The 63,817-nt window shown below is 42.3% G+C and overlaps 1 protein-coding gene and 2 long non-coding RNA genes across 9 annotated transcripts; 1 reads left to right on the forward strand and 2 right to left on the reverse strand.

The window, feature by feature from the left end:
• Nucleotides 1-15,970: 15,970 nt before the first annotated feature.
• On the reverse strand, nucleotides 15,971-18,550 carry LOC310685467. Its single transcript, XR_014515300.1, has 3 exons — nucleotides 18,375-18,550; nucleotides 18,039-18,141; nucleotides 15,971-16,875 (listed from the first exon to the last, which is right to left on the reverse strand). It is a non-coding gene; the product is annotated as an uncharacterized lncRNA (long non-coding RNA).
• Nucleotides 18,551-25,176: 6,626 nt separating this feature from the next.
• On the forward strand, nucleotides 25,177-60,119 carry UGT8 (UDP glycosyltransferase 8). Of its 7 annotated transcripts, none has more exons than XM_083457369.1 (6): nucleotides 25,177-26,020; nucleotides 43,859-44,682; nucleotides 54,283-54,425; nucleotides 56,467-56,543; nucleotides 57,330-57,549; nucleotides 57,878-60,119. In XM_083457369.1, exons 2-6 carry the CDS (start codon nucleotides 43,861-43,863, stop codon nucleotides 58,239-58,241), a joined length of 1,626 nt encoding a protein of 541 aa, XP_083313495.1. In that variant the 5' UTR covers nucleotides 25,177-26,020; nucleotides 43,859-43,860; the 3' UTR covers nucleotides 58,242-60,119. The 7 variants fall into 7 exon arrangements, with proteins under 7 accessions (XP_083313495.1, XP_083313492.1, XP_083313498.1 ...); XM_083457366.1 differs by having other exon boundaries at nucleotides 25,372-26,060; XM_083457372.1 differs by lacking the exon at nucleotides 25,177-26,020 and adding an exon at nucleotides 26,704-26,877.
• Nucleotides 32,975-37,289, reverse strand: LOC310685443. The gene is made up of 2 exons (XR_014515265.1): nucleotides 37,168-37,289; nucleotides 32,975-33,206 (listed from the first exon to the last, which is right to left on the reverse strand). It is a non-coding gene; the product is annotated as an uncharacterized lncRNA (long non-coding RNA).
• Nucleotides 60,120-63,817: the final 3,698 nt, after the last annotated feature.

Here is a 63,817-nt window from a genome sequence, read left to right on the forward strand (position 1 = left end):
GTAAATATATTCTTGCTCAATAGCCTTCAGTGCAGCACATCTTATAACATAGATTTAATTTTGCATCTTCAAAGTCCCTGTGACATGGCCTTTCCTGCTTCAGTCTGTGTTCTTAGATCCTAGGGACTTGTTTCAGTTCTGGAGTTTGGGGTTTCTAGCTTGTTACAGGTCTCAATCAGAATTGACAGAACATTCTGAAATGCTTTTCCTTCACACACAAAATTGATGGTGTTGAGCATGCTGTTCAGAGGGACTATATAAATGCTCAGTTAGCACAAAGCACATATTGGAACAAGCTGTTTATCCTTGGACCTGTCCAATGTACTGAAGGCCCCATCTTTGACTACTCTTGCTTCTTGGCTCTAGTTTTTGACCTTTTCAGTAGATACAATGTAGGTGGTTCATTTGGCCTATCTCATGCACTGAAAGCATGTGTAAAGGGCCATTGGGTTGTGATAGGTAGCCCTTCCCACCCACCAATCACATTTGTGCTGGCAATTCCCTCCACTGGACATGCATTTGACAGTTGTGTGAAAAGGTATTGCAAATGCATCAATATATGTGTGTAGAGCGTAAGACAGGATTGTGTTTTGCTTGTGTCTGCTGCTATGCACATAGGACCATTTCACATGGCCTCCAAATAAACTGCCAGAGGGGAACTGGATGGGGCATTCATCATGCCAGACAGCATGACTCCCTCAGATGTGCTGTCAACACATGAAGAGGTGCAACAGGGCTTCAGTCACATCCTACCAGTTGCCTCTACTTGCTATCTGCTTTGGACCAATATGCAATCCCTGAGCCAAAGAGGTAAGTGACTGTACAACCTTTAGAAGACATCTGAAGGAAGCCTTGCATAGGGACATTTCTTAATATTTAATGTTTAACTATGTTTTTATATATGTTGGAATCCACCCAGAGTGGCTGGCACAATCCAGTCTAATGGGTGGGTTATAATTAAAATTATTGGAATCCACCCAGAGTCGCTGGCGCAATCCAGTCTAATGGGTGGGTTATAATTAAAATTATTATTTATTATTATTATTTATTATTATTATTAAATAGGACATCCCTATTTTCATTGGAGAAATGTTGGAGGATATACAATGGCAGGCCTGCTTCTTCTGGACAATGGCGCCAGATGAATTACTGGGAGGGGGGTAATAAGCTTATATATGAATGTACAGAAATGGCTCAAGGCATTCTTAATATAATGTTTTAGTAGACACATAAACTAAGTTATTGACAATTTGCTGCCTTTTAATGGTATCTAAAAGTCCACTACTCAAAGCAGCTACCTCGTTTTGCCTAAGGCCAGACCTGACCTGTTGTGCATTGGCAAAATCAAGGCTTATTTACCACTTTAACATATATACTTCTGTTATATACTTTAACAGATTCTGTTTCCATTCCTGACCAGAGAAATCAAAGTCCAAAAGTAGCTGGAGAGATAACACAGTTAACTTGCTAAACATACAAGGAAAATAGGTACAGACACTGTTTTATAGTTTTGCATGGCAAAGGCGTACGTATGAAACATTATAGAAGTGTATGTTAGCCTTTAAGCGCTATTGTTCTGACTTGAGCTGCAGCCAGGTAATGAATAAGTACATGGTACAGAAACACACACACATTTTAATCTTAACCTTTGTATGGTCCCATTGTGTATTTCAGCCTGCCCACTAAGACACTTGCGTTGAACGCCTCTGGAAACATTCCACTCAGGACAAAGGCATATTTTAGAGATGTCCCTCTCACAAAGAAGTATTGATGGGCCAGGAAAAAAAAGTTTGGTCAAATGACCATTTCATTATAATACAGCCTTTTGTTTATGCTCTTGACATTGCAGAGAATTTTTTTTTAAAAGTTTGTCAGTTCTGTAGATACCAGAAAATAGCTCCTCCCCATGTTTTGTTATATATATCTACTATATATTTTGGGAAATGGTTTGTATGTTTGTTTGCTCTCTATACATTCAGACACTTCTCTGTATGATGGTTCCTGATGTGGGAGTGACAGTCAATGTTCGGCTGCCGGCCACCATTTTGAACTTGGCCCAGTAGGAAATTGGCAACCGGTACAGATTTCTGTGTTAATACCAGATAACGTAGGTATTATATACTGACAAGACCTCACTCCTGTCAGCAATCATGCTGCAACATTCTGAACTGACTGCAGCTTCCACATCAAGAGCAAAGGAACCCCGACATACAGCACATTTCAGTAATCCAGTCTAAAGTAGCCAATGCTACTTCAATGTGGCAATGCTTTACCAGTCCAGGAAAGGCTGTAGCTGTTAAATTAATCACAGTTGTCAAAAGTCACTTCTAGCCACTGAGCTTACCTGAGCCTCCAGTGACAGAGATGGATACATAAGCATCCCTCCAACTGTGGGCCTGCTTCTTCAGGGAGAGTGCAATCCAATCCAGCGTAGGCAACTGACCAATTTCTCGGACACAGAAGCTACTCACCCACTGTGCCTCCATCTTGCTGGATTCAAGCTCAGCTTGTTTTTCCTCATGCATTTCACCACTGCATCCAAGCAACGGCTCGGAGACTTTGTTAAATCAGATGTTACGGAGAAATAGAGCTGAGTTTTCTCAGTATATTGATAGCATCTCATCCCAAAATTCCTAATGATCACTCCCAATGAATTCATGTAGATATTAATCAGCACTGGATAGAAGATAGTCCCCTAAGGCACCACATAACATAGCCACCAGGGGGCCAAAGTGCACTCTCCCAATGCTGCTCTCTGGACTTAGTCCTGAAGGTACTATTGGAACCAATGTAATACAGTGTGCCCCCAATTCCCATTCCCCAGAGCTGGTCCAGGAGGATGCCATGGTCAAACTGTCACTTTGATATGACCTTGCCTATTTTATGGCATAGGCTTGGCCTTCTCTTGAGATATTATAGCCAAACTCAGCATAAGGGTTTCTGAGTTGGGGACAGTGGTCTTTGCTGACGTTCAGATGCTAAGCACCAATTTGAATCACTATAGCAAGACCAAAATGTGACTTTGCTGTAACTTCACCTAATTTTAATATTACGGGTCCAAAACTCACAAATCACACTATTTAAAAATCACAATATATTTTTGGTTTCTAAAAATTTCTGGGCAGATCAATCAATTAGATAGATAAATAGATAGATGATAGATAGATAGATAGATAGATAGATAGATAGATAGATAGATGATAGATAATGCTCTCCACACAGTAGAGAGTCTGAATCCACACAGTCCGAATCCAACTAGCTTGCCACTGAAGTCACTGAAGCAAGAACTTCAATTAAAGAGAAGATGCTGAAAGATTCATCACCTCAGTTCATTCTCTCAGAAAGCTAAAGACAACTGTTCCCAGTGATGGGGGGAATCAGATCAAAACAGAGGTGGAAGCTTGCGAGGGCGAAGGGGTGTGGAGGCAATGTCATGTGAGTGACATCACACACATGCAACCTCCTGATGTCTGGCGAGTGATGTTGAGATGTTGGGAGGAGCTGAGGGCAGAGTCAAATGTGGCAGCTGCACAGCTTCAACGGCCAGGAGCTCTTCCTCCACCTCCTCCTGGCGCCGCCAGAGGCAGGAGACTGCTTCGAGCTTCCTTCCCCTCTGCAGCAGCAGCAGGAGGAGCCACCCACTGGAGTCATGCTGTGCTGGGTTCCATGCTTCGCTTCTGCACTAATGGGACATTGCAGGGGCCCAGTCCCTACCTCCCAAATATTGAGAGGGCCAAAAAGGGCTTGGCCCCTGCAGCTGGTGCCCCTGGATCAAACCATATCTCCATACTATTCTCTCAATCCATATCTATTTTCTTCTCTTGGGGTTATGCATTAAGTAGCCACCTGGATCCCTTTCTCTTTTTCACACATTTGTGTGCACGCACCCACACTCACCTGAGCTGTTATTTGCTCATTGGGGATAAACTTTCAGGTTCCTGCATAGTATCTGCATGTTTCCTCCCAAAATAAATAAACCTACCATCCCCCCATCTGTGAAAGTAGCCATCTACCCTTTTTATGTGATGATATAACTACAGATTCCTTTTCATCTCATATAGTGGTGCCTTTAGTGTCACACTCCACTTAGGCCAGAATAGTCTTCTTCATTTAAACTTTCTTTATGTTAGAAAGCTCTCTCCATTTTTGTATGCAACCGATCCAATGAAAATTTGGATCAATAAGTTGCTTTCTGTACTTGCTTTGAGACAAGCCACTATCCTTAGTACTGCCTTCCAAAGGGTAAGGATCTAGTTGAAGGGCTATAGCTATGGGGAGAGCTGTAGTACAACTGCAGAGCATCCATGTTCAATCTCTGGCATCTCCAGGTAGGATTGAGAAAGGACCCTATCTGAAAGCCTGGAGAGCAGCTGCCAATCACTGTACAGTGGTACCTCGGGTTACATACGCTTCAGGTTACATACGCTTCAGGTTACAGACTCCACTAACACAGAAATACTACCTCGGGTTAAGAACTTTGCTTCAGGATGAGAACAGAAATCGTGCTGCGGTGGCAGCTGGAGGCCCCATTAGATAAAGTGGTGCTTCAGGTTAAGAACAGTTTCAGGTTAAGAACGGACCTCCGGAATGAATTAAGTACAGTGGTGCCTCGCAAGACGAAAAGAATCCGTTCCGTGAGTCTCTTCGTCTAGCGATTTTTTCGTCTTGCGAAGCAAGCCCATTAGCGGATTAGCGGATTAGCGCTATTAGCGGTTTAGCGGCTATTAGCGGCTATTAAAGGCTTAAGGGATTAGCGGATTAGCTGCTAAAAGGCTATTAGCAGCTTAGTGCCTTAGAAAAAGGGGGTGGGGAGCGGAAAAAAAACCCCCAGGAATCGCAAGACATTTTCGTCTTGCAAAGCAAGCCCATAGAGAAATTCGTCCTGCGAAGCACCTCCAAAACGGAAAACCCTTTCGTCTAGCGGGTTTTCCGTCTTGTGAGGCATTCGTCTTGCGGGGCACCACTGTACTTATCCCGAGGTACCACTGTATACAATGGGCAAATGATTTGACTTGGTAGAAGTCAACTTCCTATGCTCCTAAGGTAAAGGATTAATTTGAGCAAAGCATAGTACTTGGTTTCAATGGTGTGACCTAGTCCTGAAAATATGAATTGATAACCTCCAGTCATTGAGGCCTGTGTCTATTCTTGCAGTACTGCAGCTTAGGTGTTGGGAACTTAGGATGCAGAGCTGGAACCGCTAGGGTCATCTAGTCCAACTCCCTGCAATGCAGTAATCTTTTGCACAACATGGGACTCGAACCTACGACCCTAAGATTAAGTGTCCCATCACCCTTGACTATTGGCTATGCTGACTGAGATTGATGGGAGTCCGAAAACATCAGCAGGACCATGGATTCCCCATCACCGCTATGAGGAACAGACTTGTCTGGCTACGTTCCAAAGATGGATGAGGCACCCAGCCAATGGTCAGGGATGGTAGGAGTTGCAGTCCAACAACATCTGGAGGGCCACGGGTTTCCCACCCCTGCTCCAAAAATGTTTCCTGCCTGCTATTGACAATGCTAATGTTACAAGTCACACATACATGTGTTTCTCACAGCACATTCACAGAATGTGTACCCACATCATCTCATGTTAATTACACACAAATGTAAGAAAAGCCTGTCAGTGTACTCAAAAGGCAGTCAGACATACCCGACTCCCAAAGATACTACCCCCTTGGTATGCAAAGGTAGATTAGTTGTGCAGTTGTTTGGATGATAGAACCTCTCAAGACACGCCAAACGTGTGGGACTGTAAAATCAAGAACTTAGCCACTACGGTCAAAGCTACACTGTAGAAGAAAAAAAGCACCAGCCACTACACCTGCTTAGTAATGCAGGTCAATGTGGACATAACCTAGGATTCTGTTGTTCGCAATGCATCTTCATTTAACAGAGAGTCCTGTGTAAGGTCTCTTTGCTGACATTCAAAGCCTTCCGTGTGATCAATGCAAGCTTGTTAAGAGAGCATCTCTCCTTTTGCTAACATGACCTCCTGCAGGAAACATGAAACTGCAAGGGGAATTTAATGAGGGCCGAAGTGAAAGCCAGCTAATCAGCGCAATGAACTTTTCAAGAAGGAAACAGAGATACCTGTTAGAGTATAATTATTCTGTTTAGAGTCAATACTAGTGCATGTGTGCTTAATTATATGAATGTCATATGAATGTGAAAGAGGAAAATGGTTTTTTTAAAAAAACAAACCCACACATTTACTTTTTTAATTAATATTGTTAATGGTTTGCAGGCGTCAAAGGTCCCCTAAAATTCCTGGATGCCAGATTCTCCCCATAATTTCTAAAATTAGTATATGTGGAGTTTTTTTAATGGATTTAGCAAGGCCTAAAAAGAAGTCAAGCCAATTTCCTCAGGAGCTTGGCTTAGAGGTGTGCCATCCACGAACAAAGGTGGGTGGTGACAGAGATGACAAAAGACAAGACATTTAATGCCAGAAAAGAAAGGGGGAGGCTACCAGGATTGCAGGTGGTGATTTTGCAACAGGCATCTGAAACAGAGATTGCCAGGGTGATGGGGAGGATGCTGGAAGCGGGAGGGGAGGATTTGTTTTCTGCAAAGGCTGCTGCGGCAAAGGAGGAGGAAGCAGGCAGAACTTGGGAGAGGCTGCACAGAGAGAGGGGGGTGTGATACTCTTGGGGTGTAATGTTCTGCACCCCCTCCAATGAAGGTTTCAGGTGTAATATGTGTAAAATAAACTATTTCTTAAAAACACTAGTCTCTGCTGTGCCTCATTGCAAAGGAACACAAACTCAGATTAAGTGCCAAGATTCCAGAGGTTTTTGGCACTTAATCTGAGTTTGTGTCCTATAAAAATACAGTAAAGGTAAAGATAAAGGTACCCCTGACCATTAGTGTACTTAGGAAACTGGAGCACGTTTCTTCAGTGCCTGGGCTCAGCACTTAAGTAGATATAACAATCTTAATACAAAAGAGAGTATATCTGAGCATGGGTTTCTACTCTGTACTCAAACACAACTGGAAAGGGTCTGGCTTCCACCATAGCAGATTATAAACACCTTTAACAGAACGTAGCTGTATGTTGCCCTTTAAGAAACCACAGTAAGTCCAGTGAAATTATTTGGCATAACAACAGAAATAGGGGGAGAAAAATAGCTAATGAAATTCATGATTTTGAATTTTGCTCTTCTTCATACATATTTTATCCATGGGAATTTTCTTCAGCTTTGTTAAAATTACTATGTGGGCTGACATCCCCCCCACATTTACCTGGTCTAGGGATGACTCCTATTGAATTCACTGAGACTTACTTATGAGCAGACACTGGGCAGGAGGAAACAACGGAGCATGCCCTTCTTTATTGCGAGTATTACACAAACGTTCGAGCTAGGTTTATCCACCCCATCCTATATAAGTTCCCTGGGTGTTCAGAACAACGCTACATCTCCCTATTATTACAGGACAAAAGCCCAGAAGTCACATATTTAGTTGCCTGATTTTGCAGTGCCATGATAGATTTTCGTCGAAGGATGGTCTATGCTACAAATCAGTCCTAAATGTTGTTGTTGTTTAGTTGTTTAGTCGTGTCCGACTCTTCGTGACCCCATGGACCAGAGCACGCCAGGCACTTCTGTCTTCCACTGCCTCCCACAGTTTGGTCAAACTCATGCTGGTAGCTTCGAGAACACTATCCAACCATCTCGTCCTCTGTCATCCCCTTCTCCTTGTGCCCTCCATCTTTCCCAACCTCAGGGTCTTTTCCAGGGAGTCTTCTCTTCTCATGAGGTGGCCAAAGTATTGGAGCCTCAGCTTCACAATCTGTGCTTCCAGTGAGAACTCAGGGCTGATTTCCTTAAGAATGGAGAGGTTTGATCTTCTTGCAGTCCATGGGACTCTCAAGAGTCTCCTCCAGCACCATAATTCAAAAGCATCAATTATTCGGCGATCAGCCTTCTTTATGGTCCAGCTTTCACTTCCATACATCACTACTGGGAAAACCATAGCTTTTACTATATGGACCTTTGTTGGCAAGGTGATGTCTCTACTTTTTAAGATGCTGTCTAGGTTTGTCATTGCTTTCCTCCCAAGAAGCAGGAGTCTTTTAATTTCGTGGCTGCTGTCACCATCTGCAGTGATCATGGAGCCCAAGAAAGTAAAATCTCTCACTGCCTCCATTTCTTCCCCTTCTGTTTGCCAGGAGGTGATGGGACCAGTGGCCATGATCTTCGTTTTTTTGATTTTGAGCTTCAGACCATATTTTGCGCTCTCCTCTTTCACCCTCAATAAAAGGTTCTTTAATTCCTCCTCACTTTCTGCCATCAAGGTTGTGTCATCTGCATATCTGAGGTTGTTGATATTTCTTCCAGCAATCTTAATTCCGGCTAGGGATTCATCCAGCCCAGCCTTTCGCATGATGAATTCTGCATATAAGTTAAATAAGCAGGGAGACAATATACAGCCTTGTCGTACTCCTTTCCCAATTTTGAACCAATCAGTTGTTTCTTGTCCCACATAGAGATTTCTCAGGAGACAGATGAGGTGATCAGGCACTCCCATTTCTTTAAGAACTTGCCATAGTTTGCTGTGGTCGACACAGTCAAAGGCTTTTGCATAGTCAATGAAGCAAAAGTAGATGTCTTTCTGGAACTCTTTAGCTTTCTCCATAATCCAGCACATGTTTGCAATTTGGTCTCTGGTTCCTCTGCCTCTTCTAAATCCAGCTGGCACTTCTGGGAGTTCTCATACTGCTTGAGCCTTCCTTGTAGAATTTTAAGCATAACCTTGCTAGCATGTGAAATGAGTGCAATTGAAATGAGAATGCAGTTGGAGCATTCTTTGGCACTGCCCTTCTTTGGGATTGGGATGTAGACTGATCTTCTCCAATCCTCTGGCCACTGCTGAGTTTTCCAAACTTGCTGGCATATTGAGTGTAGCACCTTAACAGCATTATCTTTTAAAATTTTAAATAGCTCAGCTGGAATACCATCACTTCCACTGGCCTTGTTATTTGCAGTGCTTTCTAAGGCTCATTTGACTTCACTCTCCAGGATGTCTGGCTCAAGGTCAGCAACCACACTACCTGGGGTGTACAAGCCATCTGTATCTTTCTGGTATAATTTCTCTGTGTATTCTTGTCACCTCTTCTTTATGTCTTCTGCTTCTGTTAGGTCCTTACCACTTTTGTCCTTTATTATGGTAATCTTTGTACAAAATGTTCCTTTCATATCTCCAATTTTCTTGAACAGATCTCTGGTTCTTCCCATTCTGTTGTTTTCCTCTATTTCTTTGCATTGCTCGTTTAAGAAGGCCTTCTTGTCTCTCCTTGCTATTTTTTGGAAATCTGCATTCAATTTCCTGCATCTTTCACTATCTCCCTCGCATTTTGCTTGCCTTCTCTTCCCCGCTATTTGTAAGGCCTCGTTGGACAGGCACTTTGCTTTCTTGCATTTCCTTTTCATTGGGATGGTTTTCGTTGCTGCCTCCTGTATAATGTTGCAAGCCTCCACCCATAGTTCTTCAGGCGCACTGTCCAGCAAATCTAAATCCTTAAACCTGTCCCTCACTTCCACTGTGTATTCATAAGGGATTTGGTTTAGATTGTATTTTACCAGCCCAGTGGTTTTTCCTACTTTCTTCAGTTTAAGCTTGAATTTTGCTATAAGAAGCTGATGATCTGAGCCACAGTCAGCTCCAGGTCTTGTTTTTGCTGACTGTATAGAGCTTCTCCATCTTTTGCTGCAGAAAATATAATCAATCTGATTTCGATACTGCCCATCTGGTAATGTCCATGTGTAGAGTCGTCTCTTGTGTTGTTGGAAAAGAATGTTTGTGATGACCAGCTTGTTCTCTTGACAGAACTCTATTAGCCTTTGCCATGCTTCGTTTGATCTCCAAGGCCAAACTTGCCAGTTGTTCCTTTTATCTCTTGATTCCCTACTTTAGCATTCCAATCCCCTATAATGAGAAGAACATCCTTCTTTGGTGTCACTTCTATAAGGTCTTGTAAGTCTTCATAGAATTGGTCAATTTCAGTTTCTTCAGCACCAGTAGTTGGTGCATAAACTTGGATTACTGTGATGTTAAAAGGTCTGCCTTGGATTCGTATCGAGATCATTCTATCATTTTTGAGATTGCATCCCAGTACAGCTTTCGCCACTCTTTTGTTGACTATGAACGCCACTCCATTTCTTTTATGGGTTTCTTGCCCACAGTAGTAGATATGATGGTCATCCGAACTGAATTCGCCCATTCCCATCCATTCTAGTTCACTGATGCCCAGGATGTCAATATTTATTCTTGCCATCTCATTTTTGACCACATCCAACTTACCCAGGTTCATGGTTCTTATATTCCAGGTTCCTATGCAATATTTTTCTTTACAGCATTGGACTTTCCTTTCGCTTCCAGGCATATCCGCAACTGAGCGTCCTTTTGGCTTTGGCCCAGCCGCTTCATCAGCTCTGGATCTACTTGTACTTGTCCTCCGCTCTTCCCCAGTAGCATGTTGAACGCCTTCCGACCTGAGGGGCTCATCTTCCAGCATCATAACTTTTTTATCAGTCCTAAATAGAAGGCCCATATTGTTAGATCTGCACTTCAGAAGACCCAGCCCATACAGCTGTTCTTTTTGAACTGATCTCTTTTAAATTTTCCTTATCGGTTTTATTCATCTATTACCTATACTTAATCAAGTATTCTGTGTATATGTTTTAATCTACGTTTGGTTCTTGTTCCCAATTAATTTAATAATTATCCGCTTAGAGATATTGTGATGCTATTTATTTAGATGTTTTGTTTATGTTGGTCTGTGACCATAATAATGTAAATTCATTCATTCATATGAGCAGACATGTTTAGGATTGCAGAGTCGTTCACGATTGGACCTAACCGTCAGGGGTACCTTTACCTTTATTGATTCCCTAGGGGCTTGTCCACGCTTCCAGTTGTCCTGCTGCTTTTCCTTGGGATAAGTGGAAGTGTGGACAAGCCCTAAATAAAGGTCAAAGCTGACCTGTTGTGTTAATGAAACATACATGTGTTGGTTGGGTTATAAAATGGGGGAAATGTCATTTTTTGAGGTTAAATGGAGCATGCAGTCTATTTAGCATAACCCCAACTCTTATTTTATAGCCAAACCAGTGCATGTGTGCAAGAAAGTTGTGTATATATGCTTTGATTCTAATATTGCAGTACATAGTCTAGAATTCAACATGATAATCATTTGTAAGGAAGAGGCTGAAGTTCCATGGTACAGCAACAGGTTCCATCCCCAGCATCTCCTGCTAAGGCTGGGAATGTTCCCTGCTCCCAGTCAGCGTAGACTAGTTAGAGTATTTGTCCTTTCAGATGTTGCTGAACTACAACTCCCATCATCCTTGACCATTAGCCATGCTTGCTAGGGTTGATGGGAACTGTAGTTCAGTAACATCCAGAGGGTCAAAGGTTCCCCATACCTGGTGGAGACATTGAGCTAGATGGACTAATGCTCTGACTCAATAAAGGCAGCTGCCTATGCTCCTGTTTAATCACTTGAATACTAGCAGTAGACATCCTGTTCCAGGTAGAGTCTCTTTTACACAATACAAGGATGTGTAAATTATATAATCATAATCTTAATAGTTATATAATCTTAACAGTATAATCTTATGCAAATGTGTTTATCCTAATAAACACATAAGTACAGTTATTACTAGAAAAAGAAATATTCAGATACCTCAGCCCAGACATCTTGACGACAAACTTCATTAGGCATGACAGCAGCTGAAACTAAACACTTAATTTGGGTAGGAAGATTTATAATCCACCACCTAGGCCAGCAATGGCCAAACTTGGTCCTCCAGCGGTTATGGGGCTACAACTCCCATCATCCCTAGCTAACAGGACCAGTGGTCAGGGATGAGGGGAACTGTAGTCCCAAAACAGCTGGAGGGCCAAGTTTGGTCATGCCTGACCTAGCCAAAGCATAAAATCCAGACCATTCTGGGGTGTGACTTTGTAAACATATTTTACCTGGTAGATGTGGAAGGTTAAGTATTCCAGCTAAGTGTTTTTCAGGACACTATGTTGTCCTGATGAAGGAGTCATTCCAAGGCCCTATTATACAGTGGTGCCTCGCAAGACGAAAAGAATCCGTTCCGTGAGTCTCTTCGTCTAGCGGTTTTTTCGTCTTGCGAAGCAAGCCCATTAGCGGATTAGCGGATTAGCGCTATTAGCGATTTAGCGGCTATTAGCGGCTATTAAAGGCTTAAGGGATTAGCGGATTAGCTGCTAAAAGGCTATTAGCAGCTTAGTGCCTTAGAAAAAGGGGGTGGGGAGCGGAAAAAAACCCCCAGGAATCGCAAGACATTTTCGTCTTGCGAAGCAAGCCCATAGAGATATTCGTCCTGCGAAGCACCTCCAAAATGGAAAACCCTTTCGTCTAGCGGGTTTTCCGTCTTGCGAGGCATTTGTCTTGCGGGGCACCACTGTAGTTGAAGGGAAACTTTCAAGGGAATTATTCGATCTCAACTTGGGGGAAAATTCCATTTCTTTCAGCTGCTTGCAATAAGTTCCTCAGAAAGACATAGTACAGAGTTCAGTGAAGCAGGCACATAGTCCTTGAAAACTAGGAGCTTGATGGAACTATATTGATTCCCCAATATGCACCAGAGCAGGGCCTATGTCTAATTCAGGGGTAGCAAATGTGGTGCCCTCCAGACTACAACACCCATCAGCCCCAGCCAACACAACACATGGTCTGGTTTGATTGGAGTTTTTGTTCAACAACATCTGGAGGGCACCACACTGGCTACTCCTTGTCTGATTCATATAGCACTGGAAATCCACTGTGACATGGTAGCCATTCAAGATTACACATTGTTTTTATGTAAGCAAGGAATATGGGGGGGGGGGAGTGCATGCAGCACAACTGCAACATAGTGATGCAGCTGGGCACCATCTGAAGCTGATAGAAGGCACTCTGCACCACCAAGGCCACTGTGAGATTAATATGGTTTTGATACCCTACAGTCTGCCAAGCCATAGTATGAGTATGTGACTGAGGAATCAGGTTTGTATATAGTCTCTCTTCTTCCTGCTTCAATTCACTATTAGCCTTCCTTACCTTCTTTCACATTCCTTGGATGCTTTTAAAGTTGCAAAGAACACAATAAGGGATGCGAGTGGGAATGAACATGAGGAACTCATTGGTAACAAAATTAAGAGCAACCACACAATTTTCTTTGAATACATCAGAACCTGGGAGGAGGGTAGACCATTAGATGATGAGGGCATTAAAGCTACATGAGAGCACTGCAGAGGCTACAGAAAAGCTATTAAAAACATGGCCTTGTGTTTGAACCATGGAAGATGTGAGACAAATCTTATTATAATTATTGGCTTCCGCCCTGTGGAACGCCCTCCCACAAGATGTCAAATAGAAAAACAACTACCAGACTTTTAGAAGACATCTGAAGGCAGCCTTGTTTAGGGAAGCTTTTAATGTTTAATAGGTTATTGTATTTTAATATTCTGTTGGAAGCTGCCCAGAGTGTCTGGGGAAACCCAGCCAGATGGGCGGGGTATAAATAAATTATTATTATTATGAATAATATTATTACAGATACCCAAGCGTGAACTGACATTTTCCAGCAAGGGGAATATACGAAGAATAGAGCAAACAGTAGTGACAAGGAATGAAGTGCTTCATCTTACTGAACTGACAAATAAAAAATTAACAAATCACCAAGTCCAGATGATATATAGCTGGTCACGTGAGAGAAATTACTACAGTGGTGCCTCGCAAGACGAAAAGAATCCGTTCCGTGAGTCTCTTCGTCTTGCGGTTTTTTCGTCTTGCAAAGCAAGCCCATTAGCGGATTAGTGCTATTAGCGGTTTAGCGGCTATTAGCGGCTATTAAAGTAAGCCTTTAATTAGCAGATTAGCTGCTAATAAGGGATTAGCGGATTAGCTGCTAAAAGGCTATTAGCGGCTATTAAAGGCTTAAGGGATTAGCGGATTAGCTGCTAAAAGGCTATTAGCAGCTATTAAAGGCTTAAGGGATTAGCGGATTAGCTGCTAAAAGGCTATTAGCGGCTTAGATCAGCTGATAAGCGGCTTAGCAATCAGCTGTTAAGCGGCTTAGCGAACAGCTGTTAAGCGGTTTAGGGGCTTGGGGAAAAGGGGGGGAGGGGAAAAAAAACCAGGAATCGCAAGGCATTTTCGTCTTGCGAAGCAAGCCCATAGCAAATTCGTCCTGCGAAGCACCTCCAAAACCGAAAACCCTTTCGTCTAGTGGGTTTTCCGTCTTGCGAGGCATTCGTCTTGCGGGGCACCACTGTATTATTTATTTATTTCATATAATTTATATACCACTTGATAGTAGAGGAAGCCTCAAAGAGGTTTGCAAATAAGATAAAACAATAAAATTATCACACACCAGAATTACATTCGCAATTTAAAGCATACATACAGAAGGTTAAGACCACTAAGACAGATTAAAAGGAAGGAACATTTTATCATATGTGGTGGGAATACTGGAAGACGGAAGAAATACCATCAAAGGAACAATGGAAAGAAAAGCTGATGAACTATGCAGAATTGGCTAAGCTAACAGACAAACTACGAGAGAAGGACAAAAAGGACTTCAAAAGAGTCTAGGAACCATTTACAGTTTATATGCAGAAACAACAGAATGGACTGGATTCACTGGCAGGATTTGAATAAACTTCACAATTTCATTTGAGTAACAGTGGTTTTTGCAACAGGCATCTGAAACAGAGATTGCCAGGGTGATGGGGAGGATGCTGGAAGCGGGAGGGGAGGATTTGTTTTCTGCAAAGGCTGCTGCCGCAAAGGAGGAGGAAGTAGGCAGAACTTGGGAGAGGCTGCACAGAGTGGGGCGTGATACTCTTGGGGTGTAATGTTCTGCACCCCCTCCGATGAAGGTTTCAGGTGTAATATGTGTAAAATAAACTATTTCTTAAAAACACTAGTCTCTGCTGTGCCTCATTCCAAAGGAACACAAAGGAGCACATTCCTGTGCCTCATTCCAAAGGAACACAAACTCAGATTAAGTGCCAAGATTCCAGAGGTTTTTGGCACTTAATCTGAGTTTGCATGGCGATTCCCACCCCCTCCCACAGATGGAATAAATAAAGACAGAATTTAGGTTAATGGACGAAAAATGGCCACAACTTTATTGATTACAGGTAAGAGCGGTATTGGCTTTAGGCATTGGCCCTATCAGACTAACCGGTATAGCCGGGAAGGGTTAAGCTTAAAGATGCACATCCCTAGGCGCTCCCCGAGGGGTTACCGCTCGGGAGCGCGCTTTAGGCCCTAGCCTCCATAGGTTTCGGACGAGGCGACGCCAATACCCTCAGACCTGTAACCAATCCCTGATCCCTTGGAAAATGTCAGCAAGCCAAATATCGTTACCAGCATAGGAGAGATGCACGCCGTCCCTGCGCTGAAGGGCCTCCTTGCTAAAATGGATGCCAGGGTGCTCAATGACCCGCCCACCCATCGCGGCCACTCTACGTGCCACCGAGCGCTCCAGGATCCTCCTGGCTCTATTCACAGCCACAGGGTTTTTGGAATCCCTCCACACGAAGCTGATAGAAGGCACTCTGCACCACTGGCAGGATTTGAATAAACTTCACAATTTCACTTGAGTAACAGATATTTCAGAGAAATGATAAGGGATTTTATTTTTGTATAGGAAAAGCAGGATACGATAAATAAAACCAAATAACTCAGCACAGGGGGAGTTGAGGTAAGTCCAGAAGAGGGGAGGGAGAATAATTGTAAATAACTTGATGAATGAGATTTGTATCATTAATTGTTATAAAATTCAAAAAAATTCTAAATAAATAAATAAAACTCATCCAAACTTCCAAGCATCTGGGTAGGCTTGTCTAAATAATAATGTATTCTTATGGTAACTTGTCCCTCATGGGTGTGGGTATGTGGCCTCCTTACCAGAGGAAAGGAAAGCACTCCATGTAACACCAGATTTTAAATACCAGATCCATAGTTAAAAGACAATCTTTGCTAGTGAAAAACATGGTGTTGGACATCAAATTAAGATGGCTCTAAAGGTAGATTGGACAAATTCATGGAGAATAAGGCCATCAATCATTATGAGTTATGAGATATTGCTGTCTCAAGGATCAGAAGTAGCTTGCACCTGAACACCAGGGACTGAGGAACAATGGTCGGAAGATTCCACTGTCCTCATGTTTCAGCTTTTGCACTTCAAATAAGCATCTGGTTGGCCACTAAAGGAAAAAGCACACTGAACTAGATAATAGCCAAGAAGTCTTTTAAAAAACCCAATCATGAGATCCAGCAAAGTAACAATGGTGGGTTTTTTAAATTACGCGTTTTGTGTTGTCATTTTGTATTTTTATGTTGTGAACCACCTTGTGATCTTCAGATGAAGAGCACAATACAAATTTAATTAAACAACAACAAGTATGACCTCAAAAACATAACCACCAAAAATCTGGGTAAACAAAATGTTTCAACCTCAGGGGCGACCAGTCCTATTCCCCATCTGAGGTAAAATGGGAAGATGCTCTTCCCTGCTGCAGCTGCACTTGCTTGGGTCACATAGCTGCTTCCAGCGAGATATTACTGCAAGCCACCATTGTGCAACCCTGGCAGTAGCAGGCAAGGCACTTGCAGGGGCATTGCTCCAAAGGATTCTGCCACCTGAGGTGACTGCTTCAATCTGCCAGTCCTGCTCAGCCTGGTGCTTAAAAACTGACCGTGGTATGCCAGGCATGTTTCCTCATAGAGAACATTTGTCAAATGTGGAGGCAGAAAGACACCACTGAAAAAGCCTGTTCTTGTGTTGCTCTGCTCTGCTTATCCCTTGGATGAGGCATATGGAGAAAGGCTTCTGATGAACTTCAGGTTCATGTAAGGAAAAGCAGCTCTTGAAATTCTGATGTCCACACAATATTTACCAGTCACACCAGAAAGTTGTATATAATATGAATAAGCCATTAAAAACATAATTGTTACTTAGCTTTGCTTTTAACCCAAGCATTTCCTTGTTATGGTAATTATTACATAGGTACTAATTGCACATGTGAAACAAGCCTTAAGGCTCAGATAATTAAGAGTTCTCTATTCACAGCAAATATATAATCATTCTGAATGATATAATCGTTTTTTAAAACAAGGAAATCAGGAAAAAACAGTAGCAACAGTAAATGAAGTGCTGCTTATTTTGTTGAGAATAATATCAGAGAATAAGCTTGTAACCGTCTTCTTATTGGCACAAGCTGGGGATCTGGGCGCCATAAACCTTACAAAATGCACAATTCACTTGTGATGCTCATTGTCTAAAAATATAAATTGATGCCCAAGAATCTCCATGCTAAACAGAATCTCCATGAAATTAGATTGGATTGACATTCCCTGAAAATGATGCATACTTTGATACACAAATAAAGCTCTAATAGAAATTATTATTTAATAAATAATCTTCTCCACTTACATCATTATGTGATTGTCACCAACAGGGTAGATTTTCATACAAAATAGTGGAGGATCAGATATTTGAGTTTTCAAAATTAGGATGTTTTTAAAGAAGTTTGATTTTTGTTAGGACTGAAATAAGCATCATTTACATCTTGATTATTAATATTTTTGGGAAATGCAGAACTATTAGTTATCACAGAATATATTTCTCTGTGTTTGCTGATTGAGTGGCTCATCATAGATATGCAACAGATGTTCTTTTGACAAATTATGGATTTGTTTATTTTTTTAAAAAAACTTTTGTCATCACTTCTGTGGCTTTATCGTTTCGGATCATGAACATCACCATAAGTGTGGATTTTCACTTTACCTCTTTTACTCAAGTACAAAATACTCCTGCACAACCCATCAAGTGTGAAGGACACAGGACACAGCAGCCATGAACAGATCAGGTTTCTACGTCCAATTTTTAAAGAGAGACAGACAACTAATTCAACACACGCACATTCTTCACACTTGGTGGGGCATGTTTATAACTTTTGCACTTAGGCACAAACAGAGTAAGAATGGAAAGTTGGACTCACTGTGAAGTGTTCTTCTGATCAGTAGGGAATGCAGCAAACAGAAAAAAAGTTAACTCCACCAGGTAGAAGGCAGGACCAACAAGAAAATACATTTTTGCCATTCCTAGAGAGAAAGAAACATGAAGTTACAGAATTTGACTTCATTACAGAAATAACTTACAAACAAAATACCATTAGCAGATTAACATTTATCAATTACAGATAAATACATTGGGACAAGATATATGAGCCCTGTGGTGTCCTGTCAGAAGAGACATGTGAAGAAGAGATGCACAAACTACCCTCTAGAATTTGGGTGCTCGAATATAGTCTGGATGGACCTGTATGTTCTATTACCTGATGACCAGAAAAACATTTCCACAGCTTCCTTTGGCCAAGACTTATAAACCTGGGAGATAGTGCCACTTTAATACCTGAGGCCTCAGCTTGACTAGGCCATCTTTTTAGTAGTAATCACAACTTTTTAAACTAGTGCCAGGCCCATTCCCTACAGCAAGGGTGGGGAACCTCCAGCCCACGGCCCTACTTAGGGTTGCCGGGGGTCCCAGTTTGGCCCACAAGGACAGTTTCCTCACATCCAACCCGCCTGCCCCACACCTGATGTCATGCAACATCAAATGTGGCATGTGGAGCAGATACATACAACTTTTAGAAGACATCTGAAGGCAGCCCTTTATTGGGTAGTTTTTAATGTCTGACATTTTATTATGTTTTTATATGTACTGGAAGCTGCCCAGAGTGGCTGAGGAAACCCAGCCAGATGGGCTGGGTATAAATAATAAAAATTATTATAATTATTATTATTCTAGAGAGAGCTGGTCTCAAGGAAAGAAGGGCATTAACCCAATCACGTTGGAAAGCAGTTGCACACAAAACAATATCCCCTATAAAGAACCCTTTCGAAACCTTAGTAAGGAACAGCAATCCTTACACCAGATATAAATCATTGCACTTGTAGAGAAGCCCTTATAGGGCAGTAGTGGTAGTGCTGGCATGCTGAAGGGAATGATAGTCAGCTGCTTAGGAGATAACGATACCTGGAAGTAGTCGCTCCCCTCCATTTTGTTCTTACCTGAAAACTAGGCCTTTGTGATGCCATTCGGCTCCTGCCACACTCCAGCCCTGCACCTCATCTGGGAGTGGGGCGGGGCAAGGAGGAAGGCGTTTGCTCAGAAGGAAAAACACACCACCGCTCTTCTTCTCCATTTTGTTGTTACTTGAAAAGTTGAGCCTCAGTGCAGCCATTAATCTTTTGTCACACTCCAACTCTGAACCTCGTGATAGGAAGGGGGTAAAGGTAGCTCTGCCTTCTCAGAACAGGGAGGTGTGGCTGGACTTGCTCTCCAATCAGTACTGAAGTGCACTTCCAGCTTTCACCAACAAAGAGACAATAGCTTCTTAAGGAGGACCAGTTACCGTGGTGCCCCGCAAGACGAATGCCTCGCAAGACGGAAAACCCGCTAGACGAAAGGGTTTTCCGTTTTGGAGGTGCTTCGCAGGACGAATTTGGTATGGGCTTGCTTCGCAAGACGAAAATGTCTTGCTATTCCTGGGTTTTTTTTTTCGCTAACCCTAACCCTAACCCTAACCCTAACCCTAACCCCCTTTTTCTAAGGCACTAAGCTGCTAATAGCCTTTTAGCAGCTAATCCGCTAATCCCTTAAACCTTTAATAGCCGCTGAACCGCTAATAGCGCTAATCCACTAATCCGCTAATGGGCTTGCTTCACAAGACGAAAAAACCGCTAGACGAAGAGACTCACGGAACGGATTCTTTTCGTCTTGCGAAACCACTGTATTTATTCCACATGCAAAGCTATTTAGGCCTACAGCCCTTCATTCCAACCGGCCACAATGAGTGCTGTCACCTCAGGGCAACCAATCAGTCCACGCGCTACTAGGAGGCAGAAGGGCCTCCCTCAAATACTAACCTTCCATTCAAATGGGCAGTTTGCAGGTTCTTAACAAAACTTGCTAGGCCTCAGTACATTGATTGGGCCGTTTCCATGGGGAAGGAGACTAATGGCTTCAAGAAAAGAGTGAGAGCAAACACATGCTTCTTCTGCCTCAGAGACATTGAACGGAAAAGGCAGTCCACATAATAAAATGCTAGGAGGAGAGGACCCAGGCAACCCTTTTGGTTCATACCTTCATAGCTTCTCCATAGCTTGCTTGGCATCCGTGAGCTACAATGACTGCCAGGCAGCCACTTAATGGCTCTTTCAAAATAGTGCGGAATGCCATGGGGCAAGGGCAGTCAACATGGTGCCCTCCAGATGTTGCTGGATTTGAATGATGGTGTCCAAAGATCAGGGAGAAGGCGCTACCAGTCAGTGCAAAGGTCAAGCCATAGTGGCTGAGTAGCCCCTTCACCACACTTCTAGGCCTGAATTCATGGAAGAAAGAGGTGCTGCTGAACAGGGGCCCTCAACTGCTTCAATGTCAGTTGCTTTCCGGCTCTGAAGGTCTGAAAGTGGGGGTGAGAAACAGGATATAAACCCAGGAAAACTATGTAAGGAGTCGAATGTCATCTCTGTTCAGGAGCTCTTCCGACTTTGGGGTCAGTGTAGCCAAAACTCATAGCTGCAACCTATCTGAAATAGTGGGGGTGCTGAAAAGCAGGGCTCCCTCCATTGACTCTGCTATGACCGGCCAGCTCTTTCAGGCCTCATTTCCCATCAGAGGTCACCTCAGGGCTGCCATTGCATCAGACTGCCTCAATACAGAGCTCATTTCATTGCTTTGCTGGAGGCCCAGCTTCACCAGGAACCTCCTACCTCTGAATATGCTAGCTGGTTAATTGTAGGTGAGGCATAATTACCTTTCTTCCGCCCTTTCCAGGTATGATTGATATGTGCTTTAAAGCTCTGTGTCTGAGCACCCTTTTTATTTTTTCCTCTGGACCTTTTCTCATGATAACTTGCTCTTTAAAGCTCAATTGGAGCAAACAGCGATGTGCTTAAGACATTGACATTTGTGCTGACTTAACGTTAAAGACCATATATTAAGATTAATATACAGTGGTGCCCCGCAAGATGAATGCCTCACAAGACGGAAAACCTGCTAGACGAAAGGGTTTTCCGTTTTTCAATGCGCTTCGCAGGACGAATTTCTCTATGGGCTTGCTTTGCAAGACGAAAATGTCTTGCGATTCCTGGGGGGGGGGGGGTTGCTCCCCACCCCCTTTTTCTAAGGCACTAAGCTGCTAATAGCCTTTTAGCAGCTAATCTGCTAATCCCTTAAGCCTTTAATAGCCGCTAATAGCCGCTAAACCGCTAATAGCGCTAATCCGCTACCCCCTTTTTCTAAGGCACTAAGCTGCTAATAGCCTTTTAGCAGCTAATCTGCTAATCCCTTAAGCCTTTAATAGCCGCTAATAGCCGCTAAACCGCTAATAGCGCTAATCCGCTACCCCCTTTTTCTAAGGCACTAAGCTGCTAATAGCCTTTTAGCAGCTAATCCGCTAATCCCTTAAGCCTTTAATAGCCGCTAATAGCCGCTAAACCGCTAATAGCGCTAATCCGCTAATAGGGTTGCTTCGCAAGACGAAAAAACCGCTAGACGAAGAGACTCGCGGAACGGATTCTTTTCGTCTTGCAAGGCACCACTGTATTAAACTGTCACCATTACCATATATTTTATTGTACTTTGCTTTTTTAAAAAACAAAACAAAACTTGATTTACGTTCTTAGAATTTCTGTTTCATGTAATTTAGGATAGTTTTAATTTTTTTAAACTAAAAGTGTGGGCTGACTCCATTATCCTCTTTGTTATTTTTGCGGGGAAAGCTCTGGGGGAACATCCTCACACACAAAAGACCATGCTCAGACACAGAGCTTTTAAGCATGCTCCTGTGCCTGGAAAGAGTGGGGCAGAAGGTAATTGTGAATAATTTTGATTTTCCTCTTTTCTCCATGTCCCTTTTCCCTTTTGTGTTGTGGGATTAAGATGGTAAGTGTTATGTACTGAAGTTCTCACCCTGGGCCAGCAGGGGGATACTGTAGATAGTTATGCAAATGAAAGATCGAAAGTGACGTTCAGTGATTGGATAGTTTTAGAAAGTTGTTACAGTAACAAGGTACTGGAGCTCTGTATAAGCAGGCTGACTGAGCCCTTCAGCTCAGTTCAGTTCTGGCCTCAGAATAAAGAAGAGCTGTTTGAAGAATCGCTGTGTCGTCTGATATGTTCGCCCACAACCTAAGAGTAACCCTCCAAGTAGGACTTGTCTTGTTTGTTTGATCATATTTAAGCTGCTCTGTAATTCATTTTGGCTGAAGAAAAAGATGCTAATGCTGTAATTAAATGAATGAATGAATGAATGAATGAATAAATAAAAATCTTTAAACAACATTGCAACAGCTTAGAAATGAGTAAAGCCAAAGGCTTGTTATTGCTAAGCAGCCAGTGCTCAGGTGGGTGCTGTGAAGAAAATTCTCTTTTGTGACAACTAACATTGGTGAAGCGGAAGAGGCTATGATAACTGTCCTCTGAAGGTTTTAGGAGGAGAGATTCTGCCGCTTGCCTCCTCCTTGGCTTCTCCCGCCATTTTGCAAGACAGTAATTGCAACTGAATTAGTGCTGCTCAAAATGGTTGCTCTCCTGGGCTGAGTTCTGGCATCCTGTAGAGCTACCCAGTGGCGTTACAAGGGGGGGGTGCCTTGCACCCCGGGTTCTGTGTTGGGAGGGTGACAAGAAGGCACCCCACGGGGTGCTTGCCCTGCTGCCCCAGCCTGAGTGTGGCGGCATAAGCAGCCATTGCACCTCTGCGGCCGCATGTGGAGGATCCTCTGTTCGCGGTTGCAGCAGTGAGCAGAAGATCCCACCGTCCGTACGGCGTTCGAGTGGAGCAGCAAACCGTTACGTACAACATATGTGCGGTGTTGAACGCATGCGCTGTACGCAGCAACACCACACATGCGCTGTACATAGCGGTTTACCGCCAGTGTCACCCGAGCACCGTACAGACAGCGGTGGGATGCCGACGTTGCCACTACAGCCACACGCAGAGGATCCCACGGCCGCCAGTGCAGCCACGAGCAGAGGATCCCATCACCATCCGTACGGCTCTTGGGCAGCGCCAACAGCAAACCACTACGTACAACACATGCGCTGTACATAGTGGTTTGCTGCTGGACCGCCATTCGGATGGCGGTGGGACACACACACCCCCCGCTGCCAGCAGGAGCTCGGGGTACTTGGGAGTTGCAGGGGTCAAGCACAGAGGTATAGGAAGGGGGGCGCCTTCCAAGCCTACCCCAAGCTGTTGATGTGTGCGGGGGGGGGGGTGACAAAAAAAATTCTGCACCGGGTACCACCTGGGCTTGCTACGCCTCTCGATGTGATGGCCTGGGAATCTGATTCAGAGGCTGAACCTGAGGAATCCCAGCCTGCACAGGAGTCCCCGCCTCCAGGGCCGGCTGAGCTGGGGCAGGGGCTTGAACCTGAAGGGCCCTCACCTGTGCCAGATCCTCAGGAGCAGACATCAGCTGAATCCGCTCTGGCTCCGGAAGTGATCGAGGACCCATTGCCTGCAGGTGCTCCTCTCCCTGCCCTGTCAGGGGAAGATGAGGTTGCCTCTGGGTCCAGTAACCTTCCAGCCTCTCCTGAGCTGCAGAGGCTCAGGGCAGAGAGGCAGCGGTAACTAAGTTCTCGCAGGAGGAGTGCTCGCCTCCAGGCCAGGAGAGGTGAGTCACCTGTGGACTGCCCCGTGGACCGCCCATAGGTCACCTGTGGGCCGCCCTATGCCTCAGAGGAGTTAAAGGCCAGCCAGCCCAGGTTGCGGTTACCTGTTCCTGCCGACACCCTGTCCTGCTTTCTGCCAGAGTTCCTGACCACGCCCGACTCCCTGCCCTGGACACCGCTTCAGCCTCGGACCGGACACGGACCACGCCACGCGGTAAACCCCCCCCCCCCGGACCAGCACACTCGAGCTACCCACAATCCTTCCCAGTAGGTTTTGCCCCAGTGAAGTTATTGCAAGGATTGAAAGTCTCCGCCTTCCCACTGCTCTCTAAGGCTCATCCCCCAGTTCCATCCCCAGCAGCCCAAAGCTTCATCTCTTGTTCTCATTGCTCTTCCCTCTTTATTTCTCTGCATGTTCTGGGAGGGTGGGGGGAGGACTGGTTGCAGCAGGAGGGGGAGACTCCCTGGGTTCTTCAGCAGCCTGCCTCATCTGTGTCTCCTAGTCTGGCTCCTCTCCTGCCACAGCCTCTTCCAGCTCACTAACCCTTCTTGCCTCTTCAGCTTCCAGTACCCCATCCTCCCAGTCTGCTCCCTTTTCCTTTTCTGACCACACATTGTCATCCCACCACCAATTTTCTGCCTCTGAGCCTTCATCCCCTGGGGGTTCCCCAACTGGTGTCCCCCCCCCAGCCAGTCCATGAGAAGAATCCACCTTTGAAACATATTAGAAGGGCCTGCTTCATAGCAGTTCAGAACATTGATCCATCTAGTTCAATATTGTCAGCACTGACTGGCAGCAGCTTTCCAGCATTTCAGACTCTTTCCCAGCGCTACCTGGAGATGCTAGGGAAAGTGCGACTTTTTGCATGCAAAGGGTGCTGATTTTGCAGATTGAGTGATGTGATGCAAGTTCTAGGGTTTGGATTTACTGGAATGATGTACCATATTTTTCCGTGTGTAAGATTTTTTTACTTTAAAAAAAATTGTAAAAAATTTGGGGTCTTATACACTGATGGTGCTAACCTGTGGACAGAAAACCATTTTAAAATTCAAACTTGCATTCCAGCCAACTTCAATTTCACGTTGCAAAGGGATCAAACGCGAGCAGCATTGGGGTGTTGTAGACCGAACACCCTGCGTTTACTCGGAAGCGGACCTAGCGCCGTCTCCTCTCACTTTGAGCCTCGCTGGAGCCAGAAGGATGCAGGACAACGCTGCATCCTTTTGCTTGTGGTGCTGCTGCTGCTGCTGCACCAAGATGCTGGGCTGCTCGGCGAGATGCAATCGACACTTTCGCTAATACTTTGGGACCAAAGAATCAGGCGAACCCGCCCCTCCCATTTATTTGCACCCCGCTTTGATCGATCACCTTTTCGGTGCTGCAGCGATGGGACAGCCCACCCCACCAAGACGTCAGCCCCGTGCAGCGTCTGGAAGCAGCTGCGTGGTGGTGTCCTTTTTCGCCCGAGTCCCGATCCCTAGCTCCGCTGACACCTCCTCCTGCCCGAGAGCGCCCCTCTGTAAGTGGCCAGGCGCCTTGGAGAGGGAGGGAGGCTCGGTCCCGCCTGCTGGGAGGTGGGAATAGGGGCTGCCCCATGGAGCGGTCCCTGCTGCTGCTGCTGCTGCACTGGGAGCCGGGGTCAGTGCATGCCATCGGAAGGTGCCCGGGGGGCCACTGAGAGCGGCTGTCGGCGTGGGAGGAGGGGGAGGGGAAACGGATCTCCTCCTTCCTGGAGAGACCTGGACCCGGCGGCGGCGGCAGTAGCAGTAGCTGCCTGACCTTCCCGTCTCTCTCCAGGGACCTTTCGCTGGTGCAGCGTGCGGCTGTGCTTGGGAGGTGCGCTCTCAATGTCACGAGCGGTCCATGTGCGCAGCTGATACTGAGGGCCCAGCTCTGAAGCCCGGGGGCGATCAGCAGCAGCAGGAGGAGGAGGAGGAGGAGGGAGATCAAGGGGACGCCCAAGTGATGAGAAGTTGAGGGAACCCTGAAGTTGCACCCCCTTGCTTGCTTCCTCCTCCAGCCCGGAGGCAGCAGCCGAGCTCCGCATCAGGTATAGCGGCTGATAGCGGAAGAGACACCAAGGGGAGCGAAGGGAATCTGCTGCTTCTCCCGGACCGGCCGCCGCCTCCGCAGCGGATTTGGAAAAGAGCAGCAAACGCCCATTGCGTTTAAAGGGGACGGGCGGGACATCGCCGCGGGCTAGAGGTAAGGAAGCGGAGGAGCTTTGCAGGAAACCGAGGCGGCGGCTGCCTCTTGGCGCTGGAAAGAGAAAGGGAGGCTGCGAGAAGGGGATGCTGAAGGTGAAACAGGCGTCGCTGCTGGAGAAGAGGGGTTGGGCAGGTGGGAAAGTTGGCCGGCGGGGTGGGCGCACGCCCGGGGAGCGGGTTGTGTGTGCGCGCGCGCGCCTGCCTGCGAGCCCGCACTTGGCCACGAGGGCTGGGGAGGGTCGCCGAGGGGAGACGGAAGCCGGGGGCATGAGTGGAGTCGACGCCGCGCTGGGAAACTGAAGGGCGCGGGTAGCTTAGGAACCGCAGGTGGAGACAGAGCATCACGTGTGTGCTGTGGAGGGAGAAGGGTTGGGTGGGAGTTGTGGACACACAGCTTGGTATCCCCTTGGTATCCCAGTCCGGGGTGTGTGTATGTGTGTGTTTTGCTCTCTCTCCCTATGTGTGTGTGTGTAGAGAGAGGGGGGGGGGAGCGCGCGCGCGCGCGCCCACCCAGGCAAGAGTTTGTATCTATTATGTGTCCCCGCGCGCGTCTGTCTCCTTCCACTCCGGGAGTTTGTGTATACAGTATATGTACAGTATATGGCGAGGAAGTTGGCCGGAGGGCGCCGAGGAGGACTAGGAGAGGGCTGCTTCTGAGAGGAGCCTCGTCCAAATCCTCGCCCGCTCTTTTCTTTCTCCTGCAGAAACTTTCAACTCATTTCCCCAGCCGCAGACTCCTCCCCACGCAACTGAATTCCCAGCTGCCCTTGGCTAGCGGGACGGTGCCCGACGCCCCGTTGGGCGAGAGGGGTTAAGCCCGGGGCCCCGTGGGAAGGAAGCATCAAGGGTAGGGGGTCGTGGGGGGGGGGAAGGGGTTGCTTCCAGAAAAAAGGGGTTTTTGTGTCTGGGGAAATAAGTTAGAAGTTTCTGGAGGAGGAAGAAAAGAACGCGTGAGAATTTGGACGAAAGAGTACATTAAGGGAAGTAGAGGCAGGCTGTGCACATGGCTGCAGGAGGGCAGGCTTTATGTGTTTTTTTTGGGGGGGGGCAGAATTGAGCTATCTGCCATGTGGTTGGCTAGTTAAGTATTATTTATTTGTTCCTTTGTTTGATGGGGGGGAGCAGCTGCCCTCCCCACCCCCTTTGGTTATGCCCATGGTTGTGCATCCAACAGCCCGCTGGAGGGGGGGGATGAGGGGCTTTGTTTTAAAAAGTGCTTCAGAAAAGGGAGAGTATCTTTGGGGAGGGAAAGAGGCTGGTCTCCCAGGAACAACAACAAAACTTAGTGCCATTGCCATGAACAGATGGGTGGAGCTCCTAGACCTGGAAGTAGACCTTTTATTTCTAGGGCCTCTATACGTGGTGTTTGGGATATGTAATGCCAGTAGAAGAAGAAAGAAAGAAAGAGGGTGTGGGGAGCCTCTCTTGGGCAGCAGGCCAAGCAGGCTTGTATGGAAGTGAGATCAGTAGCTCAGAAGCATGGTGGGGTGAACTAGAGGGCTTATTTGAACTTGCTAGGAGCAGGTCCAGTATTGCAGGCAGGAGTTGAAAGTGTTCTGGGGGGATTATAGACAGTTGTCATTGGAGGGGATATGCATACAGAAAAGGCATAGGCAGTGCTATTTTTCTAGAAAAAGAAGTGCCAGAACTCACTATGAATGCCTCCCTTGTTGTCTTACAATGGTAATGGCTCCCACCTGAGAGGTGCCAGAACTGAGTTCTGGTGAGTTCTGGCTGAAAAAAGCCCTGGGCATTGGAGTATAGGGAATTAACTAGTGCTGAGTTGCACTGCTCCCCTGATCTGATTAAGAAGGGTAGAATGGAAGGTGTATCTGAAAAAAACCCTGAATGGCACAAACTCAAATGTGTATTGTTAGGCTGAACACACCTGGCTTGTAGAGAGAGAGATGATGCTTCATGTGGGAACCGATGATGGGTCCTTGACAAAATGCTAGTGGAGTCTCAGCTATATACGGTATTTGGAAAAGGAACAGACTGTGTGGAATAATAATAATACAGGACAGGTACCATCTAGATACAGTCTACTCTAAAGAAGAAGAATAGTGTGTTGCAAAGGCTTTAGGAGAACTAAAATCCCAGGTACAGCTTGACTTTGCTCATTTGCTTCTGCTGCACCACTGCAGTAAGCACCTCCTCTCCATCTGTTCCAATGCTACCGTTTCTTCACATTCTTTGTCCTTCTTAGAACCGTAATGCCACAATCCTTGCCAGTCATGCAAAGCGTTCATTATTTTTGTATAGGAGCTGTGAAACTGAAGTATTTAAATGACAAAATGCCTTTTAATACAATATGCCTACTTGTACTTTTATCACTGTTTAAAAACTAATTTTGTGTAGATATTGGTAGATACAGATTCATTTTTGTTGTGACATTGAAAGTGAAGTATTCAATTTTGTTTGAATATATTTAGGCACTGGCATAAAAATGAATACAGCCAAATGAATAGCCAAAGAAATAATTAAATACAGTAGGAACATATAGTTCTTCAATTTGCTTAAGCAATCTTTTTTTCTGATTAAAATATTTTGGCTGCTAACTTGCCCTTCCATACAGTATGCAATTAAGTTCAACCAAAACTATCTCACAGTGATGGTTGCTAGACATTACTGGATTATGATTTGTTTTAAAAATTGGAATTTATATTAGTCAAAATAGAAATAGTGACATAACATAATCATTTATTTTTAATGTACCACATTCGTATCCTCTATCTTTCCTCCAAAGATACTGCCAAATGCTATCTTGACAAGCACCCTGTGCGGTTGCATAGCCTGAGAAATAGTGCCTGGCACAACGTCAATTTGTGGCTATCTGAAATTACATCTCTCCAGTCCTACAGAACAATGCTAGCCTATGCCCTGAGGGATGATGAGAGTTGCAGATCCACTGCCACACCTGAATCCCTTCTGGCTTCTGCTGTTCAGGGTAGACCGTGGGACAGGCTATTCTCTTGAGATTTTGCTGTACCAGTTTCAGGCTGGTACAGTAGAGAATATTTTTATATATGATCAACCACATATAAAGGGGAGGTAGATATTACTTCAAGGAAAAGTAAACATTCTTCTTGACTCATCCTGATGTTTGAGCAGATAAATAGGCACAGAACGCGACAGATTTGCCAGTTACCTTGTTTTAGTGGTGCAGCCAGGAAAAATGAAACTAAGCTTGAGATAATAATGTGTATTTATTCCTATACTTGATAATGTGGTGAACCAGTCATGCTGCATGGGGGAGGGCATGCACGTTTTGCTGGATAGGACTAGGAACTTCTGCCCAAAGTCCTGCCCTGAAGGCACCACTGCCCTACACCAGCACTTTGGGTGGAGGTTATGCATTTTTGTACACTAATGGAGCTCCCTCTTCCAAACCTTGATGAAGGTTAATGTTTTACTCAAGCTATGCAATCCAGAGAAATAGGAGTAAGCCATAGCACGGCTTGACAAAGGACGTTGGCATAAATTAGCAAAATAAGGTGACATTGAATTGGGAGAATTTGTTTCGGGACAAGTCTGGTGGAAGTCAAGGAGCGGTGTTTGGTAATGGGGCTTGGTTAAAATGGAAGAAATGCTGGGGGTGAATGACGTTTGGGGAGGCGAATGAGGTTTGGGCTAAGTGAGAATTGGGGGGGGGGAGTGAAGGGGAGGAGGCCATGCTGTTGGAAATACTGGGGTGCCATAAAAGGAAAAGGTTATTGGTCCTACCTTTTGCCTTTTAGCTCACATGTGAGTGCTCCTCAGGAGCTCAGAGTTTCAGCTATATATACATTTTAAATGGGTCTGTGTAAGTAGGCCAGAAGTCATGAAGGTTCAATAGTTGTTACGAGATTTTTTTAAAAAACTAGCTATACTAGTCACAACAAATGTTCTAGCCACAATTTACAGTCATACCTCGAGTTGAGCGTTACTTCAGGGTTTCGCTGCTCGCGCAGATGCTCAAAATCATGTCACGCGCGTGCGCGGAAGTGGTGAAACGCAGCACGCGCAGACGCATCGTCGCGTCTTGCGTTCCATTCGGGATGCGAACGGGGCTCTGGAACGGATCCCGTTCGCATCCCAAGGTACCACTGTATTGAAATCTGAAGAGGTGAAGCAATTTCTTTATTCTTGCACACAATTCTTCATACTCACTGATGATACCCCCAACTCTAAAATGTGAAATGACACTGCTGATAAAGTGAGAAACAGTGATTGGGTGGGTGCCTGAAGTGAGGAAAAATGAAGGGGCTGAGTTATATAATAAAAATTGGGAAAGAGGCATAGAAAGAAAGGTGTAGAAATAGGATTACAGATTTATCAGGCTTCTTGAGGAGTGCCCATCATCTTCATGCAAAATGGAAGTGGGAAGAAGCCAGGGGATTTGGAAAGAGCCAATAATTTTTTATTGCTGAACTATGCGTGGTGTAAACAAATGCCTGTACACTTCTAAACTGCCTTCCATCTAATTGTGATAATGAGCATCTCCAAACACAAAATGAGGGGGTGGCTGATTTTTGGGGTTATGAAATGCAGCAAGTTGTTAGGTAAGTTAGTATTATTGTAATATTACTACCTGGGGCAAGTACTTGTGGGATTTGGGGGGCGGGTACCATGTACCTGGGACGCGGGTGGCACTGTGGGTTAAACCACAGAGCCTAGGATTTGCTGATCAGAAGGTCAACGGTTCGAATCCCCTTGATGGGGTGCGCTCCTGTTGCTCGGTCCCTGCTCCTGCCAACCTAGCAGTTCGAAAGCACGTCAAAGAAAGCACGTCAAAGTGCAAGTAGATAAATAGGTACTGCTCCGGCGGGAAGGTAAACGGCGTTTCCGTGCGTTGCTCTGGTTTGCCAGAAGCAGCTTAGTCATGCTGGCCACATGACCCGGAAGCTGTATGCCGGCTCCCTCAGCCAGTAAACCGAGATGAGCGCCGCAACCCCAGAGTCGGCCACGACTGGACCTTTACTTTACCATGTACCTTGACTTGAGTGGTGGGATCAGCATTTGCTGTTTTGCCTCACACATCATCATGTCTTCGGCTGGGCCAGACTAGACAGGACAAAGCTTTACAAAAGTTAAATCTGCCTAATTTGGAACCACAAATTATTATTAGATATATAAGCAATCAGCCTAGTAATTTTTTTCCACAGACTAGTAAATTTTGCATACTTATTGACAAGTCATATGTCAACTTTATATGTTCTGAAGCTACTTTCAATGGTCACCAGTTTAGATGGTTTTAAAACAGGATTAACCAAATTCATAAAGCATAAGGCAGGGGTGCCCAAACTTTTTTCAGAGAGGGTCAGATTTGATGAAGTGAACATGCGTGGGGGTCGACCGAAGTTGCTGAGCTTTTTTAAGGATTTTACCTCAGGACATATACTGCCATGGGGCCTGGATTAAATCGACTGGTGGGCCAGATTAGGCCCCCCAAAATGGACTTTGGACATGCCCAGCATAAGGCTGTCAGTCATAATGGCAGAGGCAGCATGTTGCTGTATACCAGTTGCTATTGCATTAATATCCTGATTTTGGGCTTCTCATAGGGGCCACGGTTGTTAACAACGTGCTGGATTAAGCAGGTTTTTGATCTGCCAGGAGGGCTCTACTTATTTAATTTGTGTTAACAAATTCTCATATACAGCAAAACCTTGATTTATGTGCATTTACGGTAATTTGTATGTATTTAGCTTTACATGTGTGGCAAATATTTGAAAAAAATAAAAATAACAAGGGTATGGAAATGGGACAGGGTTCCAGGAAAAATTACTTTGGTAATCCCACCTGTCATTAAACCCAATGTGTTTTGGCTATACGCAATTTTGGCTTTAGGTGGTATCCCTGGAGCATAACCCCCACTTAAGTTGTAGCCTTAGTGTACTAAAATTTGGACTGTTTTTATTCTTTCCACATTGTTTATGGATTTATCTAACATAGACCCATTAGTCACTCTTTTTCTTATGAGAAAGTTTCTCCAAACCCTTGACCATTTAAATTGTCCATTTGGCACCAATTTTCAGCTATATTCCAGTGCCTCTTTCTGGCTATGGTGCTGGTTTGTGAGCTACAGGCAGTGCTGGGCAGAGATTACTTGGCTACCATACTGCATGCTCTCTCTTTTTTAATATAATTTTTATTGAACTTTCACTTTAAATAATAAACAATAATTTCCAATATGCGCCTACCAATCTCATTCCCTACTGCTCTGCCAAGTTTATGACTTCCCTCCATCCCGCCAACAAGCTTTCCCTTTTCAAATCTATATCTTACAGTTTAGTCTTATATTATGAAGTCTACATCGTAGGATTTATTTCAATCCTGCTAGTGTCTTCAAACTTCTACAGTTATTATTTATATAGTCAATGAATTTACTCCAGTCTCTTTGGAATTTTAGATCCATACTCTTTTAACTTCCAGGCTGGACTGCTGCAAGAAACTCTATGTGTGGCTGCCCTTGATGATTGGGAAATCTGGCCCAAAATGCAGTGACTGTGTCACTGATCAGGTAGACTGTTTGGAGCACATATAATTGGGTTTTAAAACAGCTGCTCTGGTTGCTAGTTTGTTTCAGGCCTAATTCAGGATGTTCATATTGATGTTTAAAGCTATAAACAACTTAGGCCTCAAATGTCTGAAATGCACCATCTATTCCAACAGACCCCATCAGGTGTTAAAAACAGGAAAGAAGCTCTCTTGATAGGTTCCACCACCCTCTGAAGTGTGGTGAATGGCAATGCAGGAGAAGGCTTTCTTTGTGGTAACTCCTAAATTGTGGAACTCCTTTCGCCACAGACGTGTGCCTAGCAGTTTCATTATACAGCTTCCATTGTATGCTGGGCTCATGTGTCTTTACCTTGGCCTTTGGCAGTTGAGGAATCTTTGTGGGACCCACCTCTTCTGTTTTGTTTAATCTATACAGAGCTGCTTTTGTCTGGTTTTGCTTTACAATCGTATAAGCTGTTTAACTTGCTTTTAAAGGATATGAAATTTTATGATCAGATAACTTAATAAGTATGACTGTGTATGCAGAACTACAAACAATACTTTAAATATGTCTGCACAATAAATTTATTTAGCTGCAGTATGATACTTTTTCCGATATTCTTTCTAATAATTTCTGACCTAGAGTTTCTTTTTTTCGGTCTTGCAACAACCTGATGTTCATTTGTATATTCCTGTAGAGTTAGTGTCAAGAGGGTCACTTTCTCTTGTCTTTTCCCCCCTTGCAGCTCTGGTAAAATCTAGATCAGAGTGAGCATCATTCAGGTGGTCTGTGGCATGTCTGTGGAAATACAATTAAAAATCATACAGAATTTAACGCAGCACATTACAATAAAATCCTAGGCAATTTTCAAGTATAGTTACTTATCTCCTTGGCTTGGGGGTTGCATAACTCCATACCTTCCAACATTTCTCTGATGAAAATAGGGACGTCCTAAGGAAAAGTGGGACATTCTGGCATCAAATCAGAAACTAGGACAGCTTCTGTAAATCCGGGACTGTTCGTGGAAAATAGGGACACTTGGAGCGTCTGCTTCCATCCATGAATAGAGCTATTCATATGCAGGTTGTCTGGAAGTGTGTTTGATGCCTGAAATTATCTAGCAGCATGGCGTTCCTCCTGATAATTGTACAGTGCGATTCATAATGTTAATGAGTAAAGGGTAGCCTACTGGTGTGACATCAGGATAGCTACCTTGTACCAAGCCAAACGTAGTAAGACAGAAATCCAAATATTCCCAAATTACAGGGAACCAGGCAGAGGGCCTTCTCAGTAGTGGCGCCCTCCCTGTGGAATGCCCTCCCACCAGATGGCAAAGAGAACAACAACTACCAGACTTTTAGAAGCCATCTGAAGGCAGTCCTGTTTAGGGAAGCTTTTAATGTTTGATGTATTAGAGTATTTTAATTAATTTTTTTTTGGAAGCCGCCCAGAGTGGCTGGGGAAGCCCAGCCAGATGGGCAGGATACAAATAATAAATTATTATTATTATTATTCTATCTTTTTGCGTAGAATTGTTTGTGGTTATCCTTCAGTAGATGCCCCCACCCACAGATGCTATGGTTTAAAACAGGCTTCCTCAGCCTCGGCCCTCCATATGTTTTTTGGCCTACAACTCCCATGAGCCCTAGCTAGCAGGACCAGTGGTCAGGGATGATGGGAATTGTAGTCTCAAAACATCTGGAGGGCCGAGTTTGAGGAAGCCTGGTTTAAAATTAGGAAATTTAATTCATACTGTCCACTGGTTTGTATCACATGGAATCATACTGAAGAGCTTGATGCTTCCTTTTATAAGGTTGGAAAGACTTTTAACCACAAGCCTGTCGTGCTTCCACCTGTCAATGTTTCGTGAGTAATATTGCCTTGGAACTCTGCGTTATAAGAGACAGTATAAATTAGCAGTAAAAAGATGAAGCCGGCAAGATTAACTCTTAAAATATGTTAATTTCTCAAGTAATCTGAGATTCAAGTCCTCCGGCCCTCTAGAGGGAGATGAAGCATGCATGCCTTTATCTGCAGTTTTTCCTCATTTTAACATGACAATTTGTCAGCCTGCCCTAGATGGAAATCTGTAAAGGCCTTAGGTAGGCCTTCATCTTTCTGAAGCCCTGGAGTGTCCTGTTCATTTATGTATGTTTCTTCTCCTCTGGAACCTTCAGCGCAAGCTGATTGCTTTCTATTTCTTCACTATTTCTGGTTGTATATTTGCTTACAGACTGCATGTTAGATGGTTCCTTTGTCTCCCTCTCCTGTACTGGATATTCTCTCAGAGGGATTTTCTATTAGGGATCTGTTCCTCCGGCAATGCTGCTTTGTAACACACTGCAGGCCTCAGCAGGTAAAAAGATGGTGATTATGCTCATACATTTTCCATTCAGCTTTCAGATTATGCTTGTTCAACTCTTTAGGAAACCGTGAATTGAAGTCTGCGGCCAGTTTATTTAAGAAAGATAGCTGAAATGCTTTGATGGTAGCGATATAAGATAAATTTTATATAACCACATATTGGGCAAAATTGATGTTAGTGGTAAATAATAGTAAACTCAAGTAAGCTCTCAAGTGAGATAAAAGGGGGGAGGGTATTCCTGTTCCTTTGTATTTCTTATGATCTTTAAAAACTCATCTATAAGAAACTGCATTCAAGATTAAGTTCTTTGATTTCTTTAGAAAGACCTATTTATGGAGACATTTCAAAAGTTCAGATATTCAAAAAGACACTGCTGTGGAAATATAGGAATAAGTAAATGCTATTAGCTATAGGGTTTATGGTGCCATAAGCTTTGTCAGATGTATGTATGAAGGGTGATTCGGAGGATTATATAATTTCATTGTGTGATTAACTTTCTTTTGGAAAACGAAGGAAATCAGGTTTTTAGACATTCAGCAATGAAAAAAAATATATATTACTCCTGACGTGTTCAAAGAGGTATATCGCTCTATAATTTAGAGCAGGATTACTAATGTTTAAAATACCGCATGGCTTATGTTGTTTTTTCTCATCCTAAAAAGTGACCTTCAGTGTCAGCACTAGTGCAGATTCATATGCTAATTTATTGTGGACTCTTGACTGCACTTGGATAAAACAGAATGCCTGGCAAAACTTCTTGCTGCAGTCCTGGGCTTATTTTACACAAATGTATAATAAGGTTAATTGTGCAGTACAGATATGTGCTATATGTTTAAGTGGCAAAACTGATAAAAGTTGTGTTACATAGGTGTATAGGCTACTGGGAGAATCATTTAGCAATATATCTCTGATTTCCCCTAAATGTTTTCCACAGTAATTTTTTTATTATCAAATCAGTGAAATTTATTATTTACTTTGAAACTTAGATCAACTTTGATTTTTACATTGTGGATTATGATGAAGCAGGAAAATCAGAAAATGCCTTATACCAGATCAGACCATTGACCCATCCAGCTAGCTATTGTTTACACTGAGTTGCAATTGCTCCCCAGGGTTTCGGTAAAAGGTAACGGTACCCCTGACCATTAGGTCCAGTTGTGGCCGACTCTGGGGTTGCGGCGCTCATCTCGCTTTATTGGCCGAAGGAGCTGGCGTACAGCTTCCGGGTCATGTGGCCAGCATGACTAAGCCGCTTCTGGCGAACCAGAGCAGCGCACGGAAATGCCGTTTACCTTCCCGCTGGAGCGGTACCTATTTATCTACTTGCACTTTGACGTGCTTTCGAACTGCAAGGTTGGCAGGAGCAGGGACCGAGCAACGGGAGCTCATCCCATCACGGGAATTCGAACCGCTGACCTTCTGATCAGCAAGTCCTAGGCTCTGTGGTTTAACCCACAGCGCCACCCGTGTCCCCCAGGGTTTTGGGGGGTGGTGGTGCATAAATATGGGATCTTTCGTGTGCATAGCGTATGCTCTACTACTGAGTTATCACCCATAAAAGTGAGAGGGAATGCACAGAGCAAGCAGTGTAAGAACATTCCTACAGAAGAAACTGCAACTTGCAATATAGACCCCTGGTTTTGCAAATACTTATATTTTTATTTCATGAAAAAAACCTTTTGAAATCAGTTGAATTCCTAACAGTAGCACAGTAAGGCTGTTTCATAATATTAGGCATACCATTTGTAAAAATGAGTGATTCTGCAATATATTTATTAACTTCAGTTCTAGTCCGCCCATCTATGTAGATCATAGGGCAGAGTAAGAGTACAAGTAGTATACTGTATATTATTATGTGGCCAGGAACAGTATGTAAAACCCTAAGTGTTTCCACCCACAAAGTTGTGTTCTGCAAGTTCACTGCTTTAACTAAACTGCATAGAATTCTTAATCAGTCAGACAGCAGAAGACGTGTTTACAATTATGTATGGAACAGAGTAGTCTACAAATGCAAATATTTTTGCTCTTCTCTCAAAAACCCTATTCAGATGACCAATGAATAAACAGAAGGGGGGTGGAATCAGCATCCATGTCTGTGGGGTCACTGTCGCCTCTTCTAATGTTCTTTATAGAGTGTCTCTGTGTTGTTCAAGTTACACAACAACTTTGGCAAAACGAACAAACCAGTTAGACCAATGTTCATTATGTCGAGTACCTTACGTAATTCGGCTTTCTGCTTATCATACACTATATTAGTAGCCTAGATTGCTTTCCATGTAGCCAGGAATAAAGGACTCTTAAACTCTTCCTTATGGAAAGCTCTGTGTAATTAAAAACAATTATACCAACTGAAGCTATTCTTCCAAAACTTGCTGTTGTGCCTATTTTATATACCTTGGAGGCAAAACATGATCAGGACGTTCCCTGCAGAACAATTTGAAATCACTGCCTGAGTTCATAAAGGCCCTGGAGCATCATAAATGGCACATTTGGCTAATCACCTTCCTCTTTCTCTGACCTAATTGCATAACTGAAGCCTATTGGCTGGAACTGTTCAGAAATGGCTTTCTTGATTTCAAACCACCACATTCTAACTGAAATTCCAACACAAACAGGGGATGGTCTCTTGATTGAGGGAACTTGATAATTGAGCTGGCTCTTGGGTCAGACGGGGGTCTTTCTGGAGAACTATCAAGATCTTTATTTCGCAGGCAAAGAAAGTAAAGTAAAAGAAGTAGGATAGAAAGTAAACAGTTGCTGGTGTGTGTGGCACTGTCTCTGAGGTGGTGGTACCTATAACTTTGTATGCCTTACTGTCTCAGCTTCAGGGATGTTTCCATAGCACAGTCGTCAGTGTCTGACAGTGAAGTAGAGTTGCTAAACTGTTATAACTAATTAATTGTTAATTTGGATTGGAATGGCGATTTCAAGAGGTTAAAGACATATTAATTAAGCAGATAATGTGCTAAGAGTCCTGCCCTGCTTTGCTATCTCTTATGATGTAACAAGTAATTTAAAACCTCCTGGTAACATGATGAGTGAGACTGAGGCTGTAAAGATTGCTGAGCTGCTGGCACTAAAGTGCTGCTAATTGGTTTGAAGAGCCTCTCTTTAGCCATGACTTTTTCTTCTTGCTGAAGAGACTTAAACTGCTCAGGAAGGAGCGAAGTGAACTGAACAAAGAAAGAAATGAGGTAATGTGTTTAACAGTGTTTTCCCTATTTCCCTGGACTTTTTCACCTGTGGCTGAAATATCAGAGAGATTAATGTCCTTATATATTGTAATTTGGTCAATTCTTCTATTGAGAATAGAGATATTTAATGATTGGCAAAAATGCAGGTCATACCTATCTGAGTTTACTTGGAAGTAAGTCCCACGGGTTTCAGTGGGGCTTATATAGAGAGAAGTGTGTAAAGGACTGCTGTTTATTTTTGATGTTTCTAGTATTTTCTGAGTTGATAAAGGAGTTTTCAAACACTTCACCTTATTAAAGGTACTGTAGGTAAAAGGTATCCCATAGAGAGAGGTAGTAAAAATTGAGTATGTTTAAATGACCAGCTTCCGATTGTTATGAGAATTGAGCTTTAGCATGTTAGAAATAATGGGTTGTAAAGCTGTGTTTATCCATTTTGCTTTCCAGTACTGATTTGCTTTAACATCTCATTTAGGGAAGGGGGGGGGGGTGCGAATTAGATGCAATAGCCACTGTTTCATTTTTATAAGCATGTGGAACTTTCCTCATCCACAGACGAGTTGAATTTTAAAATGAAAAAGGATGTATGGGCAAGGAGGGTAGAACCCTCTCCCTGCAGGCAGCTGAAATCCCATTCTGGAATTGTTGTTATCTGGGTGAAAAGAGGCAATGGGGACATTAGTTGTAGGCTTGGTTCTGTCTGCCCTGCTTGCTTTTGAAGTAGTTTCATAGTTCTGGGGCTACTGACCGTAATGACTATCTGGTGGATCAGTAAGACCTATAGATGATATTGTTAAGGATGTACTCATTGGAAAGCTGGCTTGCTTTAGAATTATGTCTACAATCTACAAACCCTATGTGTTGTGCTGACATAATTCCGTGACCAGTATCAGCACAAACAAACTGCTAGTCAGCTCTCGCAAATTCTAAGCAATCCTAGAAGCCATGGCCTGGAAAAACCACAGGCCAGTCACAGAGCCTCTGCCATGAGCTGCAATCATGTAATACCCACATTCCACTCAAAACTAAGGACAGCTCAGAGCCAACCCATTTCTATCAGCAGGAGGGGAATAGGTAGATTTTGCACAGTGTTTAGGCCATGCAGTAGTTTGGCTCATAGTTGTGCCTGTGATTGCAAGGGATAGGTTGCTTGAGTGTTTTGGAAACGTGTGTATACCTGTAGTGTGGTGCAATTGTAAAACACGCTCTAAAGAGTGTACCTTTTCTTCTCTTACATTATAAGCTTTAAGCTCTACTTCATCAATACCATAAAATCTTTGGTTTCTATACAGAGCTTGCCTATATTAGTTAACTATGTTTGTACAGCTTGAATGTACAGGTTTAACAGCATAAGCAGTGTAAAGTGGGTGTCCTTGGACATTGTGCTTGCATGAATCTTGTTGCATCTGTTTGAACGAGGTCACAGCTAAAAATGTAAGACAAATCTGCTTGATTAGGCCAATGGCCTATCTAGCCCAACATCTTGGTTGACCAGATGCCTGTGGGAAGCCCCCAAGTGGGACATGAGTGAAAAGTGGGACAAGTGGGACATGAGTGAAAAGCATTCTGCGTGCCTGCAATTCCAAGAAACTGGTATTTAGGGGCATACTGCCTCTGACATTGGAAGCAGTACATGGCCATCATAGCCTTGTCTATGACTGTATCCATGCCATGCATAATTTTATAAACCTTTATCATGTTTCCTCTCACTCACTTTTGCTTTAAATGAAAAAGACCCAAATGCTGCAATCTTTCCTCATGGTAGAGTTGTTTCATCCCTTTGATCATTTTGGTTGCCCTTTACTGAACCTTTTCCAACTCTCTTCTTAAGTCTTACAGTTCATGGTAAGACTTAAAGGAGAAACTTGTGCAAGCGTGGACGTGCAGATTAGCCTATAGGACAGCCCTTATGGAAGGTTACATGTTGACCCAACTGGTCTGCCTTTTCTTTCCCCTGCTGTTTTTTTCTTTCGGAGCAGGGAAGAGGATTGCCAGTACCAGGCAAGTTCATCTTCCATTTATGGTTTTTAATAAATAGATTTAATTCTGAATGCTTAAAAAAAAGTGAATTACAAGTATTTATACCACACCCCTTAAGCCTAAAATGGTTTCCAGGGTGTCTTGCAATGTAAAAACCAACAGCTAAAAACAGAGGTGGGTCACTTTTTCTTGAGAGCTGCATTCCTGGCCATAATCTATGGCCCCAACCAATAATATATTAGTGGGGCCATAGATGGCCAGGGACAAGCTGGAAGGTAAATAATGTTTTAATGGGGTTTGACTGCTGGCCCTGTCTCCACTGTAATAGTTTTGTGCTGTTTCTATGAAATCATGATTATCATAAGTGGAATAAATCATATTCCAAAGACAGTGACAGATAGGGCCACCCCATATTTTCTTTCTCTTGATCCTTCCCTTCCCAACATAAATTATGTTCCTGCACAGCACGTAGGCTTAGAAAACCCTTCCCACTTGCTGCAACTCCCCCCAAAATTTCCTGCTGGATAGCATACAGAGTGGTGGTGGGGGTAAAAGGTCACATTGGCACCACTGAGAGCTTCTTCTGCCCCCCCACCCCCGGCAATCCTACTTGGTGGGAAAGCAAGACTGAGATTTCTAGATTGTTTTGTAGTGTAGGGACAGTTTCTATAACTCTGCAAGGTCTCAGCCAAAGCAACATGCTGAACTAAATCTCTCTTATTCTTTTATTTGGCTTCTTATGTTTTAACTGTTTGTTGAGCCCTTCCCTGCAGAGCTAAAGCAGAAGCTTAGTTTATTTGATAGGCTGTTAGAATGGTTAAAGTTTAACTATATGGTGTTTACACAGTTTTGTTTCCATAGCCATTATGCATTCTATCTTGTACTAGTATGAGCTTGTATCTATACATAGCTAAGTTTTGCTCTCGGTGTGTTTTGTTTAATATAAGTGGTTATGGACCAAGCCTGCCCTTTGGGTCTCCTCCCACATGCATACCACAATCCCAGTACATAGCAGTCATGAAATACATCTCCTTCATCCCATGCAAATCATGAAAGAAAAGCTTCTGTTTTCATTCTGAGAGTACATTTTCTGCATTTTTGAAATAACATTACAGTATGGCTCCACTGGGTCTTTTTTGCTGTACCCTAAACATACACTGTTTTTGCAGTTTTTGTTTAACATAATAGCCAGCCTGAGTAAGAGTCCTTCAAAGCTATTTTATAACCTTTTGGTTAAAAAAAGGTGTTATCCTGTTGTTGTTGTTTTTAAAAAAATTATTATTCTAGTGGATGAGCACAGCTGGAAGCATTTCATAAATAGATCAGTTCTGTCTTAAGCCTTATTTTTTTAGCCTTCATCATTAAAAAATCATGAATTATTTTCCCAAAGTCATTTTCTCCAGGTGGCTTAACTTTTCTGGCACCCTGGAAGTGCGGCGTATACTTCACTGAAAGTTGTGCAGTTGGTTAAAAAAAAAAAAAATGTAATAAGATAAGCAGTAGTAGTTCATACTTTTCCAAAGCATTTATATATATATTTTCAGATGCAACACTTGACGAAGATTTTTTTCTGATGTGTTGTGAAGTAAGCATTTGATCTCATATACATTTTGCTTCTGCACATTCTTCAAGCAGCACTGGCTCCCACTGTCCCTGAGATAAAGATTTCCTTGACCATTATGGTGTTTGTCCAAATCGCTTGCTCTCTTACCCTTCTGCTTTTATCACATGTCAAACTACAAGTTCTACTTTAACTGCAAATGCACACTACCTCATCCAGAAACTCAGAATGTTGCTTGTTCTGATTTAACACTTCAAAAAAAATCTCCCAGAATTTGTATAATAAGTATAAACATGCAAGGAAGTAAGTTTCAAGCACGCTCTCAGCAAAGGAATAGGCAGTGTGGTGCCTGTGGGTACCTTTGCACCTGCCAGTAGCTCCTATAGCTCATTTGAGAATGTTTCAGTTCAGAAGGGACACATAGGTAATCTTGAAAGGGTTGCCCATCTTTTAGATCCAGCACTGGAGACCATGGTGTGAGATCTGTGACGTACATTACACTAAATTTAATGAATTAATATGTTTCAAGGGAAGTGCATGACTCTTCCTATTGATTTTAATTGATGTGATAATAAGGGAATGGCTGCTTACTTACACTGTAATCACACATAATATCTTCTACCCAGTGGAGTTCTTCTGAATGAGAGGAAGCACTATTACAGAAGGCGTGACGGCCAATTAAAATGATAGAGGCTTTCTGGGAAATATGTAACAATTGGGTGCTTGCATAAAATGTTGGGTTTGTTACTATTGAGGACTTTCTTGGAAGTTGCGCCCTCCCTGTGGAACGCCTTCCCGTCAGATGTAAAGGAAATAACTATGTTTTTAATTACTGAAATTTTTAATTATTGGAACATTATTGACTAATGTTTCTAATTATTGGAAGCCGGCCCAGAGTGGCTGGGGCAACCCAGTCATATGGGAGGCATGTAAATTCTTCTTCTTCTTCTTCTTCATCATCTTCTTCTTCTTCCCTGGGCTTTCTACAGATTTGTGCTTATGTTAATTTTAGGAATAAAAAATGAGGGTTGAAAAGTTTAATTTGTGCTTTAAATAATGAAATGTATGATTAATTGATCACATGGGCAGTTGTAACTAGAAAATATACATATTCTGGTTTGTTTGTAATACTATACTATTTTTCATATAATTTGAATTAGGTTAAAAGACAAAATTATGACACCACTTGGAGCGAATTATGTTATTTATAGAGGCAGTAGTTGCTAATACGGTTTTTATTAACTGAGGATCATATTAATTATGTGTTAATAGAATGTGCTATATTATGCATATAATTTTATTAATGCACTGAATTTTCATTTTAATATTTTTCTACAATTTGCCTATTCAGAGATGAGTTTTATCTTGCGGTCTGTTGAAATAGCCTCTATTGTGTTGTGCTATGAGTTCACACGGTTCTTAACTGCAGCAGCGGTGGGTAGTATTTTGGTACCATACAGGTGACTGCAAACTCATGGTTCTGGGCAGTTTTCAGACTTGATACTTATGTGTTGTATTTAAGCTGATTGCATTGACTGACATTAACTATTAATACTTTCTGTGATTCTCCCATCTATTTATCTCTTGAAAGTTGCACTTAGTGTTAAATAAGATGGAGCAGGCCCTATGAAATCATACGTGACTGATGTTGGAGTGACTTGTGCCCCATAAAATGACTTGTGAAATCTTGTGACTTTGTGGTGCAGAGTCCAGAAAAGTTCTGATGGAGAGTGAAACAAATGCTCCACCAAAATTCCAGAGGACAGGGAAGCATCCAGAAGGGATTCTACAATTTACTCTTGCTGTATGAAAGGAGCCTAGCACAGCATGTAGTTTTTCAGTGTGCTCAGAGGACAGTGAAATTGGCCATCTCCTAATTCTTGGCTGTGGAGAAGTCAATGGGATGCCTAGTGCATCAGAAGTTCTTCAGTGACTGCACCCGGCATGCAGGGAGCCTTGGAAAAGACAAGAGGAGTCCTGGGATGTCTCCCAGGCAGCACTTGGGCTCACTTCATCTGTTGAGGTTTATTTCATGTCAAGCAAGCAGCTACATTGAGCACTGGCCATTTAGTGGTCTGAAGACCTCCAGGCATAGTGGGGAGATGTAATTCTGGAATGGACCAGAAAGCGTCAAGTCTTGGGTCCTCTCTGGAAATGCATCTAACCCAATGGGGTAACTAGAACTTTGCCCCATCTCTTGTTCAGGGTACATTGTTTACATGATATAATAATGAACAATGTGATGTTGGAGTTTAAAATATCAGATAGTTCACATTGTTACTGGGCAGTGTTTATTTTTTATGTTCTGAATAACATATGTTGAAGTAATTCTTTTTGTTTGTCATTTCAGCTATGAAGTCTTACATTCCATTTTTCATTCTTCTTTGGAGCGCTGTCGGAATCTCAAGGGCTGCCAAAATCGTTATTGTGCCGCCAATTATGTTTGAAAGCCATCTGTATATTTTCAAGACCCTGGCCTCAGCCTTGCACGAGCAAGGCCACCAAACAGTTTTCCTTCTGTCTGAGGGCAGAGACATCCCTCCATCTAATCACTATAGACTGCAGCGTTACCCAGGAATCTTTAATACCAGCACCTCAGATGAGTTTCTTCAATCCAAAATGAGGAGTATCTTTTCTGGGAGACTAACAGCCCTGGAACTGTTTGACATTCTGGAACACTATTCCAAGAATTGTGACATGATTGTAGGCAACAAGAAGCTCCTGCATGCCCTGAAACAGGAAAAATTTGACCTGCTGCTAGTGGATCCTAATGAAATGTGTGGATTTGTTATTGCTCATCTTTTAGGGATTAAATACGCGGTTTTTTCCACTGGACTTTGGTATCCAGCAGAAGTAGGTGCTCCATCACCTTTAGCATATGTTCCAGAATTTAATTCACTTCTCACAGATCATATGAACTTGCTAGAGAGGCTTAAGAACACTGTTGTATACCTGGTTTCAAGATTTGGAGTCAACTTTTTGGTTCTGCCAAAATACGAAAGGATAATGCACAAGTACAATGTACAGCCAGCAAGGTCCATGTATGACTTGGTTCATGATTCTAGCCTGTGGATGCTGTGTACTGATGTAGCACTAGAGTTTCCAAGACCCACCCTTCCAAATGTTGTGTATGTGGGAGGAATCCTTACCAGACCAGCCAATCCTCTACCAGAAGTAAGGTTTGCAGAGTTTTTTTGTTTTTGTTTTTTACCTTTATGTATGATGATTTCGTATAATTACTGTTTTATACTCTGTTTTTAAACTTACTAATATTTTTCTGTGGCTTCTCAAGATCACAGAACGGGTGTATTTTGTAATAAGGTTTCATATGCTCACTTATTTCTAGGACTAGTGCACAGATTGCTAGACTGGCAGATAACACCTCAACTATTTAATCATAATGAATTTTAGTCTGGAGGTTATTAGGCAAGAAACAAGGAGCAAATTTATCTATCTGTGATTGTAGCAGATAACATACTTGTGACGGTTCTTAATCTCCTAAGTGAGAAACCAGCCAACATCCAGGTATACAGCAGAAATGTGCAATCTTGTCTCTGAGGCTGCAGATGGCAGAGCCTGGTGGATTGGGGACTGCATAGATAGAAATGCATGCACACAGGCAGGCAGAGTGCACAAAATGCCTATTTCCGTTCTGATTAGCAGCAAAGGAACGGATATTTTCTCCGCTGCCCAGCTGATGGCTCATTGGCTGGGTAGTGGGGAAAGATGGGCATGGATCCCCAAGGCTTTGTGGAGCATACAGAGAGCAGCAGCAGCTGGGTTTGGATAGCCTACATATGGTAGACAGTGAGCCTATGACAGAGTGGTGATTTAAATGCCACAGTCCACAGTTACTTTAGCTGTACACAAGGGTTTGCATGCTCCCAAATGGACTTGAGGTTTTTGAACTAAAGAATTCAACATCTTAAATTCCCGAAAGGGTTTGAGAACTAATTCGAGTTGGTTCAGGCTTGCAAAAACATTTTCAAGGGGCTATCCTGTCCTGTCCTGTTCATTGTACACACTCCTCTTCTCTCTCCACTCTGAATGATTCTTCATTGTGCCCCCCACCCCACCCGCCAATATGCCTGTCCTCTTTATCATGTGTACTTTATTCCTTTCTCCATCCCATCTGAATGGCAGCTGCTGGTCTTCTGCCCTCTGGATACTTCTTCAGGTATTATTAGTGGTGGTTTCCCACTACGTATTTTGTTCCAATTTTATCTTGGGGAAGTTTTGTTATTTGGTAATACTCTTTAGGGAGAGTTTTGGGTTTTGTGACTGTGTAATGCATTGTACACGTTATCCCTTGAGAGTCCTGATTTAAACATTTAGTGTTAGTATAATCTGTGGAACCCAGAGTAAATAGGAATACTCTTGTAGATAATTCTCACAATTCTCATTATTTATTTATCTTTTATTTCATAAAATTTATACCCTCCTTAATTTTAGAAAAAACCTCAAAGCAGGTTATGAAAAAGATAAAAGAATAAAATTATCACCAAAAAATTTACACCCATAATTTGAAATATGCGGAAAGTTAAAACCACAGCAGATTAGACTAAAACAAATGAACAAATTTGTTACTAACAAATTCATACTAACTTTCTAAGCATCTGGGTAGGCTTGTCTAAATAAGAATGTTTCCAGCAGGCACCAAAATAGAATGTTAAAATTATGATTAGGAAAAGTAGAAAAGAGGCATAAAGAATGAAGGAAAATGCAGCCACCCAAATTTTAGCTAAAAGACTATAATCCCATCTCTACGTACATGGGAGTAAGCCTCATTGAACTTGGTCATAGAAAGAGTATCAGTGTGTTCAGCATTATTCTCAGCATCAACTCACTCATTTTTAATAGGATATTTTGCTATGAAACATTTTAGTTGAATAATCTTTATGCATATGCATAAAAAGCTATTTTTGTTCAGTTTAAGTAATATGTAGAGTTGCTCAGATTTGTTCTGTACGTTCTGTTCGTCTTGCCTTCTGAATTAAGTACAGTGATCAATTTTCAGTGGGGTTTTTTCCTTAAAAAATTGCATGTTATGAATGCAAGCCTAATGAAATCACACACACATACATTTGTGCTGTAACTTTATGTGCATTTGCACTTGTGTGAATTGGTGACCTGTAAGAGGGAAAATGGTTTAAATTGAAAACTGACAAATCTCCGCTCTTTCTCAAAGTCAAAGTCATGAACTGAGGATTGAAGCATTGCTTGCCAGTAGTGCATATGAGTATGTATGCACCTGTGGACGAAGTCCAGCTCAGGCATGAGAGACTCTCTCTTGCTTTCTTCTTCATTCTCCTTGTATGAAAGAAGAGCCATTTTAAGACAGTACTAGCAGCTGTCTCCCAGAAAGTTTTCAGGAAGGAACAGAAAGTACCACTTCTTTCCTCTCAAGAAAACGTGGTAAGAAAGGAGAAAGTGCTTCCCCTCTCCCCCTGTTTGTGCATTTATAGGGCGTTGCAGTAGTGACACACTACTTGTATGTTCTGCAAAATGGCAAATATCTCTCCATTCCCTGAAGCTCATACCAATAACAAACTTAGCTGGTCTCTAAGGTGCTGCTGGAAGGATTTTTAATTATTATTAAATAACATAGTGAGGGTGCAGGAAGCAGCTTTTCATAACCTAAAAATAATGCAGTATATATTAGGTTTTTGGCCTTTCCGATTTGCAAACACCGGTCATAATTTCCTTTATTCCTTCCTTCTCTGTGCTTAAGAAATGTGAAATGTTTCTTGTTAGATAGTCAGTTTTTCTTTTTCTCAAAAATCCTGGTGATTAGGTTATCTGGTAGAATTTCATAGATGGAAGTTCATAGATGGAAAGCGTTTACAGGGATGATGAGAACTGTCTTTTACTGAGCCAGGCTCAGTTTTCTCTTGGTCAGTATTGTGTAGCCTGACTGGAAGTGGCTTTTCCAAATGGGGCCTTTCCTACTTGGAGATGCTGTGGATTGAACCTGAGATCTTTTGCAAGGAAAGCATGTGTGCTCTGCCACTGATCTACAGCCATTCTGCCTACCCCATTGCAGCTCAGGGAGAATAAGTTGTAATGTTGAGTAATGAAATGTAATTTTAATTGTTATTGTTGTATCATGAACAATAATTTAAGAACCTGTAGTTCATTCCTCCCTGACTTTAAACTAATCTTCTTCATTTCTAAGGGGAGGAGCTCTTACTATTGTATCACTGCTTTGAATGAAATGCATATTTCATATTGGTAGTGATGCTTCTTTTGAGCTAAGAACTGCCAGTTTTAGGTAGAGAATGCGACAGAATGCTCCCCCAAATAAGAAGCTATTTGCATGTAGAAAAATGAGTGTTGGGGATTCAAGTAGGGATTTCTATTACCAGTGAACAATACAATTCTGAGTAGTTTTGGAATTAGTTTTACCGCATGAAGAGCCACTGATCTGTATTTGGCTCAATTCATGCAAATTTAAAGCGATGATATGAAATTTGGAAATATTGCCCAAACTATTGTGAATTGGTTTTCAGGTGTTTGTGAATTAATCTGGTGTTTAGAATTTGGGCAGTCAGGTTTCTTTTTCCGCTGATGGTTATACTTGTAACAGCTATACAGTGGTCCCTCGGGTTAAGAACTTAATTTGTTCCGGAGGTCCATTCTTAACCTGAAACTGTTCTTAACCTGAAGCACCACTTTAGCTAATGGGGCCTCCGGCTGCCACTGTGCTGCCGCCGCACAATTTCTGTTGTCATCCTGAAGCAAAGTTCTTAACCCGAGGTACTATTTCTGGGTTAGCGGAGTCTGTAACCTGAAGCATCTGTAACCTGAAGCATCTAACCCAAGGTACCACTGTAGTAGATTTGGGACACACTGTGCAGAGGTTAGCAGGGAGGAGGCTGTGCTGTCCTACACCTCTCCTTGCTTTCTCCAGCAATGGTGGTCTCACAGTTAGAGGCTGACCCAGAAATGGGGCACTCTCGCCATTTGGCAAGTGAAGGGAGCAAGGAAGGCGGGGGATTAGCTCACTTCTCCTTTGACAGCACTGCAAATTGGAGCGGCACTTGCTGTTGCTTCTGGCAGGCACAGTATGTGCACGAGAGCTCTAAATATATATATATATTTAATAATATTTATTAGATATTTTATAATTATAAAAAGAAAAAGCAATCAAAAAGAAACAATACATGGATTCAACAAACAATACATCAACAATAAAAAAATAAAAAGAAGAAAAATGCACATCCTTCTTAGATAAAAGTTGTAGCAACAACATGTACCATCATGTTGAGGTGCTTTGAAACTCCATTGCTCATACAAATGTTACAGACATTGGATAGACTTAGTATATATTCTCAGACTGATTTAAGAATTATTTTTATAGATTTATGTGAAACATTGCATCTAAAAATTATTATTTTTAAGCAAATGCATTCTCCTAGAATATCCTCCACTGATTTTCCAGAAAGCATTTATGATGGGGTAAAAGCTTTTTAAATGTAGCCTTTTATATAGTATTTGTAACAAAACTTCAATAAACTTAATTTTACCTACTAATAAGGTAGCTCATCTTTCAGTTTTTTTCTAAATAATTATTTTATAAATTATGTATTCATGGCTTGTACAGTAACATCATCAAGATATATTTTTGTGAATTGATGATTGCTCACAAAAGTCTTGGGCAAATAGGCGCTGATGCTTCTGCATATTTGATTCCAACAGCTGAACAGGGAGAGAGCTGCAGACACTGAAACCAAGTTATGTTTGTATTTATGTGTTTTGTTTATCTGAAACAAAGCTCAGTATTAGGCACCACTGGTTACTGCCAGCTGGGACCTCACACTATAGTCACAGCTGTGCAGAATAGCTAGCTAGAAAAACCAAAGAGAACAAAGATCACACAGTACTGTAAATACAATACCATATCTGTCTGATATCTTGTATTTTTTATATAAATACTAAAATGGTTAAAGCAAAACTGCAGGGAGCACTTTAGTAGTGCTAATTCACACGCTTGAAACCCTCTCCTAAAGTGTATGACCTTCCATAAGAATATGAATTCATGTGATTTGACATAATGTTTTGTCCTTGCAACAGTTTCCTAAATGGAACCTGATTTTTTGGAAATGTAGCTGAAGTTTAGGTTTAAAATATAGCTAATACTCATTTCCAGATTAGAACCTGCTCTGAAGAAAGATCTGTGTATGCAGAATGGTACTAACTTAATAGCCCATGTTTCTATTTCGTTAGTGAAATGTTATCAGTGTTAGGAGGCATGTCCACTAATCAACTTAACTCAGTTCCATTGCTGATAGGGATAAAATATAGTTTGATATGATTCTTACCTTAGAACAATATTCTGGATTTTAATTCAAATGACTTTGATGGAACTTTTGACCAGGGCAACATCCACATTTCCCTTCTTTCCCTTCTTTGTGGTTCCCTTTCAAATCCAGTTCAGATTTATGAGACCAGTTCTGATGGGCACGGTTGAAACAAAAATGTCAGGTAGGTAATATTGATGTAAAAGTGCCAATAACTAGGCCTTTGGTTGGTCTGTTTGACATCCTATACCCTTTTAAAATGCGGCTCTTTTTTGGGGGGGGGTTATTGGGTTGTTGTTTTTATTCTGATTATATATGTTGTGATCTTTTCTGTGAACTGCCCTGAGACCTCCGGATATAGGGTGTTATATAAACTCAATAAATTGGTAATAATACTACTACTAATAATAAAGCATGAAAAGGAATATAAGTTGCCTTCATACTGCCCTGGGCTTTCTGAAGTGAAGACTAAAATAAAGATCAAAGGCCTGCAGCCAAAGATTTGACTGAGAAGTTCCATCAGTATATGAAATTGAGTCCCCATTAGGAGCAGTCACTTCTTAGGATTCCCTGGGCCCAGCCACCAACCTACAAAATTTCCCTCACAGGGAGGTGGGGTTTGGGATGGGTTGATTGGGTGGAGGAACTTGTAAGGCCACAGTTCACCTCCAGTCTTCACAGGAGCAAGTTGCCCTCTTGAAGCTTTCCGTGGTGCTGTCCTGCATCATGAGTACATGCTATAGGCATTCGGAATATCTAGCCTTGTACTACTGTTAGAGAAAGATGAGCACGTGCCAGTCAGTTCTGCCTTCTAGCTGTCGTCATACAAGGCTTCACTTACATAAATACAATACATTTTAGATGGACCTCACCTGTGATTTTACAATTGGACTTTTTTATATAGTGCTTCTGCTGTGTAAGGTGCTTTGCAGAGTGCAGGAGGGCAGTTCCTGCCCTATAATTTGACACAGGAGAGTGGTAAGGAGTGGCAAGTTGGTGGAAAAGGAGAAGCAAATGTCATTTGAAGACAGGGAAATCAGAATGAGGAGAGGAGGATGTAAGGCTGTGGAGGACTTTCAGCATAAGAACAAGAAATTTGTGCTGGATTCAGGAGTGGGCAGGAAGCCAGTATAGAGATTTGAAAAGGGGCAGAACAGGCATCATGGCTAGTATCCATGAAAGAGGTGAATGGTTTTGCCTGTAAAGTGCTGGGGGACGGGGGGACGGAGAAGCCTCCAATAAGTCAACGGAAGATCATAAAAGCAAATATTGTAGAATTTAGTTCAAGAGCTGACTGTAATATGAACTGGAGTTTTCACCAAGGGAATAGAGAGGAAGGGCCAGATTTTTGCCATGCTGTAAACACAGAAGCATTGTGACTTCACAGCAAAATATAGGGGAGAAAAGAGACAGATAAAAGGTTTGTGTCTATACAGCAGGGTGACAGGAGACATTGTCGACTAATAAGTAGAAAGTACAATGAGAGAAGGGCTTGGGTGGAAAAACCAGAAATTCAGAGTTGGCTGTGCTAAGACATTAAAGCATTCAAGGAGAAATATCAGGTGGGGATACAGGAGTGGATGAAGGCGTAAAAGTATCATGTAGAGAGATGTGAAACTGGATATTGTCATTGTAATGGGATGGGATTTGATAAGGTCTCACAGAGACAGTGTGTGAAGAGAGAAAGGCCAAGAATATATGGCTCTCCAGTGGAGAGAGGAAGCACTTCCACTGTGGAAATACTGAAGGAATAAGGTTGGAGTGGAATCAGCTTAGGATAAAGTCATGGCTAAAGAAATCAAGTGTATGGAAGGCAGCAGTGAATTGAAGATGGATGAGACAGAGGCATTCTGATGTGTAAGTGATTTTAATGAGGGTGATTTCAGTGACCTGCAGAGGGTGGAAGCCAGACTGGAGACAGTCAAGATCCAAGTAGTCTGAAGAAGAAGTTAATGCAACATGCTCTAGTAATTGAAGGATAGGCCAAACAACAGTTTCTTGAGGAAAGGGGAGAGAGTACTGTTTTTGAATACTGCAGGAAACAAGCAAGAAGGGGTTGATAATATGACAAAGAGGAAGAATAGCAGTGCTGCGGGGTTGGGGGGGTGTATACAATTTGGAGTTGGTAGGGAAATAATAAAAGGTGCACATGGAAGGGTTAGATGAGGACACTAGTCAATTCAAGGGAGATGGGGATGTTGCAGGAGGTGTAGGAATATGGAAACCTCAAAGATTCCTATCCTTAAATTAGAAAATATGTTGACTTCACTAAGGGCTTGTGAAAATTCTAGGACCAAAAAAACCCCAATCTGCCTCAGATGAAGTGTCAGTCAGTAAGTGAAAAACATTCTGTAACTTTCAGATATTTGGGTTCTTTTAGCATTCTTTTATTCTTGGTTACTGATTTACCTCAAAAGGTCTTTCCTTGTGTGATGCGCTAATCTTTGCTACTGAATAAAGTAAATAAAGTTTACGTTCTGCAAGCATATAATTAATCACTTATTCTACTGGCATTACCCCAAAGTTTCAAGTATGTACAGTATTGTTGCATCAGATCTCCCATGAGTGATTTGGCTGACTTTGTGCTGGAATATGAGAGGCAAAGTTCACGTCTTGTTTTCCAGTTACATGTAAAAGTGTGTGGGCCTTGTATTATTCTAGTGATTGTAATATTCTGGATTACAGTGGTGCCTCGCAAGACGAAAAGAATCCGTTCCGTGAGTCTCTTCGTCTAGCGGTTTTTTCGTCTTGCGAAGCAACCCCATTAGCGGATTAGCGCTATTAGCGGTTTAGCGGCTATTAGCGGCTATTAAAGGCTTAAGGGATTAGCGGATTAGCTGCTAAAAGGCTATTAGCAGCTTAGTGCTTTAGAAAAAGGGGGTGGGGAGCGAAAAAAATTCGCAGGAACTCGCAAGACATTTTCGTCTTGCGAAGCAAGCCCATAGGAAATTTGTTTTGCAAAGCACCTCCAAAACGGAAAACCCTTTCGTCTAGCGGGTTTTCCGTCTTGCGAGGCATTCGTCTTGCGGGGCACCACTGTATATTTGTACTATTTTAAAAAACTCTGCTCAGAGTGCTGGAAATTTAAAAGTCTTCAGGAACAATCTATGTAAATTTGTATTACCTCCAAAGTTCAGGCTGTAGATGAAAAGCTAAGAAAGAGTCGCTTGCCTAGTGCTTCCTATTAACTTAATGGCTAAGGCCTTCTGGGTCATAGCTCATGTATTTCACTGTCCTGCCACATCCGTCCACAAGATGGCCCACACTGCAAGACTTAGAGGTTGCAATCATACATATGGCCAAGAGTAGCAGTCCCTGCTATGACTGCATCTCCCCCAAGACTTCTTCAGCCAGGCACAGGGGTGCCAATTTGAATAAAATATTAGAGGGGCACATGTAAGCCCTGCCCCACATAAATAGATCATCATGGTACGATGCACACACACAATTTGAATGGCAATGCCCATAAACTTGGGTGGGGCTCCTCCCTCAAATATTTTAGGGGGGGGCTGAAGACCCCCTCCTATAGGAGTTGGCTCCTATGGCCAAGCATGTGTCTCTTGGCCCCCATCTTTGCAAACTGCCAACCTGCCTGCTTTCCCTGTACAAAAGTGCTGCTTCCTCTTTCAGCTGGGGAAAAGGTGCAGAGGAAAAGGGATTGATCCTGAATTGCTTGGCGATTGAGTCACCATTTGACCACAGCCACACAGCTGAGACATTCTTGGCTCAATTTACACTCTCCTTATGAAACAGGTCATTTAAAAATTTTTTGTTTACAGTTACAGACAATAAGCTGTGATTCAGCAGTTGAATCCATTCCTGAAAGTCATAGTGGTATTTGCTTTCGGAACTGTAAGACTCATTTGATTATTAAAAGATAGATTAAGACATATGGCTTTTGCATGAAGTGCTTTAGGCACAATCTATACATTACCCTGCATACCAAGATAGTGTATGAATCCGTGGTGCAACTGATCAGCCCCGGGAGGATGCTCAGGTGTCCAGTGTGTATGCCAGTTTGTGGTTCCATCTCCACCTTAGTCATGAGATGCCTCGAGCTATGGGCAGCAATAGGAGAGCCTCAAAACAAGTCATGGTTTTGATTGTGCAGGATCCTCCTGACTTATGGGATGAGGAGGAAGGACTTAACTAGTGACATGCTCAGGCTACTTGATTACTTCCTCCTTTTATCCCATCCTTGACTCCCTAAATATCGGATGCCCTGTAGCGGGTGATGGAAATCTATTCCCCTTTGAGTATCTAGTAATTCCATGGGCTGGGTTTCAATTCTGCACTTGTTGCATTTGTGCTTTCTGGATTGTACTCAGTTGTTTTTAATTAATGAAATAAGGAATCTTCAACAAAACTGCATTTATCGTATGGATTTGTTTTGACACTGTTTGATGATAAGGGAGCATTTCCCTTTGTGGCATGGTGTTTGCTAGCCGTGACAGCAAGCTCTTTATTTTCTCAGGATCTCCAAACGTGGGTGGATGGTGCTAATGAAAAAGGCTTTGTCCTTGTTTCATTTGGAGCAGGAGTCAAATACTTGTCAGAAGATATAGCACATAAATTGGCCCATGCTCTGGCAAGACTTCCTCAACGAGTTATTTGGAGGTATGTATAATAGCACAATAGCTTTGTCAATGGGTTTAAAACATTTATGGATATCCAGGACCAAGTCCATGCATTTAAAGCATATTGAAAGCACATTTCTCATTCAAATAATTATGGGAATCTTAATTTGTATAGGGTTATAGGATTTGTGGTTCTGTGAAGGGTAAATTGCACCTGCCTGCTTTTTTTTTGTGGGATGGGGATGTGCTTTGAATGGATGGTGTTTATGCAGCCCAAGTCTTGTCTAGGAGAGTGCAACACAGGCAGCAAAAAATACAAAGGAGTGGCACCGTCTATTCCGGGCGCATTCACTCACCTTTCTGTACTACCTGCTCACAACAGGTGGGAAAGAAGTGTAGGCCAAGAAAATAACTCTTAAGGTCCAAATCAAGGGGGGGGGGTGTCTAAAAATGTATTGCAAATATTACATGGTTGTTTAATTTGAATTTTAACAGTCTTATTTATCATCAGTGTGTTACATGGCATGCGCTTTCTTGAACTGAAAACTGATCTGATGTATTTGGCTTTTAGCCTATTTGTGAAACTTTTAAAATCCATCACCAGTGTACCTCATTTGATGCACCTGATTTTCTGCCCTTGTCCTAACCCAGGGGCAGAGAACTCCACCCTCCCATGGGCCATGTTAAACAAGTGGCCTGCCCCAGTCCTGCCAACCAGATGTTTGTGGTGCTTGCAGTGAGCCACTTTGAAACCCTGACAATGATCTGATGCTTCAAAGCGCCATGCACAGCTATCTGCAAACCGCCAGTCAGTGTATCTTCAGGGCTTCCAAAGAGCCACAAGGTCTTTGTGGGCACCATCAACCAGCTGATTGGCAGTGCCTGCAACTCCCAGTTTTTGGTCCAGCCACAACTTCAGCTGCCGCACACTTCATAACATGTATTTATTTCATAAGATTTATGTACCACTCAAAGCGGTTTACAAAAAAGATAAAACAGTAAAATTATCACTAGAAAATTTACAAAATTACAGAAAGTTAAAAACCACAATGGAAGAGAGTAAAACAAATTAAAACTCATACAAACTTTCTAAACATCTGCATAAAAGGTACAGGAACCCCTGACCATTAGGTCCAGTCGTGACCGACTCTGGAGTTGCGGCGCTCATCTTGCTTTATTGGCCAAGGGAGCCGGCGTACAGCTTCCGGGTCGTGTGGCCAGCATGACTAAGCCGCTTCTGGCAAACCAGAGCAGCGCATGGAAACGCCGTTTACCTTCCCGCCGGAGCGGTACCTATTTATCTACTTGCGCTTTGACGTGCTTTCCAACTGCTAGGTGGGCAGGAGCAGGGACCGAGCAACGGGAGCTCACCCCGTTGCGGGGATTTGAACCGCCGACCTTCTGATCAGCAAGTCCTAGGCTCTGTGGTTTAACCCAAAGCGCCACCCACGTCCCTAAACATCTGCATAGGCTTGTCTAAATAAGAGTATCTTCAGACACCAAAAAGAATACAGTGAAGGCACCTGCCTGATACCAGTAGGCAGGGAGTTCCAAAGTTCTGGTGCTGCCACACTTAAATGATTGTCTTCTTACAGATGCGGTGCAAGTATTATGTGGCAACTATAAAATGCCTGTTCCTCCAATTGAAGCAGTTGATTGGGTACATATGGGGATAGGGGATCTCATGGGTAAACTGGTGTCAAGTTGTTAAGGGCATTGTATACTAATGGTATACAATGAACTCAGCCCTTGAAGTACATCAGCAAGCAGTGCAGAGCATAGGTGTTAACATACTGAGAAGGCTGCAACATATATGATGCCAGGTATAGGACAGGTGTGTTTCACTTGGCCAAAACAGCCTCTTGGGTAGCCCTGGCAGGTGTATTTTGGCCCGAGGTCCAGAAATTGCCTACCCTTGTCCTAACACATAAGCTATGTGTTTCTATTTTTAATGAATTGCATACTGGATTTTAAATCCTTTGATTTGCAAGTCACTTGCACAGTAGAAAAGGAGCGGGCAAATTGTTCTATAGATCTTCCTTAGAATGCATTTTGAAACTGGCTTCTTTTCTCTGTGTTAGGTATTCGGGGAAGAAACCTAGGAACTTGGGTAACAATACAAAACTCATAGAATGGTTACCGCAGAATGACTTACTGGGTAAGTAGAATTGGAAGTGATGTTTAGTTCTCTCTGCTCTTAAACACTAAAATCCCATTGTATCTTATTTGTATAATACATTGGATTTCTAGATTTGGTATTTATTATTAAAAACCCGGGTTCTGATAACTCAAATAGTGTTTTGGAAAGATATGTCCACTTTCTGTATTCACTTTTGGTTGTGAATATGGTTTTATTTGTTTATTATTTATTATGTCAGTATACCACCTTTTCCTCCAGGGAGATCAAGGTGGTATATGTGGGGATTTGAACCCTGGTCTCCCAGGTCTTAGTCCAACACACTAACCGCTACACCACACTGGCTCTTTTCTTTGCACTACCAAAGTTATACTAATGTTCTTAGTGGTACATCAGCTATATTATCGCTAATAATGTAGCATTTAAGGGAGATTGCCTCTCTTGGCAGTATATACACCTACTTAGCATCTGCTCTGACCATTGTTTGAAAAGTGAAGCCACTGATGTTTTTATTGCCCACACTTTGAAGCATGAAGACAGAATTTAGATCTCGTGTGTAGTTCGAAAAGTGGCTTGGCAAGCAATAGCTTGTTTCTGTGTTCTGCAGCCATGGCAACAACACTGCCACATGCACATGTCACCTGCAATGAAAAAGCACTTTTCCAAGGGAGATGGGGAAGCCCTCCTATTCCCATTCTAAGTTTCTGCAAATGCCTATTTATTAAGTACATAGATAGGGTATTTTTTGATAAGTTAAAGCTAACATGAAGCGTTTTCTTCCCTACACCTTGCCTCTTGCCGCTTTAGGTCACTCTAAGATTAAGGCCTTCCTGAGTCATGGTGGTCTGAACAGCATTTTTGAAACCATGTACCACGGTGTACCTGTGGTGGGAATTCCTCTTTTCGGAGATCATTATGACACTATGACCCGAGTGCAGGCCAAAGGCATGGGAATATTACTAAACTGGAAGACTATTACGGAGGATGAATTATATAAAGCACTAGTGAAAGTTATTAATGATCCCAGGTAAGGTTCCTTTGCTAAGCTTCCACTAATGTGGAAAAACAAGTCTATAAAGTAGTTATAGTAGCCATATGCAACTGTCCACTGAGTTTTAATGGTTGATATTTTATAGATATTTATGATTGTGTTGTATAATATCAGATGTATTTTATTTTATATTATAATGCCCTGGGCTCCTCTGAAGGAAGGGCAAAACAGAAATGTAACAATATAATAAATAGATTTCATAGATTCACCTCCAGAAAATTACATTCAGAGGTGATGAAGCAATTAATTGGGGGAATTGCATAGATGCAATATGCTGAATTAGTTCTGTTTTTCCACTTCACAGCTACAGACAAAGGGCCCAGAAGCTGTCTGAAATTCATAAAGACCAACCAGGTCATCCTGTTGATCGAACAGTCTACTGGATTAATTACATCCTTCGTCATAATGGAGCACAACATCTACGTGCTGCTGTTTTCACAGTCTCTTTATATCAGTATTTCTTATTGGATATTGCCGTTATTGTACTGCTTGGTACTGCCTTACTCTGCTACGTTTTGGTCAGGATAGCAAAATTTATCCGCAAGCAAAGCAAACATCTTTGGTCCACTGATGAACATACTACCGTTAATGGACATTACCAAAATGGGATACCAAATGGCAAGTATAGAAGAAATGGCCACATTAAACATGAAAAAAAGGTGAAATGAGCCAACTACCCAATGTACATTAGCAGCGAATCAGTTCTATAATTGAATTTTATAGCTGTAACTTAGTCTAACACCTACTTAAAGCAAAACAATAAACAGTTCTAACGCTCCCCTACAGTATGTAATCTTATGCGATTAAATTCTGCAGAACTAAGGAAAATCTTTAGAAAAATGAAGCACAACCTAAAATGCAAAATGTATTTTATCCTTAATACTGATGCAAAAAGGTTATTCTGGCACTGAAGTTTTTTTAGAAGCCTTAATTCTCTGAAGTAATTCAATAAGTATATTTATGACTTCTCCATTTGTGAATCTACATGTGTGCGTCCCAGATAAGGAAAGGTTCACTCTTACTTGGCAACTATTCTTCCTTTTTTTCATATATTCATTCACATTTTTCCATAGAGAACTTTGTTTTGATTCCTTGAAGTTTCACTATGTTATCTGGCAATGATGTTAAAGTCATCTTTCCTGGTGTTTGGTATATAGCAGTGAACAAACTGCAGAATCATAATGCAGCCATATAAATCATATTCTTAAACGGCGCTGAAGAATATGATAACAAAAGACTAATTTTGATATACTTCTTAACTCTTCCTTTCTCTTCCATTTCTTTAGAGAAAAGGAAATTGCACAAGAGTACCGTAAGCTGTAATTTTATATTTATGTATATTTTATCTTCCTTCTTCACTTTCCACATATCCATTAATTTATGCCATTGTAAGGGTGTTGTTTTATTTTGATAATTACAAGGGCTGTGTGGATAGATTAGATAGATTTAGAAAAACAAATGAAGCAGGGGGGAAAGAAAATCTGCCCCAGGCTCTTTGGAAAAGGTCTTGCCATGTCCCTTGAGCAATGCAGAATCAAACCACCTTTGGGATTTGTTACAAAGTTGAATGTCTTTGCTTTTATATTATTGCAATTAAGTTCCCCACTCGCACCCCAGAGCCATGGTGGTTCTGAGGTTCACTGTCAATAGTTCTATCTGTGTTCCTTCTGCTGGTCTGGGCCACACAATCCATGTTACATAGTTGCCAACATCAATTCTCTGAATAAATTGGAGGCTATCCTTTTTGTCAGTTACTGCTGTCTTTGTAGAGGTTTGATATCATGCATGACATTGAACCTAGGAAACCTAGTTGGAATGTTTGTCTCTGCCCACGCCCATAGCTGCCCTTCTGCACAACACTTTCAATCACTGTAGCCGATACCAGACTTTTCTGGCTTTAAACAGAGAATGGGAACATAGGGCGTTGAGCAAATATCAGGACGGTCCTATTGAAACCAGTGTTGGCAACTATGAGTTTATTAATTTCCATGTCATTCTGTTTACTTGGAATTTGCACTGCACATGTTGTGAGTGTCCGCTGTATTTATTTGCAGTTTGAAATCCCATGTCTTAACAGCAGGGGGCTGGGGGGCGGGAAGTCTCTACTGAGTGTTGTTCACTAACATGGGAAGAGTTCTGAACAAAACAGAATGCTAAAAATCATCTTCATACACAGTGACATGGCATTCCATTTTCATCCCATCAGGAGCCTCTATCTTGTAGCAATAAAGTAGCATTGCAAATGTGCTTCTAATATTCAGTACAGGACAGTTGTACTGCCTTTCCAAATACTTGAAGAAAAAAGGATATTATCAATAAGTCTGTTAGCTTTATCTTTTTACAATCCTATCAATATGTGGCAACTTAAAGGAACACAAAGAGGCAATGAGTGTTGGGAAAGTGACAGGACCTAGAGTGTATGAATGAGTTGGTTTTAATGTTTTTCTTATTGATGGTACACAAGCACTGACCGGATGATTAAGAATAATTTAATCTCCACTGTGATACAACTTAAGCAATAAACATGGATTTAATATAGAAACAAATGGTTGGAAGCACATCTTTATTCAAACACACTTGTCTGTTTATGTGTATACTTAACAGCTATACCCTTTGCGTGCATGGCTAATATCTGTTAGGTTTTATATTCTTGTGTGCGTATGTTCTGTATATACACTCAGTCACACATTACATAACACAATTGAAAAGAACAAATACTCCTATTTCTTCATGCCTTTGGTCCACTGTCAGTTTAATAAAATGGGCTCACTTAAGCCTGCAACATTGTGTTCTAGTACAGTGCAGTTTTTCATCATACGGAAATTCTTGGACATTGCTCACTGTGTGAAAAATAAAGCAAGAAAAGAATCAGTGTGGTACCAATATTGAAGTTATTTAGATTGAGGAATAGCTAATTTCCAGAAAATCTTCCAGGTATCTCTATCTTGTACCTAGTTTGTATGCTCCCTAACATACCTGACACTTTTTATTCTAGATATGTTTGTAGACCAGACCATTCGAGATATGTTTGTAGAAGTAAATCCCTACTGGGAGTAATGGAAGCTAGGGTTGATTAGTGTAACTATTTAGGAAGAGCTAATTCGACAAAAACTTCCTTGTGTTTATTAGATGTGTCTATGAGGAACACTGTTCATGTGAATTGGCTACCGTGAATATCCCCAAAAGGCACATCATGATCTGTGTGAGAAAATTCACCCAGCTTGTCACAGCAGCAACTTGTGCTTTTGGCAACCAGTTGTCACAACTGATTTGCAACAAATATTTTCACATAACCTCAAAGTGGTTGCTATTGAGTCCTGTTTGCCCCCAAAGTTTTGATGATCTTGTAGTCCTTAGTATTATACCTTCACAATAAATTGGTTGGGAGAGACTCTCATGAGACTGCTGTTCCCAAATGATTAATTTCTTAGTACAGTGGTCCCTCGGGTTAAGAACTTAATTCGTTCTGGAGGTCCATTCTTAACCTGAAACTGTTCTTAACCTGAGGTACCACTTTAGCTAATGGGGCCTCCTGCCACCGCCACGCAATTTCTGTTCTCATCCTGAAGCAAAGTTCTTAACCCGAGGTACTGTTTCTGGGTTAGCAGAGTTTGTAACCTGAAGCGTCTGTGACCAGAGGTACCACTGTATAGTTAGGAAAGTTAACTTGCCATGTAATTTTCCTGAGTTTGTTTATTATCTGTTATTTTATTTCATAAAAATTATACACCACTTGATTGTTAAAAACCTCAGAGTGGTTTACAAAGGGAATAAAACAATGAAAGCTGGATGTTGGCATTTCACCCAGCTGTTTCTTTTTCTCCTCATTTCCCTTCAGGGAAAGATGATCCTTCAGAAACCTCAATGGGAGAAGTTCAGGAACAGCAAATTCATTTGAGCCATTGTCTTTCATATGATTTTTATAAATCAAGATTGCATCTTGTCAGCATTGTTGGGTGATAGTGTAAAATTAGCGTTGCTCAGTTTGAATAGTGAAGATGGAGTTAATTTTTCTGCTATTCAGTGAATTAAAACCCGTGTTACCTGAGTACTCGGAGAGGTGCTTAAAATAACCGAATAAACAGAAATTATGACACGCATTTAACTAAGCTGCTTTTGTATTGGCTCCAGAAGAACACACAACATTTTAAAACATGCACAAACAAACAAATAGTTTAAAACATACAATTCCACATTGACATTGCTGTTTAGCTCAAATGTATCAAATTGTGTCTTTCAAGTTAAAGTACATTTAGAACTGCGTGTTCTGAGAATGAAGGAATGTGTTCAAAGCAAGGGATTAATTATGTACTTAATTTTCATGCCTTGTTTTAAAAGTCAGATTAATGTAGGAATGGGATGAAACAGAATTCTGAGGCCTGTGAAAGCAAAACAAAGCAAAAATAGACTGATCTTTCTATCCCCACCCTGAATAATAGATTTTTTTGGTCAACTTCATGACAGAAGGCTAAACTTTATATGAATGTCAATTGGTAGTATAGTATGTGGGCGGGGAGTGTATTTATGCATTTAAAAATGCACACTAGTACTTTTTGGTAATGCTACTCACTGGTACAGAGTTCCATCACTTGGGGGGGGGGGAGGGGGTTGTGCCTGTGGCGCTTATATGAAGCTGTGAGTACCAGCACCTCATTTGTTAAAACAGAAAATGCACAGAATGTTTGTATGTAAATTTTTGGTCCCCACAGGGTGTGAAGAGACGAGTTGGTCCATTTATTCAAAAATAAAATACATGCAGCTTCAAGCGATATGTTTAGCATCATATGTAGCTTGATCTGCCAATGTGTGCATTTAAAATAGCTGAAGGGGGCTCCAGTACTTGGGCATATTGGCATAGTGGTGCCATTGTATTGATACATTTGTGCTTTGAAGGGCTCCCCCCCCCATTTCAAGGTAAACAACTTTTAGCACTGGAAGGATTATATAACAAGACAACGTGTCCTCAGTTTTGACATGATAAATGGTGTTTCTATATGGTAAGATGGAAAGCTATGTTTGGAAAATTACTGACAAGTGGATTTTTAGGATGTGGGTACAGGTTTTTAAAGCTGATATAGTTATGCTTTGAAGACATATTTAGCACATGTACATTGAGGAGAAGACTCCCAAGGCTTCAGAAATGGTGGAACCCATGGGCTTTTCTATTCAAGGCTTGGTTTGCACACATTTTATGAGGTATAAAAAACCTAGATTAAAACACTGATACAGTCTAGGGGCTAAGTGAGTTGAAAGAAGACAGAACCGCTTGACTCAAGACTGTTTTTCCTCTCATGTTCCCGGCCACTTTCACAAGGAGAAATCTACTTTTTGTTTTCTGTACACCAAAATAGAACTATGTCTCTTTCGACAAGTATTGGTGAGCTGGCTGGGCTTGCATTTTGCCAGTGTGTTGGGGTTTGATAGTCCCAGATCAATATTGATATATAGCCTACTATATTTTGTCTAAATGGCAGTTATTGCTGAAAAAACTACCTTGCAATGATACACACTACCGAACGGGAGCAGCACAGATATTCCTGTATCGGCAAGTTCAGGAAACGCAGTAACGGAGTAATTTTGGGGAAATCCCACTTCCAAAAATGTATCTTGGATGGTCCTATCACACGGCAGTCCACGGCAGTAAGTTACATCGACATCATTCCCCTAAAGCACTGTTTTTGGAGAGCCCTGTTAAAATAATCTCTGGTTGAAAGCTAGACCTGCTGTCACAAAACAGCTTCTCCTTTCCCACCCTGCATTTTAGTATACATGCAGGTCTCACTATCCTAATGCAATGCATTCTCAGGCAAGTGTTCACACAGTGAGTTAATGATTTCCCTTGATGCCTATGGGAAAAATTTTAATGTGTTCCCAACCATGGAATTTTGACACCAAAATGATGGAAAAACCCTGGAAAAATCTCCAAAACATTGCAAAAGGAATAGGAGGAAGGAAAACATGCTCTTATTTGTCTGATCTCGCTTGCTGTCTTCCAGCATGGTTTCTGGTGAAACGGCTGGCCCAGACCAGCAAAATACAAAAACTAAGGCTTGTTTAAGACTACTGATTTGTTCACAGTACTACACACAGGTCCGGCTGTTTGAATATTTGAATCTGCTGTGTGCGTAGTGAGGTTGGGTACGAATTCCTCATGTTTGGCTAAGTGAATTTTCATACAACAAGCATTTGGATAGTGGGAGCTGCATGTTCAGCAGTCAGGGGAAATGTTTCAAGGGTACACTGC

Source organism: Podarcis tiliguerta (genome assembly GCF_965153285.1).
Source record: "Podarcis tiliguerta genome assembly, chromosome: 9".
NCBI lineage: Eukaryota > Metazoa > Chordata > Lepidosauria > Squamata > Lacertidae > Podarcis > Podarcis tiliguerta.

Excerpts from the sequence above, each read along its gene's own strand:
- UGT8 (XM_083457366.1), top strand. The coding sequence starts at position 26,012 with ATGCTGAAGGTGAAACAGGCGTCGCTGCTGGAGAAGAGGGGTTGGGCA. Across the intron at positions 26,061-43,858 it reads GGAGAAGAGGGGTTGGGCAG|CTATGAAGTCTTACATTCCA; the intron begins GTGGGAAAGTTG and ends TTGTCATTTCAG. Across the intron at positions 54,426-56,466 it reads CCTCAACGAGTTATTTGGAG|GTATTCGGGGAAGAAACCTA; the intron begins GTATGTATAATA and ends TCTCTGTGTTAG.